At 35.0% G+C, this 72,089-nt stretch overlaps 3 protein-coding genes across 3 annotated transcripts; all 3 read right to left on the bottom strand.

The window, feature by feature from the left end:
* Nucleotides 1–41,521: 41,521 nt before the first annotated feature.
* On the bottom strand, nt 41,522–45,376 carry LOC143590231 (uncharacterized). The gene is made up of 4 exons (XM_077070777.1): nt 44,462–45,376; nt 42,958–43,621; nt 41,606–42,311; nt 41,522–41,534 (listed from the first exon to the last, which is right to left on the bottom strand). Exons 1-4 carry the CDS (start codon nt 45,374–45,376, stop codon nt 41,522–41,524), a joined length of 2,298 nt encoding a protein of 765 aa, XP_076926892.1.
* Nucleotides 45,377–45,971: 595 nt separating this feature from the next.
* Nucleotides 45,972–58,989, bottom strand: LOC143590229 (putative receptor-like protein kinase At2g23200). Its single transcript, XM_077070776.1, has 3 exons — nt 58,964–58,989; nt 46,146–46,974; nt 45,972–46,016 (listed from the first exon to the last, which is right to left on the bottom strand). Exons 1-3 carry the CDS (start codon nt 58,987–58,989, stop codon nt 45,972–45,974), a joined length of 900 nt encoding a protein of 299 aa, XP_076926891.1.
* Nucleotides 58,990–59,382: 393 nt separating this feature from the next.
* Nucleotides 59,383–61,651, bottom strand: LOC143590228 (putative receptor-like protein kinase At5g38990). Its single transcript, XM_077070775.1, has 3 exons — nt 60,842–61,651; nt 60,489–60,641; nt 59,383–59,613 (listed from the first exon to the last, which is right to left on the bottom strand). Exons 1-3 carry the CDS (start codon nt 61,649–61,651, stop codon nt 59,383–59,385), a joined length of 1,194 nt encoding a protein of 397 aa, XP_076926890.1.
* Between the last annotated feature and the right edge of the window lie 10,438 nt (nt 61,652–72,089).

Raw genomic sequence — 72,089 nt, 5'->3', positions numbered from 1 at the left:
TTCAACCGAAAATAACTCTCAGGATCCGAGACCAAAAGGTGATTCGGTGTGATTTCCGCTAGCACCGGGTTTGGTTGATCCAAAGATTGTTGTTAGATCCACCCGCGTTGGGACCTACATCAGGCACAAGAACCCATGCAATCACTGGTTTAATATTTGACTTAAAGGAAATCATTCGAACCCACAAAAGCTTACTGTGTTAGGCATTTCCTCCATTACGCTAATAATTTCAGAAGAAGACCAACATTTAAGAAATGTTTCCAACAAGTTCATTAGACTTATGAAGAAAAAAAAAGCTAATACATAGTTATACAACCATAAAGTGCAATTTAGTTTAATTTTTGTCTAATTTGTTGGCCCAATCTTGATCTTTTGATTGTGAATTGATAAGATAATGAGATGAACAATATAATATAATATGAGTAACAAACTTTTATTGATAACTTGAACTTGGATTGAATGAATGAATGATCATATGTTACCCCTATTTATACATCACTGAGAGTCACGGTGATTAGGGTTGCAACCTTTCAAGATCAACAAAAAAACAAATACGTGTCTTTGACAGTAACAAACTTGACATGCTGACACTCTAACCCCTAGACTTTAGAGACTTGTTTAAGTAAAACTTAAACATACTTTCAACTAATTACACTACGACCCTTGTACTTCTTGATGATGAGTGATTAACACTACATTCACCCCCTTAATCACGATCATCTTCTTGTCGTAAATCTTGAACACCGAGCATTTGCCTCATTGTTGCAAACTTGAGTCTTGCGAATGCCTTTGTCCGAATATCCATGATTTGTAACTCATAGCTAATATGTTCCACATTGATGTGTCCGACTTCCACGCAATCTCTAATGAAGTGATTACGTTTGTCTATATGCTTGCTTCTTCCATGAAACAATGGATTCTTTATAAGCGCTATTGCTGAAATGTTGTCAACCTTTAGAGGTATATTCTCTTCCTTTTAGCCAGCTAATTCTCAGAGTAACCACTTTAGCCACAGTGCTTGACATTATGTTGCTATTACTACCATAAATTCTGATTCACACGATGAGAATGTTGGACTCGGTCTGCCCAAGACACATATTATAATTGATGTGGCTAGTATGTTATGATCCAAGTTGGGTAATACCCAATAACAAGCTAGACAAACACCAATATTATTATTTGTTTATGTGTGATATGATCATAGTAAATAAATAATAGCACTTATGTTATTTGGAAAGAGTTTCTAAATGCAATGTACTTATGAAATAAATAAATCATATGGATGATTTAATTTTGAGAGAAGATATCATATATATATTTATATATATATATATATATATATATATATATATAATGTTAATGTTATTTAAGTTGGTTAAATAACTTTCTGATAGGGACAAATGATCTTGCATGTAGCTTATATTATGTAACAATTTATTTTTGCATAACATAAGTTTAATGAGATGGATATTGTATCAAAAATTTGAATTTTGAATATGAAATAGGGAGCCCCATGTGGCCGCCCCCCCCCCCTCTTTCCCACTCTCCTTCATTCTTGATATAGTATGCATGCAAGGCTTTTGGTTGGTTGTCTTGGTGGTGCCATAACTCCCTTGTTTCTCTCTCATTTTTCACAAGATACAAAATTTTTCCTCTCCATCTTTTCTTTCTTCTTGTATTCGGCCAAAAGGAAAGGAAAGGAAAGGAAAGGAAGGAAGATTATCAAGTGTTCAAATCCTAGCTAAATAAGGTGTTTGTTGGAAGGCTTGGGTATACAAGCTTGAGGAACTCCTCCTTTAAAGTTCTTGCCTACCATTCATCATCTCCTTCTCCTTATATTGATTTTGAAAGGTAGACTTAACATGCATGGACTTATAGTTACATGCATGTGCTTGTAAGTGTGCTTTTCGTATTTGGATCCGGGCTTGGGTTTTGCATGTGTAAAATCGGTTTTATACACTTCAAATTAACAAGATTTAAAACTTTAATCCGCTGCGTTTTTCATAAAAATGGTGTTTTATGACTTTGATAATATTGTTAAAACCTAACAATGGCATCAAGAGCCGCTTATACGGATGCACGCTTCATTAGACCCAAAAATTTTCAAGTTTATGGTGGGTTTTACCATTTGGCCGAAAATTTTAGGGGTTTTGGTTTCCCCTTGGTTTTTCAAGATGAAACTTTACATGCATGTGGTAATCTTGAAAAATTGAGTCATTTGAATGATTGTTTATTTTGTTTGGACAAAACCCGAAACTTTCGTTTTGGTTATATTATGGCCGAAAGTTTTAGGGTCAAAGGGGAACCATTTTTGGTCATTGTGTTATTGCATATTTGGATGTGTAATAGATGTTCATAACCTAGCCATGGCCTTGTGTTTGGTTAAATGTTTGTGTTGTTATGTTTATTCATTCAAGTGGTTGTTTGTTCATTCAATATGGTTTTAATAGTTCTATTTGGGTTTTGTAATCTATTTATTTATTTCATTTGGTTTGTAATAATAAGTAGGTTAGATGCATTTCTTTTACTAGAAAAAATGAATTAGGATATATTTTGTAAAAGAAGATGCAAAGAAGGAAACCCAAATAAAATGATGGAGACCACAACACTTGGTGAACACTTGGAGCATTTGGATGCGGAATCAAGTGGGAGTTCACCGACACAAGTTTATGTTCTTAAGGGTCCCTTAGGAGAGACTTTTTGGCACACTTGTCTTTGGTCAACAAGTGTAGTCAATATTAGGTGGCTATGGTTATTAGCTTATGGTTGTGTGTTTTATGTTTGTATGGTTGATTTACTATTGTTTGTGTTATTACAATATGGATTGTTAACAACTTAAAATCAACAACTTGCATAAAATTGGTTCCTTAGAAATCGTTAGGTAATAAAATTGGTTTTATTAAAGACTAATAATTTCATAATAAAATGGGTTTTATTAATAGGAACTTTGAAAATGGGTTTTTCAACTAAGTACCATACATTTGAATGCATGCAAATGCAAGGTACATAAATTGTTTTCCAATCTAGAATTTAGAAAACGGAAAATCCCTTTTATAAAATAAGTCAAACACCATCCTTTTATACAACACTCGAATCAATTGGGAACTCGATGTGGGATAAAGGTCACCTAACCACATTGGAGGAAACTTGTGAGTTTGAGGTGGGTTTACCATATTTTTGGGATAAAAGGGTCACCTAACCACTTGTATGTGTAAACTCACATGTGTGTATAAGTAGGACGACTTAAATTGGAAACCATGTGAATAGGGTCACCGAAGCATGGCGTACAATGGTGTTGATGGGATTAAACATGCCAACTAAACATAAGATGTTTAACCGATCCCATAAAACTAGAAGTTGCAAAGGGTTGAAATCGTCAAACGTTGACTACCTTGTTAATTTAAATAGTAGGATAAATGTCACCTAACTACTATTTGAATGTAACGTTGGGTTCTAGATTTTAATCATTAATTGTCTAGGAGACAAAAAGGGTATTAACGATTAAAATTAATTATTGATATCAAAAATACTAAAATTAAGCTTTGTTAAATTTGTAGATGGCCGCAATCAACAATCCACCTAACACTATTATCCCACCCGTTCGTAACCTATCACTAAAAGCTATACTTGATAAGGATCGTCTAAACTATAACAACTTTATGGATTGGTATCGAAACTTGAGAATCGTTCTCAAGCAAGAAAAGAAATCCTACGATTTAGAGGATCCTATTCCCGATGAACCTAGCATTGACAAAGCCGATGACTATAACGATTGGGTAAACAAAACGAAGATTCGGTACAAGTTTCTTGCCTCATGTTGGGAACTATGATTCCTGAGCTTCAAAAGGATTTTGAACTTCATGGGGCATTCGACATGATCACCCAACTTAAGGAAATGTTCCTTAGACAAGCTAGGGTGGAACGCTTCAAAATGGTTCGAGCGCTTCATGCATGTCGTATGGAAGAAACCCAATCGGTTTCCTCTTATGTGCTTAAGATGAAAAGCTACATTGATCGTCTCGAATGGTTAAATTGTCCAGTCTCAAAAGAGTTAGTGATGTGTTGTAAAACACACGTATTTTCCGCACGTTTTATCTACGTTTTATATTATATTTTATATGTTTTAACTCGTTTTAGATAGGTTTTATGTACATTTATTAATCTTGTAGGTTTTGGGTAAAAGAAAGAAGAAAAACCGAGCTTTTCGAGCATTCTACGAACATTTTTACGCATACAAGTTCAAGACAAAGGTCAAGGCCCTACCCGTATGCATCATGGAGGCCCAAGATTATGTTATATTATAACATAAAAAATAAAAAAAAAACCCTAAGCACACAGCTACTGCTGCGATCGGACTTCAGCAAGGAAGAAAAGAAAGAAAAAAGTTTGTGGAGCTAGGGTTTGGACTTGTGGCGGCTAGGGAAGGTAGAAGACACAAGAACCAAGTCTCAGGAAGGTTTTTCATCAGTTGTGGCAGCCAAGAACAGCCCGGAATTCATTCATATCCTTACATCTTTTTCATTGTTCATATACTTTGATTTATTTGTTCAATTGATTAGTAGTTTTGCAATTACTTGAGAGATTGACTTGTTATTGATTAGTTTTGGTTATTGAATGTTTGAATTGATGTTTAAGATGAGTTTATTGATGCTTTTATTTAATGTTCATGGCTGTCCAAATATGATCATTGGCTAATCTTGTTGGTTCTACCTAGGAATGATGATTATTGTTAGTGTTTGATAGGTTTTATGGATTGTTTGATTAATAGACTTGAAGTGCTATTGTAAAGTTTGATTTAGACATGAAATAGGTTGTGTTTAAGGGCTGGAAATTTTGGTGATTTATTGCATACACCCCGTGTGTTGATTGATTAGTTTTGTATTGATTGATCGGTGCATTGTTTGATTCTAGACTTTGTGTTTCGGGTTTGTTTGCGGTAGGAACAACCATAGGGTTTTGTTGCATGATTAATTGGATTAAGTACAGCGGTTAAACACCTTCCTTGAGACCGAGAGGTGATAGGAAGTTAGGGTTGTCTCATTGCCTTTGCATGATAGAATAAGGATTGCGCGAGAGCGAGTTCGTTTCTTGTCGGGTTTAGGTGTTTGAGCGACTAGTTGATCTAGTAAAAATCAAAAATCAATTAAATATTATTCTAAGGTAGGTCTTGTCTAGGGTTAGTGATCTTTAGCGTTCTAACGTGTCCACGTGTTCGATACTCGGACTTCCTAAGTCTATACTACTTGCGATCAGTACACTTGCCGGTTGTGTGTGGTTTTAGGATTTTCGTTTTAATATTAAAGCTTAGTTGTGAGGGTTATATTTATAGGGTTATTAGTCACACATCAGTTAGCCACGGATTTGATCCTAAATGGCCTAACCAAGAAGTTTGAAACTTTTGTATAAATTATAACATGAATGGATGGGACAAAAGCATTGGTGAGCTTCATGCAATGCTTAAAACGGTCGAGACGGGAATGGGTAAAAGGGTTTTACCCGTTCTCACGATCAATGAAGGAGGAAATAGGAAGAGGCATCACCCGGAACCCAAGGCAAAGGTTGCCAAAGGTAAGGGACAAGTCAAGGGTAAGTTCAAGGGAAAAGCGAAAGCGGAACCACCCAAACCGAAAGAAAAGAAGCCAAAGGTTTGTGCGGTGGATCCGTGCTTTGGATGTGGGGAGATAGGGCGTTAGATGAGGAATTATCCAATCTATCTAAAAGAGTTGAAATCTAAGAGGGATGCGGGGCAAACCTCGGGTACAACTTTCATGATTCATATTGATCTTAATATTATTTCCTCTAACACATGGGTATTGGATACCGAATGTGGAACTCATATTTGCAATTTGTTGCAGGGGTTCAAAAGAAGTGATGGATTCAAGAAGGGAGATATTAGTCTCTTCATGGGCAACGGAGCAAAGGTTTTTGTCGAAGCCCGAGTGGACTACATTTTGAAGCTTTCAAATGGTTTGAAAGTTATTTTAAATAATGTCTTGTATGCTCCTAGTTTGACTAGGAATATTATATCCGTTTCACTTCTAAGACAATATGGTTATGATTTTAAATTTATGGATGATTGTATTTGTGTTTTCATGAATGATGTCTTTTATTTTAAAGCAATGCCGTCTAATGGCATTTATGAATTAGTTCATGATAGCACATCTTATGATAACACGTTGTACCAATCAGGCACCAAGAGACTCAAAATGGATTTGAGTAAGACTTGTCTTTGGCATTGTCTCCTTGGTCATATAAACAAAGATCGCATACATACACTTCAAAAGAATGGTCTTTTGGAATCAAGTGAAGATGATTCATTTGATAAGTGTGAGTCTTGTTTACTTGGAAAGATGACCGAGGACCCCTTTAGTGGAACAAATGAAAGGGCAAAAGGCTTATTAGGTATCATACATTCGGATGTATCTGGTCCCTTTAAGGCAATGACAAGGAATGGTGAAAGATACTTCATAGTCATTATGGGTATGTGTACTTTTTAAGACACAAAGATGAAGCTTTTGAAATGTTCAAAATCTTCCAAAGTGAAGTACAAAATCAACTCAATAAAACCATAAAGGTACTTCGATCGGATAGAGGAGGTGAATACCTAAGTGATGCTTTCCGAGATCATCTTAGAAGTTGTGGGATCATCTCGCAACTTACTCCGCCCGGAACACCACAACACAATGGTGTGTCCCAGAGGAAGAATCGAACTCTATTGGATATGGTTCGATCTATGATGGCTAGAAGCACATTGCCTCTATCATTTTGGGGTTTCGCTTTGCTCTCTGCGGCCCGTATTCTAAATATGGCCCCAACCAAGAAAGTGGACAAGACACCATTTGAAATATGGAATGGAAGGGCTCCATCGTTAACATATTTAAAGGTATGGGGTTGTGAGGCTTATGTCAAGAACAACAACCAAAACAAACTTGAAAGTCGATCCACTAAGTGTATCTTTGTAGGATATCCCAAAGATTCTATGGGATATTATTTTTACAACCCAAGCGAGCAAAAGGTGTTCGTGGCTCGAAAGGCCGAGTTCTTGGAAACTAAGTTCCTTATGGAAGGTACTAGTAGAATAGTGGAACTCGAGGAGGATCGAGAACCACAAGCTGATACACATTTGGTTGACACTAGCAATCAACAAGAGGTTGTTGAGAATGATCAAATGGATGATCAAGACACACAAAACGTTCGCAAATCCGGTAGAATAAGTCATCCACCCAAAAGATATGGATTTTTCATAAACGGATGCTATGTGGTAGATTCGGATGAAACCACCGCATATCGTGATGCAATGTCACAATCCGATTGTGACAAATGGCTTGAAGCCATGAACGTTGAGATGCAATCCATGCATGACAACCAAGTATGGGATTTGGTTGTACCACCTCTTAATTCCATACCGGTTGGAAGTAAGTGGGTTTTCAAGAAGAAAACCGATATGCATGGAAACTTGGATACTTATAAAGCAAGACTTGTAGCAAAAGGTTTTACTCAAACTCAAGGGGTTGATTATGATGAAACCTTCTCTCCCGTGGCAATGCTAAACTCGATTAGGATAATGTTTGCCACAGCCGCATATTAGTACTATGAGATTTGGCAAATGGATGTCAAAATCGCTTTTCTAAATGGGCATCTTGAGGAAGATGTCTATATGGTTCAGCCCGAAGGTTTTGTTGATCCACAACATCCTAATAAAGTTTGCAAGTTAAAGAAATCAATCTATGGATTGAAATAAGCATCTAGAAGTTAGAATCATCGTTTGATGAAGAAGTTATGAAATTTGGATTCATCAAGAACGCCGATGAAGCTTATGTGTATAAGAAAGCTAGTGGGAGCATCGTCACCTTCTTAGTATTATATGTTGATGACATACTACTAATTGGAAATGACATTCCAACCATGGAAGGTGTAAAAGCATGGCTTGGAAGTTGTTTTTCCATCAAAGATCTTTGTGAAGCCGCCTATATTTTGGGAATAAAGATCTATAGGGATAGATCAAGGCGGTTGATAGGTTTAAACCAAAGTACGTACATTAACAAAATCTTGAAAAGGTTCAAGATAGAGAACTCTAAGAAAGGTTTTGTACCTATTCAAAGAGGGATGATATTGAGTGCATCTCAATGTCCAAGCTCAAAGGATGAGCAAGAGAAAATGAATGGAATCCCATACGCGGCGGCTATAGGATCCATCATGTATGCAATGATATGTACTAGACCGGATGTGTCATGCGCTTTGAGCATGATAAGTAGATACCAACAAAATCCGGGAAGTAGCCATTGGATGGCGGTTAAGAGTATATTGAAATACCTTAGAAGGACTAAGAACATGTTTCTAATATACAGTTCGGGTGAGGAGGAACTCGTTGTAAAAGGTTACACAGATGCGAGTTTCCAAACCAATCGAGATGACTCTCGATCACAATCGGGATATGTTTTCTTTATGAATGGTGGGGCAGTCTCTTGGAAGAGCTCAAAACAAGATGCGGTAGCATTGTCCACTAGAGAATCGGAATACATCGCCGCCTCATTGGCAGCTCAAGAAGCTGCGTGGATAAGGAAATTCATTGCCGATCTAGGGATTCCGTACCATTCAAGACCCTCTAGAGACCTTTTGTGACAACGAGGGTGCGATTCCTCAAATGAAGGAACCTCATGCAAATCAAAAGACGAGGCACATTGAGCGGAGATTCAACTACATAAGGGATGAAGTTGAAAAGGGAAAGATATGTATTCGCAGAGTTCACACCGATCAAAACATTGCGGATCCACTCACGAAGCTCCTTGAAAGGCCAAAGCATGAAGGTCACACTTGTGCCTTAGGACTTCGATATTCTAGTGATTGGATATGATCTATTTTGTATTTGGATATCAGAACAGTTTTATTTTACTCATCATATGATTATGACATTTTGAGTTATGTTCCATTTTAGCATGTTTAAATCCATGAATAAGTTAATTATTCTAAATGTACGTAGTCGCTCATATTTGTGGGAACAAGTATGAAGGTAAGACTATTATGAACTTGGATTGGTGTGTATTCATAAGGTATGAATATAGAGAAAGAGGTTGCTGCCAAGGTTCATAGATATTTATGGGATATGAATATTGGACTGACCCGCTCTCAAATGTTACTACATGGAATCTTTGTGATTGATCATAAGTAAATTTGAGGAAAGGAGAATATCACAGTATCCTCCGACCTGAGATACATATTGGGTCTTGATATTCACCAAATATTATACTTTGACTTCGTTCTTCGCTGCTCTGAAACATGACGGTACATAAGTCTAAGATCAGGTATGGTACAAGGTGATTGTGAGAGACATATGTAGTCAAAAGGGGATGTGTCCTTATTCGTTGAGAGTAAGATGTCTAAGGCCTGCTAAGTTAAATCAACAGAGAATGATCACTCTGTGTCTCTGGATTTGACATGACATCTGTGACAAAAGGATAAATGATAGTTTCACCTAAATCATTTCAAGTAAGGGACTTGAAGGGGATGATGTTATTGAATGACACCTCATTATGCGTATTAGGGGTAGTAAACCGTAGTTAGGCGGTATTTGATACTTGCATCAATCTTCTATGTATCTTGTGCAAGTGGGAGATTGTTGGACTCTATCTGCCGAAGACACATATTATAATTGATGTGGCTAGTACGTTATGATCCAAGTCGAGTAATACCCAATAACAAGCTAGACAAACACTAATATTATTATTTGTTTATGTGTGATATGATCATAGTAAATAAATAATAGCATTTATGTTATTTGGAAAGGGTTCCTAAATGAAATGTACTTGTGAAATAAATAAATCATATGGATGATTTATTTTTGAGAGAAGATATATATATATATATATACACACATATATATATATATATAATGTTATTTAAGTTGGTTAAATAACTTTCTGACAGGGACAAATGATCTTGCATGTAGCTTATATTATGTAACAATTTATTTTTGCATAACATAAGTTTAATGAGATGGATATTGTATCAAAAATTTGAATTTTGAATATGAAAGAGGGAGCCCCATGTGGCCGCACCCCCCCCCCCCTATTTCCCACTCTCCTTCATTCTTGATATAGTATACATGCAAGGCTTTTGGTTGGTTGTCTTGGTGGTGCCATAACTCCCTTGTTTCTCTCTCATTTTTCACAAGATACAAAATTTTTCCTCTCCATCTTTTCTTTCTTCTTGTATTCGGCCAAAAGGAAAGGAAAGGAAGGAAGATTATCAAGTGTTCAAATCCTAGCTAAACAAGGTGTTTGTTGGAAGGCTTGGGTATACAAGCTTGAGGAACTCCTCCTTTAAAGTTCTTGCCTACCATTCATCATCTCCTTCTCCTTATATTGATTTTGAAAGGTAGACTTAACATGCATGGACTTATAGTGACATGCATGTGCTTGTAAGTGTGCTTTTCGTATTTGGATCCGGGCTTGGGTTTTGCATGTGTAAAATCGGTTTTATACACTTCAAATTAACAAGATTTAAAACTTTAATCCGCTGCGTTTTTCATAAAAATGGTGTCTTATGACTTTGATAATCTTGTTAAAACCCACCAGAGAATGCCACCGTTTGTTGCTTCTGTGTACACCTGGTTATAGGAGATTCTCCAAAGTAGAATACGAGCTCAGTAGTTCCCTTTCCTTTGTGTGTTGACGCCATAACTACTATCACTATAACCAGCTATCTTGTAGTTTCCTTTCTTGTAAATGCTTCCATGCTCCTTCGTTCCTTTGATGTAGCGTATCACTTGCTTAACAACTTTCAAGTGATTATCCATAGATCCATAGGTTTTTGCATGAATCTACTTAATAATCCCACTAAGTAACATAAATCTAGTCTTGTATGCAACAAGTACCTTAGGCTCCCAATTAGACTTATGTATTGAGTACAGTCTACAGCTGTGCCTCCCTCAGTCTTGGTCCGTACAACGCTTTACTAAGCTTGTATACCTTTCCCGCATTCTTAGGCTCTATGAAATCCTCAGTTTTGAGACATAGACCTTTTATTTCAATTCTCCATTTAAGAATGCTACCCTTACATCCATATAATGTACTTCCCAGCCATGATAGGCTGCCAAGGCTAAGATTAACCGAACAACTTCGATAGGCGTAACTAGTGCGAGAACTTCATCGAAACCTATTCCATGCTCTTGAACATAACCTTTTGCTACTAGCCTTTCCTTGTATTTCACGATGTTTCCCTTCGCATCTTTCTTCGTCTTAAACACCCACTTTAGACCAATTTCCTTATGAATGCTTGGCAAAGTAACCGACTTCCAAGTGTTGTTCTTTTTGATTGAGTCCAATTCAACATTCATTGCTTCAATCCATTTTTCATCAGTAGATGCTTCCTTGTAGTTGCGTGGTTCTTCTTCCACCATCATAAGCTCTTCAAATTCATCCATGTTTAAACGTTTTGCTGGTGCATTTTCTTGCACTTGTGATACCCTCCTAAAGGCTTCTTTAGGGGTATGATCACACTCGTGATGCGAACTCCTAGTATTTTCATGAACCTCTTCTTCTTCATCTGATATAGGTTCATAAGAATATGTTGGAGCGGTAACATGAGAGTTTTGATTATCAACTTCTCCTTTATGGTTATTATCTTCACGAATCTCGGGATTTACTGGTACAGTTTGAACGTCATTAAACCCTTCATTGAAAAACTTGTCCAATGCTTCTTTGATGTATCCTTCTCTTTGATATAGCTATCCCAATTCCAAGTTTCTTCTCCACAAATTTAACATTATGACTTACATAAATCTTATCTTTTCCTGGATCATATAACATATATGCCTTCGATCCTTCCTTTACACCTAAGTAAACCATAGCTGTTGTCAGGACCGGATTTCATGACACAATTACAGTAATTGGACAAGAATAATCACGAAACACTAATATGTGAAGACCTCTTGAATGTGGCTAGTGGAATCAACCACAAACAACATGTTTCTAATTATAGCAAGTCTTTGAGGAACAAACACACAAGATAACTCAAAAGATTTCCATTATCAAATATTCAGAAAGATACAAGGAAAGCTTAGGGTTTTAGGTGGAAAGCTGTCAAGTGCGGCTGTCAATGCTTGGTCAGAGAATAATCAGAGGTGTTTTCGCATGAATGAGGCGTATCATTCTATTATAGACGTCTGGCATTCCTTCTAGAAACCCTAATCATTACAAAACATTCTTAAAATAAATACAAGTGCAAACTGGTATTCGAGTAGACATATTCCTTTGTCGAGTAGACCTTGTAATCCTGAGTATGCTCGGAACATTCCGAGTAGATTTTTACTTAGAATGTTTTCCAGTGAAAATATTCCTCTCAAGTAAGATTTAATCTTCCTTATAAATTCAAACTTTGCTCGAAAATATCCCACAAGTAAACAAGTTCTTCATTGAATCTCTTCAATCTTCACAAAGGATTATTAGAGCAAACTTAGTATACTCGAATACTATAGATTACTCGAGATTGACTATGTTCAGAGTAACACTTACAATAATTTCTATAAACTCCCTACAAGTATACTTGAGATCCATCATTATTATATTCTTGCTCGACCCACATGGTTACTCGAGAACTTAGTTTAAGCAAAGACTCATCAAGGGTTTGCTCGTTATAAAACCATGCTTGATAGAAGAACTAACCTTGCTCGATGAAGTGTAGCTTGCTCGAAACTAACACTCAGAAGATTTCATGAAGGATATCTTGCTCGGATAAGATATCTTGCTCGAAGAAGCAAAAACCTTGCTCGAAGTGCTTGAGTTTGCTCGAGTTCCATACTTAGCTTGATTTTGAGAAGATTCCAATGTTCCTTTTGACCCAACAATCTCCCCTGGATTGGAACAAACTCAGATGCACCAAAAGACACCTGTATTACATGCACTTTTCAAAAATACACATCAAATCCTTTAAAACTGTAAATTACATTGCAACGCAAAGGAAATGATTACATATTCAAATTCTACCACTTGTACATTACACATCAAAATAAAGCAAAATACATAAAATTCAAAAGATAAAAAGTACAAGAACCTAAGAATGGTGTTGGGTCAGAAAATTGACTAGGAATATTGGAATCTTCTCAACCTCCTCAGAAAATGGCTAAGTATGGAACTCGAGCAAGCTTGGAGCTTCAAGCACGACTTTTACTAGCTTGAGCATGATATCTTACGTATGTAAGATTATCTTGTAGAATTCTTCTAAGTGTTTAAAGTTTCGAGTAAGCTGCACTTCGTCGAGCAAGGATAAACTTCATCAAGCACAGTTTGGTATCCGAGCAAACACTTGATCTATCCGAGCTTAAACCAAAGTTTACAAGTATTTTGGTGGGTCGAGCATGGATACAGTAAAGGGTGATCTCAATATGTTCTAACTAAAGCTTCAAGCATGGTTCAATCTCAAGCAAGTTTCTATACCCAAGCATACTGGAGTTGTTCTCAATAAACCTTAGTGAAGATTGAAGAGACCTAGAAGAATATGTTTGCTCATGGGATTTGTCCGAGCAAAGTTGGGATAAGTCATGAAGATTGAAGTCTGCTGGAGTAGAATATTTTCTAAGGAAAATATTCTAAGTAAAGGTTGCTCGAAGACATGTTTCGAGCATACTCAATGTTACAAGGTCTGCTCGACAAGGATATATCATACTCGAGGACCTATCTTACACTTGTATTGATTTTAATTGTATTTGGTAATCATTAGGGCTTCTAGACGGAACGTCTACGGGCCTATATAAAAAATACTAGGTTTACATCATAGGTACGCGTGCATAAATGATTAATGAGAGACTAAGACCTCATTTATGCAAATCTAGCACGACCGTCATTGAATACGAAACCCTAGACGTTCCATGCAAACCCTAAACACTTCCATTGTTTTTGAGTGAATATTATAGTATACTGGAAATCTTTTGAGCATATTTGTGAGTGTTTAGACAATCATATTGCTATACCAACATCCTGATTATAACTGATTCTGTCAGATATAATCAGTGGGTCTTCATATATTGATTTTGTAACGCCCGTTAATTTCGGACAAAAGGTTTAACCCTGTAGTGTTGTGTACACCTTTCGGGCTTGACCCGGCATTTTTTCGAGAGCTCCTTGCCGGCCTCGTAAACGTTTCTCACTTAAATTTCTTACAAATTCGATCATTAGTAAAGTGGAGGGTCTAGAATGTATTATTGTTATTATATTATACAAAAAAATAAATAAATAAACCTAACCATCTAGGCCGATCGGCGCCCCCTCCCCCTCTCTTCTCGATTTTTGTGCAAGACCAGCCCATTTCCGGCCATCCAAACTTCAATTTCAGGTTGGTTCTATCTTGTTATAACTCTTTTTCACCATTAAACCCTTTGTTGAACACATTAGGGTTGAGTTTTGATTATAACAATTTCTGACAAATTCGTACTCATTTATTGATCGGTCTGTAACTCGATGAAAATATATTTTTGTTGATCAATTATTGTTTCTATGATATTCTACTTTGAGTCTAGTTTCCAGAAAGGTATAATACGTAATTTTTGGACGAGATTTGAATACTTTTTATGATTTTATAAGATCGAGTGTCAAAGCTGATGCGGGATGACGGATTCTGGTCTGTCTTCCCGACATCATAACCCTTTTTAGACAAGTCTAAATTGGTTGGTTCGACTTCTAAAAGTTAATATTTTGAGTTAGGAACCAAACCCAATTAGAATCGTTTAATTTGGCTGGGTAATGAATTTTATAAAAATAAAACCATTTTATTGCGCACTAAAATATATGCACATACCTTTCTTGTTGGAGGAATTTTTATGATTTTTGTGTCCACTAGAAAAATATAATAAAAATATTTTTATAAACTTAAGATATTTGTGCAACTCTGGTAAAAATTTAATAATTTAATTCCATGGTTTTCCTATGTAATAAAATACATCTTTGCATGCTAAAATCTGCATGTTATATTCGTTATTGATCGATAAGTTCGTTTTAGGCTTAACCGGTGGCTGCCCTTTCTCGCATCTTTCGGGGCTGTTATAATTGAAGTTCGTGCTCCGTCATCTTCTTAGGTATGTCTAATGTAATATACTTTAGTATCATGAGTTTTGGCATTCGTTAGATTGGTCAACTGTTGATGAAGTGAAAACTAGGTTTCGGTTGTCTAGTTTGTCAATTGTTGCGTCTAGCGCGTTGTTTGAGGGAATTAACAACCAATTCGGATGTTGTAGCCTAGGTATGATGTGTTGGCTGTGAAATACTATATTTTTATGTTATTGGGGCTGAATTGGTTGTCGATTACTCAAACGGGTCGGTACGGCGCAAATTCGCATTTATTGGTAATTTGTGCATCGTGCTTGCGAATTACCAACCCATCCAAATCGTGTAGCATCGTGTGGACTTGTTGGCTGTGATTTTACTAAATTTGGTCCACACGTGGCTGAGTCGGTATCTAAGTGCATAAACAACCCGTTAACGCGCGTATTCGATAAAGTCAACAACTTTCGAGGGTAAATTGGGAACCCTTTGTCCCCGAAATTAACTAAGGGTGGTTTTGGTAAATACATGGCCTCGGGGGATGATGTAATTGAATTTGGTAATGTCAAGGCTTTAGGTCAATCAAATCATGTTAGAACGGCTCGTAGGATAAACAAGTCAGTACGTTTAGTTAGTAATCTTTGTGTGCAATCCGACAGGCTTGTAAACTGTGGATTGGATTTGAAGTTCTCAAACTCTTTGGTGTTTGTGTGGCTCGTTTCAGGTGAGTTCATGATGCCCCTTTTAAATCTTTTTACGTTTTGGGTTAGCATACACACGCAATACAATTTTACACGATTTTACTCTTTAAAACTATTCGGATGGTATTACATAGCGTTATTTGTATTTGTGCATTTATAAAACTATGAGTGGATTATATTCTATGCCTTAGGATATTTTAGACTAGTTTATGGTCATATATTCCTTAAGGTTATACATATTACTTGTGCTCTAAGCTCGAGGTTACTATTAGGCCTAGTATTGAATGCCTACATTATCCATTATTTATGGATTGTATGTGATGATAATGTTGGTTGGATATTTGAATTAGATGAATGTGTATGTGTGTATGGGAATGTGTATGTGTTGGTAAACTGTGACCGAGTCAAATATACTACTCGGGGAAGACCCGGGGTGAGGAGGCCCGTGTTGCATGTTTATGATGCAGCTGGGTCAAATATATTACTCGGGGAAGACCCGGGGTGAGGAGGCCCACCGTTCTATAAACCGTGGTCGGGTCAAATATATTACTTGGGGAAGACCCGGGGTGAGGAGGCCCGTATCACGTGTTTGGTATGTTAAACCGCGACCGAGTCAAATATATTACTTGGGGATAACCTGGGGTGAGAAGGCTCGTGTTGCGTTACGGATGGATGGTGATCTTGGCCGGGCCAAACTATACGACTCAGGTTCTTAAATCCTGTGGCGGGCCCTGAAAAGCCAGTGAGGGGGGGAGGCTCGTGTGGCATGATCATCATCGGATGTTGCGTGTTTGGGTTGTACGTGTGCTCGAACCTGAATTTTATACGTGGATGTTATATATAGGGATGTACTTAAAGGATGTTAATATATGTATATTTTGTATATGTACATATGTATGAGAATGTTTAGTCTTCGGTAATGATGACTTAATGAATGTACTCTTTTTATTTTTAAAGTTTTGGCATGACTATAATAATTTCCATTTCATTACTGATATTATTTATTTAAAACTTGAACTCACTCAGCTCAAGCTGACTTTGTGTGTATGTAGTGTGAGTTTCAGGTTTAGAGGAGGATGCTTACCGCTTGGACGTGCTCGAGACTACTCGAAAGGTTGAAGGCATTTCTAGTCGAGGATTTCCAATAAAACGGATATTATATTTATATTTGATTTTTGGACACTTGCACCCCCCGTATTTGGGATTTTCTTTAAATAATTACACTTTTTCCGCTGTTATTTACTCTGAACATGTTTTAAATAAAAACGAATCGTTTGGTTTTAATTTTTGTGAAATTGTGGATGTGATTACCAACTGTAGGATTCCCGGGATTCGGGGTCTTACAAATTTCGTGTGTGTGTGTGTTCTTGTCAACTGTTTTAGTGTAACACGAGATCCTCGTCTACAAGTGGTATCAGAGATTTGTATGCTCACTAAAGACCACTGTGTTAGAAACATTGTGATTGTGAAGGTTGTGCATCAGATCTGAGGTATTCAAGAAAATATGGACGATCAATAAGTGTCTACTAACAAGATCCCGAGACTACTAGGTCAAGAGAACTAGATCAAATGGACAGTGCTGTTTGAAGCGGCAGTAAACTACAACGACACAGAGCTTTAGGCCTCAATCGAAGAAGGTCCTTATGTTCCTAAAGCAACTCTTAATTCTAATGCAACAGTTGAAAGACATATGAAAATAAGACATGATAAAGCTCTCTCTATGCTGAAGCTAGGGTTTTCATGGAAGATTCTTACAAGTGTGAACCATCACACAAATGCTAAGGCAATGTATGATGCGGAAGTAGAGATGTTTGAGGGGAATGTTGAACTCAGAGACATCAAGAAGGATAGATTGAAGCAACAACTGGATCGCTTCAAGTTCAAGGAGGGAGAATGACTAAAGTCTGTGTTGAAAAAGTTCATTGCAATAGTGAATGAAATAAGGACAACTGATCTACAGATTAGTGATTTCGATATGAACAAGAAGTTGTTGCTTTCAATGTCAGGAGAATGGTACACAGCTAGCAAGTTCATCAGGGAGAAGGTGAACTTTCCAAACTTCAAGTTAAATGATGTCATCTCCTTTCTTCAAGTCATAGAGCAAGAGATGATTGAGAATCACAAGATCAAGGAAGAGCAACCAAGCTTCCCGGTATCCAATGCATTGATTGCACCAATGAGCAATATCTCAACAAGCTCTCAACAGCAACACCCAATAGTTGATGAACCTTTGGACTTTAACTCTGTGACTTCAGAAACACCAAAAGTGTATGCTAATGCTTCTAGATCAAGCCAACAAAGGTTCAATGCAGATGCTGGAGGAAAATGATAATGCATCAATTGCTAGTGGACAACCTCCATATTCCAAAAAACTCAAGCCAAGGAAATGACTATCAGGCTTTGTTTTCAATGTTCACTGAATCTTATAATGCATTTGTGGCTAAGAATCTGATCCATACAAGTGTGGTTCAAGAAGACCTTGAATATATTGATGTTGATGAATAGGAAGACATGGATCTCAAGTGGCAAGCTGCCATGCTAGCAGTAAGAAGTAAGAGACTTTACAACAGGATAGGGAGATCAACCTTATATGGTCCTAATGATAGAATCGATTTTGACAAGTCAAAGGCTATCTGCTTCAACTATCAACAACCAGGACAATTTGCTAGGGAGTGCAATCTTCCTAGGAAATATAGAAACCAAGTCAATCAAACTCAGTTTTATCAAAACCAGAATCAGAACTAGCAGAACTACCAGCCAAGAAACCAACCATTGAACCAAAATCCTTATCCTTAGCAAATAAAACAACATACCTTGCAGCAACCTAGAAATAATCAACTGCAACTACAAACCAACCAAAATAGGGGGAAAACTGGAGGAAACAATCAAGGAAGGGGTCAAGGGAATGTGGCTGTCACCATGTAACCTCAAGATGGTGAATTTGACTGAAGTAATCATGCAGCTGAAATGGAGAATGCAAATGTTGCATACATGGCCAAAGATTAATGAAATTGGAGGAGCAGCATCAAGTGCACAGGTATCTTCTAAACTTTCAACTTCTGATTTGCTATTAATGGTTGATGATTTGAAAAAGGAAGTAGGAAAATGGAAAAGTGAGTGCAACAGGAAAGATGTGGTGATCAACGTCTTTGATATGAGTGAAAGAACCTATGAGAACCAAATCAAGAGTCTTGAAGAAGACTACCTTGAAAGTTATAAGACTCAGTCAAGACTGAATATGGAGGTTGACAGGTTGAAGAAGGTGTATTAGAAGAGAAGTTGAAGAACACTGAGTTGCAAATACAGATAGACTTCTTGAAGAATCTTGTGTCAACTAGAAATATTTTGGGAAAAATTGAGAAAATGAAACCATAAGACAAATACAAAACTGTACCACCACCATTTTGGGACAAGTATCCTCTGAAAGTTGACAAAGATAATAGAGAAGAATACTCGAAGCAGTTCAAGTCAACTTTTGAAGATGAAGAGGAATTTGTGAGCTTGTATGAAAATGTGGTTGTCAGTAAAAAAGGTGAATTTGTCATAAGTGAGAAAACTCCATCAGTTGATCAGTTGATCAGGGTGTAGTAACAAGGGAAGAAGAGGATGATTTGGAGACTAAGGGAAGTGTCTCAAGTGAATGTAGTTCTTGTAGCTGCAACAGCAAAAGTGAAGAAGGTAAGGAGTTCAATAAGAAGAAATCAACTGAAAAGGTGCCAAGATTACCAAAGCAGTCCAACAAAATGAAAATGCGCCATGAAAAGATGAGGTCTAAGCACAAGGTGTTTGACTTGTGTGGAAATTCACAGAGTTAGAAAACAAAGATCAAGACCTCTACTAGGGTTGACAAATTTCTACTAATCTACCTAGTTTTTGCAATCATGAGCTGTTTGATGTTGGAGATCCTGACTTAGTGCCCAGAAGAAAAATAAGTCCAGAAAGAGAAGCAAGATCAATCAGTTCACAAATGAAGCTGATGGAAATAAAGTTTGTAAAGGCAAAAGAACAACCAAAGATAGATGTGTGTGGACCCATTCAGGTGGATTTTGATAAATACACATATGCTCATAAATCACTGGGATTGGATATGCCTAAACCAAGTGAAAGGCTCAACAGTGATAGAGTATCACAAGAGCTTCGACATTTGAGCAAAGTGTGGTGCAAGAAGCTGTGATACCTATGGTCATCACATAGACTCATGCCTGAACAAAGAGGAAGATGAGGATGTGATTCCTGATAAGTTCTGCGGACAGGATTTGGGTCTACACAAGAAGAAGTATGAAAAGTAATTAAGAAATTAGAAATGTGATGAAAATTCAGAAGATGATGAGTTAAGGCTAAAAATAGATTAAAAGCCGTGCTGAAAAATGAATGAAAAATCAAATGCATATGGCAAAGCAAGTATAAGAAATTCTGACGTTTCCAAGAAGTCTGATCAAAAAGGGTTTCAAGTCTGAAGGTGAATAAGAAAGGGATGAGCAGATTAAATGGTGATATTAAAGCAAGGGTTTGAACCAAGAGGGTTTCAGTGGAAAACAAAAGAAGAAAGACAAAAGTCAGTATGAAGAAAGAAGAAATAGTGTTAGAACCCTTTGTGATCTAAGAAGGGGAAAACAAAGTTGAGATTGGATATGAATCTGATGACTCTTGTGAGGTTGTGCATGAAGATCCAATTGTTTCTTTATGTGCAGGGTCATTCCATAGAGGTAAATGATGTATGGTACATGGATAGTGGATGTTCCAGGCACATGACTTGTGATAGGAAATCACTTGTGAATTATGAAGAGAAGTATGAAGGACTGGTTGCATTTGGAAGTGATGAGAATGGAAGGAAGATAGTTGGAAGAGGCACACTTACCAATGGAAAAGTGTCTTTTGAAAATGTGTTGCATGTGGAGGGTCTACAATACAATCTACTAAGGTGCTGTTTGTTTTTTCATAGGTAAAATGTCTGCAGTCTGCGGACCACATCTGCAGACATCTGTAGCAGAAGAGGTGGACCAAACCTCTGCACTCTGCAAGAACAAGACTGTTTGTTTTTTAACGTCTGCAGAATGCTAAAACTTTCAATATAAGCTCTATACCAAAAACACAAATTATCTAGCAACAATTAAAAATATATAAATCCAAATTTTATACATCTAAACTAGCAAATTATAAAACTTGCATTAACAATTTTTCACGTGAATGTTTTTTCCTCCAAAAGTTTTCGAAAGTAGATAGTTCATACATAATGAATGAAACGAGCCAAAACTCGAGCTTAAAACAATTCACAAGCCGATGACATAAACCTAAACTTTCTACAAACCTTTTTCAACTAAAAACTTTTTATAGACTTTTTATAATCCTAAACTTTCTACAAACTTTTTTCAACTAAAAACTAACAATACTTGAACAATTATGCAAAATTATAATTGAACAAAAAAAAACTAATCAATTAACAACTCAATTGAATAAATCAATTAACAAGAATTCAATTAACAAAAACTTAATAACTTAATTGATATCTGATGGAAATAATGAGTTTAGAAGAGGTTGGAAGACTGTGGTCCAAGTCGGCACCAAGAAGAGGGCGCGCAGACGCTTTTTAATGAAACGTCTTCGAAAAAACAAACAGTCTGCAGTGGGCAATGTCTGCGCGTGGTCTGCGCGCTGCAGACAAAAGAGGCCAGGAAGATCATTTGTAAAAAAACAAACACCACCTAAGCATATCTCAAGTCTATAACAAGGGGTATAAAGTTGGTTTTGATAATGCACATTGCTTCATTCTGACACCTAAGTTTGTGATACCTCCAGACATGATCATGATAATGGCAACCAAGAATGGAAACTTATATGAGCTTAGAATGAAGAATGCAGCATCAAGGGGTGGATCATGCTTTGTGTCAAAGGCAACTGAGAATGAAACAAGGTTGTGGCATAGGAAGATGTGTCATGTTAATCTAAAGAACATAAACAAGCTGGTGGAAGGAGAACATGTGATTGGTCTTCCAACCAAGGAGTTCAAGTTGGATGAAAAATGTTCCTCATGCATCAAAGGGAAACAACACAAATCATCTCATAAGAAAACGTTGGTAAATTCAAATGATGAAGTGCTGGAATTATTTCACATGGATCACTTTGGTCCTATGAGTGTACCCAGTATTGGGAAGAAGAAGTTTTGTCTTGTGATTATAGATGATTATTCAAGATTTACATTGGTATTTTTCTTGGCAACAAAAGATGAAACTACAAAATTGATAAAGGGGTATGTGACTAGAATAGAGAATCAGCTGGATAAGAGAGTGAAGATGATCAGAAGTGATACTGGGACTGAGTTCAAGAAGGGGTGATGTGTCACACCCCAACCTAAGGCGCAAATGCCGGGGAGTGAGCCGATTGTTCACAGCTCAAAGATACTATCATTAATAAAATGACAATATCTATTAAATTAATTATTTCAAATAAGGGTGCACAAATTATCCAAACATGAAAAATAATCCAAAGAAGTAAATTATTCCAAACAAATTTTAAATACAAATACTCTTCTTTAATTCCCTAAAGTCTTTTATATATGTCCATCACTTCAAGCTTCAAGTCAAAGGATAACCTGCATATGCGTAGAAAATAAATATAGTTTGTCAACACAAGGTTGAGTGAGATTATCACCAGTTTTGCATGATATGATAATTAAATAAGCAAAATGAAATAAATGTGGTAATAAACAATCAAACCATAAATAAATAAACACGGGTTATGGCTACAATGACTAAATATGATTTGTCGGTTTACCATCGCCATGCAAATCGGGCTTTGGTTACTAAGACGGCGTATGATCATAGTGACTTGCTAGACTTCTGATGAACCTCTTCGAAAAATGATAGAATATAAGTACATAAGCACATAAGAAGGTAACAAATAACATTTAATCGATATAAACACAATCATTCATTTTCTAGTTTTGTGTAGATATGTAGTATGAAAATATGAATTAGATATTGGTACTAGTACGCATATGTCCCCAAAACTTATGAAAATCGGTAAAATAAAGGGGAATGATAAAACTCACCTAAGTGAGTAAGCGAGTAAACAAGGATATGAATAAACAATTAAGAATTAGACGGATCGTCCGTTAAGGTGTCGAACCAAGTAAATCAAATGAATCTGAAACTTTGAGATAAATAAATATGAGTAAAACTGAACTCGTTGCAGCTGGAATCGTTTCAAACGGATGTCTAGAACTCCGGTTATATTAAATTAAACGTTTAAGCGAGCTGGTACTGACCAGAATCTAAACAGCGAGTCGGAAGTCGGGTTTTGGTCAGTAGCCCTAAAATCTTGTTACGAAAATAAAAGTCTTCTGGACTGAACATCATTTCTAACCAGAAGCTTGAGAAAACGAGTAGTCACACTTGTTAACTATTATGCCGTTTAACGGGTTTTAAACGAATTGACCAATCAACACCCTTTAATCTCATAAATTGATTGAAGGTTATTGACTAGGGGATATATATGAACGATTTTGTTGTTCACAACTTACCCAGAAAGTGTATGAATCAACTGAAAAGTGAAGTCAAAGGTCGTTGTGATAGCAAAGTCAAACACCGAAGCTTGTATCTTCAAGTAATTAGGGTTTAGGGAAGTTTGTGTCAGAAGAAATAAGTCTTGTTTATATAGAATACACAAAACGAACTAAAAATATAGCTATTTTACTCGTTTAAGAAACCGAACTAAACATATAGAATATATTATACTCGTTTAAGAAACCGAACTAAAAATATATTTTGCTCGTTTATATAGAATACACAAAAACGAACTCAAAATATAGAATACACAAAAACGAACTAAAAATATAGCTATTTTACTCGTTTAAGAAATCGAATACGGTTTTAATAACCAAATCAATATTATATGCAGCCAAATTTATTCTTTAGGAAGGGGTAATGAATATGGACATGTACTTAGTCTATATTAATTTTCTTAGGGCTTAATTCACGTGATACGATCCATAAATAAATGAGTTTGTACCACAAATGAACTAGGAAGTACAACAAACAATATAATCTGCACAGACTTGCCACGGCGGTGCGCAGTGTCTAGGGTCACTTGTGGTTGCGCAGCGCCCCGGGTCCAAGGGGGAAGAAGTTTGATATTTGACTACTTTGGTCCTTGTACTTTCTAAAATGGCTAATTATTGATTATTTTTAATGTTAAATCAATGAATGAACAACTTTAAGAACCTAAAGGATATAAAATGAAAATACATTAAAGAATACTTATAAATATTTGATTTTATTAATAATAAGGATCCGAATAATGTTCCCGGATCGGGCTATATGCAAACGAATACGAATACGAAAAATTCGAGATGTTACAGTCTCCCCTACTTTACGGAATTTTGTCCTGAAATTAAGGAAAACTAAAACAAATCGTGTTTAAAAATAAATAAACTTTTTAAGGAACATATTTTTAAATTTAAACCTAAAATTTACCATAACATAGAATTTCCAATAGCCAAAGCAACGCTCCAAATGAAAATACGATAAGGGCACTTATATATAGGATTTACAAGCGGCGTATCCACCATGTCCTTATCATCTAATCAATTGTACCGTTACTCGAACTACTTTCGGTTCTAGAATATGACACACAATTGTACGTATTATGATTTCCATACGAGGACTTGGATAACTATGTTCGCGACCATAATTACTCTTATCGTTTGATGGTTCACATAATCCGCCCCATCATGTGGGTTACAAAAACATTGAAAGACAAAATTTTGAGAGAAAACAAAAGTTTTGATAACTTTAAATATAAATCCAAAAGATAATCAAGGTATGAAACACTTCTAAAAACGAAGGTTCGAGTTTGATTAGTTAAACAGTGTAATTTCTAAAACATCTTTTGCTTAAAAAAGTAAAATCTTGAAGATTGAAAGAAAAATATATAGATTTCTTGAAGCAGATGTTATAATGAATCGTGATGAACGAGAATAAGAAAATAAGATAAAGCTACAAGATCATAAGAAATTAACCTTGATAAAAGAAACTTTATTCGCGCAAAATAGTTCAAATTGAAATTATCCAATACCACAAATAAATAAAAAGTCGATACAATGCATAAACTGAAAAGACAAGATAACTTAAGATAGAAGTAACGAAAGCAACAGAAATCTTCAGGGTCTTCGATAAGCTTTAGTTACGATTGACTTGGTTCACTTGACTTGGAGCACTCGAGGTAGTTGGATCCATAAGAACTTGAGCAGTCGAGGTAGATGGATTCGAAATAGCTTGAATAGATTGAGCTTGAACATATGGCACTGGTGGAGTTTGAGTGGTCTAAGTTTGGTAGACTTGAGCTTGCGGGTACAGGATTTGATAGGTTTGAGTTAAGTATGGAGGATTTTGGTTGAGAGGAGAGGCTTGGAGAATGTAAGGTTGATAGGTTTGGACTTGAGGAACATTGGTAGTGTAGTAGGGTGCAGGTATAGCTTGAACTTGGTGTGCATGGACGAATTATGGACACACATTGCGAAGATGATTAAGGTCTCCACAATTGTAGCAAGCACGGGTAGTAGGGGTCTAGGAGCAGACGGTGCAAACCGTTGTGGGACGGCTTACGCTCCAGGCAGTGTACGGCAAACATTAGTGAGGTGGCCGTAAAGATTGCATTTGGTGCAAAATTGGGTCGGATGATGATAGTTATGATGTAGTCTAAATTATACATATTATTATATAAATATTCCTTATTTTTAAGTGCTTTTGAACCAAGTTTTTATTGAATAATATTAATATTTGGTTCATATGTGAGTTTAATGGTTTCAAGTGACAATGAGCTAAAGTGGAGCACTTTTACTAAACTTGAGACCGACGAATGAAGGGTCGAGTATATGTTATATATTACTAGTTACTATTAACTATTAAAAAATATTTTAAAAAGAAAAAAAAGAAAAGAAAACATTTTCTTATATTAACTTTTGTATTTTTTTTGGCAGTGTAACCGTAATTTCTACATCTTACTCGCGAATTGATTCGTGATCATTTTAAGTTGGGCTAATTATTTCATTTTGTTTTGGGCTCTAACAAATAACTAGAAAGCTACATCGTAGGCTAGATCAAGAAAAGCTAAACTGTTTGAACTACCTAGGTTGAGATGAATATTGATTTTATTTAACGGCTTATTTGGTTTTGATTGATAACATGACGTGATTATTATTGAAAAGCTTTATTTAATTCGATCTTGGATGTGTTAGTTATTGTTTTTATATAATTTTTGCATGTGATTCCCCTTATTGCCTTGATTGGGTGATTTTGTGTCGTTCGGTTATGGTTATTTGGTTAGGTCTTTTTTTATTAGGCAATACTTAGTTAGGGTCTAGTTTTCCGAGCCACCTCACGTGTCTTTGAGTTCGATATCCGGACTTCCTTTCTCTTTGCTACACGCAACCGGTACACTTGTCGATTGTGTGAACAAGATTAGGTTGTTTGGTTTTCAAAGCTTAGTTGCGAATCATTTTATTAATTAGATATATTATCGCACATCAAGTTTTTCGCGCCGTTGCGGGGACACGGTTTGAGGCGATTAGAAAACGACCCATGTTAGGAACTTGCCTGTTTATTTTTGTTTTCTAGTTTAGATTAGTTTAGCTTAATTAGTTTCATTTTGTTTTGTAGTTTGGGTCAGGCTAAGCACGCGTTAAACTAAGGGCTCTCGGGAGGCAACCCGAGTTGTAGAGTTTTGTAGTTATTTTGTTTATTTTATTTTCTGTTCAGGAATTCTCTCTATTAACGACCGCTCGTACTCAATCTCCATTCGATTCGATCGATTTTAGAAGTATTCTATATAAAAAAACAAATAAAAATCCAAAAAAAGAATTAAAAAAAATCATAAAATGAAAAAATACAAAAATATGTTTATTTCTTATATTTTCTTTTTGTTTTGTACGTCGCTATATGCGAGCGAGTGTGGTTTAGTACAGATGGTATTTATTCGCATGATAGCTCTGATGGCGTTGTGGAACTTGCTCCCGATGATCGCAAGATTAGCAGACACGGCTATTTACCAGGGGAGTATTAGGTCTTTTCTTTCGTTTTTTTTAATTTCTAGAATAGTTTTATTTTATTTTAGTTTCCTTTCTTTTTCTTGTTCTTATCGAGGATGATGTTTTCGTTCAAGTGTGGGGATGAGAGTTTATTTTACTTAGTTGTAGGACAAAATAAAAAAAATAATAAAATAATAAATTAAAAAAAAGATACAAAAAATAAATAAATGTAAAAAAAGAGAGAGAGTTCCCTTGAATTAAATGTTTTGCAAGAAAATGAAAAATGATAGAAAATTGTGGATTGGTTTTTGAAACTACTAATATATATGAGATAAATAAATATAGAAAAGGCACTTAATTTGGGGTGTGCCGATAGGCCCAACTGGCTTGAAAGGTTTCCCCTGGTTATTATTAATATACCTAATAGTCATAAACTTTGTGGGTTCTCATCTTGAGGGGAGATAGTGAGGCTGAAAATTCGATAGGGCATAGTGAGTATTACCGTAATCTGACTACTTTGAGGTGGTGAGAATTACATGCAGTTAAAATTAGCACGCCACTTTGTTTTATGAAAGTAAATAATGAGTGGTGGCGCCCCGTCATGTCTATTTTTTTAGAAGCTTAGGAAAATAGTTATATATTTAGGTAAAAGATGTCTAAGAGCACAAAATTTTGTTGCACGAACATCAAAGATGTGCAAATATTTTGAAAATAAAAGTGAATGACAAAGTTATGCAAATGCCAAAGAGCATTCACTAAAAAAACCCATCAAAAATAGAAAACGAGGCCAAAAGACACATACTAGACAGGCTGAGAGCTTACGTGTTACCAAGGGGATGGTGACTCTGAGGATACACTATTGGGGCTCGAAGGTTTTTAGTCAATATATATATATATATATATATATATATATATATATATATATATATATAGGAAATACTAATGGTGGAGGCCTGGGACCATCATATACTGGGTTGCAGCTCGGGTGAAACAATGTTGGGCCAAAATCCGCTAATATAATTTTAGGATTAGGTATTGCTCGTACGACCTCTTTTGACATTTCATCCATCTAAATTCCACCTAAGTGCATTTTCCTCTTACCATTAAAGGGTTTTTAGATTGTGGTGATATGTTGAACCAGTCTGTTTCAACTCGGTTTTAATTGTCCTGATTATGCTTGAGATGGGGGTAAGCAGATTTGTAACTCTTTAGGTGTGAGACCCATAGGTTTATTAATATCACTTGAACTTAATCGTTAAATATGATGGGGGCTTGATAGGTTGGAGGCTGGGTTTAAGTGGACAACAATATCGGCAATCGCCGTTTTTGCGTCATCTGTTATTAATTAAAGTAACCTAAATGTTTTGAAAATCAATTTTCCGACTATGATTCCATTGCAAATAGCTTTTTCAGGAATGAAAAAGGTTTAAGTGTGGGGATATTTGATGTGGTCTAAATTATACATATTATTATATAAATGTTCCTGCTTTTAAGTGCTTTTGAGCCAAATTTTTATTGAATATTATTAATATTTGGTTCACATGTGAGTTTAATGGTTTTAAGTGACAATGAGCTAAAGTGGACTGGAGCACTTTTACTAAACTTGAGACCGACAAATGAAGGGTCAAGTATATATTATATATTACTAGTTACTATTAACTATTAAATATTATTTTAAAAAGAAAAAAAAAGAAAAGAAAACATTTTCTTATATTAACTTTTGTATTTTTTTTGGCAGTGTAACCATAATTTCTACATCTTACTCGCGAATTGATTTGTGATCATTTTAAGTTGGGCTAATTATTTCATTTTGTTTTGCGCTGTAACAAATAACTAGAAAAGCTACATCGTAGGCTAGATCAAGAAAATAACTTGGATGAACTGCTAGGAATATAATTAGGAAGGCAAGTTGGCATCGGAAAGGGAGGCACGGTTGGAAGGCGACAAAACCCTACTGCAGCAATTAGTAGGTGACGAAAAAGAAAAGAGGCGGATCCGATTAGCAGGTGGAAGGAAATTTCAAAGAAGGGGATTCTATCTTGTTTTGAGAGAGGCTAGTGGAGAAACACAAATACATGAGTTTGGCTATTGGTTATTTTGATTCGTTCATTATTATTATGAGTAGCTAAACTGTTTGAACTACATATGTTGAGATGAATATTGATTTTATTTGACGGCTTATTTGGTTTTGATTGATCACATGACATGATTATTATTGAAAAGTTTTATTTAATTCGATCTTCGATGTGTTAGTTATTGTTTTTATATAATTTTTGCATGTGATTCCCCTTATTGCCTTGATTGGGTGATTTTGTGTCGTTCGGTTGCGGTTATTTGGTTAGGTCTTAGACTTTGTGTTTTTGATCTATTTGTGGTTAGCGCGACCATAGGAATCTTTTATGCAATTAATTATTAAAATTCAATAGGTTCTCCTTCCTTATGACCGAGAGGTAATAGGAAGTCGGTTTGTCTTGTTTCTTTATTCGGCTAGGTTAGAATTGCGCGAGAGCGAGTTTTGGTCTTGTCTGGTTTAGATTTGCGTGCAAATAGGTGTCCTAGATCAAGTTAAATATTGTTACCCCTTTATCCCTAGAGTTGCTAGTACCAATTTTTAGCAGGTTTTGTGTCGTTGAGTCCGAGAGAAAATGCTTCATTAGGGTACCTTAGTAATCTTTATCCCGGTAGGTTAATTCAATCTTCTTAGATTCGCGAGGGTTAGTTGGTGAGACCGAGAGGTGATCTAGCGAACTTTAGTGAGCCTTAGCAGATCTATTTTTAAGATCCCAGTGTCGTGTGATTAGTTAATTCCGTTAGGTGTTGAACTGTCAATAGGATTCTTGCCTAGGTAGTCGTTTCTCCATACTCGTCAGAAGTTCGTAAGTTTCGTTAAGTTTTCTCGTTAGTGTCGCTAAGTTAAGTAAGTCAGTTAAATTAGTTTAAATTAATTAAATAAAATAAGAAAGATAAAAAAGTTAAATTCTTTTATTAGGCAATACTTAGGGTCTAGTTTTCCGAGCCACCTCACATGTCCTTGAGTTCGATATCCTGACTTCCTTTCTCTTTGCTACACGCGACCGGTACACTTGTCGATTGTGTGCACTAGGTTAGGTTGTTTGGTTTTTAAAGCTTAGTTGCAAATCATTTTATTAATTAGATATATTTTTGCACATCAAGTTACAAGTGGAATATAACGGGTAAGGTCCAGTATAAGGTTTCTTGTTCAGGACAGTTTGGTTTGGTTGAGGTTGTTGGTTGGCTTGGTTAACGGCATAGTTTTGGTGTTTGGACTTACGTTTGTGGTGAGAAGGGTTGTTATTGTGCGAAGTAGGTTTGGGTTCGGCCTTAGCATCGGTTGAAGATTGGGTTTTGGAGTTGTCAATAGTAGATTTAGGGTCCTTTCGAGTCAAGGTTCCATCCCTAACATGGTCATCGGAAAGTGAAGCAGCAAGAGCAATAGCTTCCTCGATGGAGAGAGGGTCTCGACTAACCACAACATCACGGAAAATTGTTGGCAATCCACGAATATAATTTCGAATCCCACGAGATGCAGCTCCTTGAAACGGTTGGAATAAGTTGAGTTGTCGCCACCGATTTGCTTGAGTTCCCAAAACTCAGTCTCAATTCTTTGCAGTTCATGTTCAGGGCAAAACTCCTTCGTAGCATCCTTGAATTGCTCCCAAGGCATAGTCGTAGCAATCTCAACGCCTTAGACCGCCTTAAAAGTATTCCACCATGTGAGAGCTCGTTCCTCGAAGACGCTCGAGGCGAACTTAGTTCGCTTGTCGTCCGGACATTCATAGTGGATAAACTGATTCTCACCACCATTTAATTTAGATGTAAACTGATTCTTGACTGATCTTCATTACCATTCAATTTAGATGTGAACTGCTTCTTGACTGATCTTGCATTTGTCTTTTTCTTCAGGATTGGTGTAGAAGATTTTTCAGAACTCTTCACACTTGAGGATTCAGAAGTTGTTTTGTACACACCTTTCTTCTTTACATCTTTTGCTTTCTCAACCTTCTTTCCAACATCTTTTCCTTTTTCAAGATCAGCCCATACTTTTTCTTGTAATAGCCAAAATCTTGCCCTTACATTATTGAGTCAGGAATCTCAAAAGGTTGTGGCTTGATCTTGCTTCTACATGAATCAGTATGGTGCCCATAAGCATCACAAATTCTACACCACACTTTCCCATTGATGTTATAATCTTCAATTGATTTCCCTTTCTTGAATCTTTGGCTTGGTTTTGGTAATTCTACTTCAATTGTTTTTTGATGAGTGAAAATATCTATAGCAGTTGGTGCTAAAATATCAATTTTCTCTTCATTCTAAGTCACTTTCCCTTTCACAAACTTTACTTCTTGTGGTGACTTATATTTACCACTGCTTTTGCATACCATAGAGGACTTGGTCTGTCTTTCTTAGGTAAATCTTGAGGATCACCACAGATATCAAACACCTCATGGTTCAAATTACCATGGTAAATTGGATGAAACTCTTGAGTTTTCTTTGATGTTTCAGCAGACTTCTTGTACTCTGATTTTAACAAATTTGACTTTCCTTTAATTTTACTTGGAGCTTTCTTCCTAATGATCTTCTCATTCTTCAATGAACACTTGCAACTGCAACAACTAGAACATTGGTTGCTTTCACTGCTTGAAATACTCTTGGCAATCTCACTTGATTCAGCTTCACTGCTTGTTTTCTTTAACTCTTGTTCAATTAAAGATTCAGATTTTGTTTCACTTGCATCAGTTTCAAAGATAGCAAATTCACCTTCAGTATTAATTATGACAGTGCCATAATTTTTCAAGAAATCCTTTCTGTCTTAAAACACAGACTTGAATTGGCTCAAGGATGCTTCTCTCTGTTCCTTATCAACCTTTAATGCATAATTATCATTAAAAGGTGGCGGAACGGTTTTGTACTTTTCTTCTGGGTTAGTTTTCTCCAATTTGCCACAAATGTTACCAGTAGACACAAGGTTCTTCAGGAGAATTCATCATTGTACATTCCCTTCAATCCTTAAATTTCAACAGTCAATCTTGATTGAGTTCTATAACTCTTGATCTGTTGCTAATATATTTTGTCAGTCTCTTCATAAACAGAGATAAATTGATTCTTTATTCCATCCTCAGCCTCATAATTTCCTAACTTCTTCAATTCATCAATAATAATTAACAATTCAGAGGTAGTAGGTTCAGATGGTACCTAAGATGAAGATTCTCCTCCATTTTTTTTATCTCTGCCATGAATGCAATATTTGCTCTTTCTATTTCTACAGCATTGCTACTCAAATCGAAGTCACCATCCTGGGGATCTTGTGTAACAGCTACATTTCCTTGGTTCCTCTGTTGATTGTTTGTAGCATGTTGACCTTGAGCATGATTGTTTCTGTTCTGATTTTGTTTTATAGAAGCTTGATTGGGCATTCTGGTTTCTTGGTGGTTGTTGAATGATTTGTTGGTTTTGAGGTTGTTGAAAGTTGTTTTGGTTTTGTCTGTTCTGAGGGTATGGGTTTTGGTTATGAAATTGGTTTCTTTGTTGATGTTGATAGGCTTGATTTTGATTTTGGTTTTGGTTATGGTAAAATTGATTCTGGTATTTTCTGGGAAGATTACACTCTCTTGCAAAGTGGCTAGGTTGTTGGAAATTGTAACAAATGGCTTTCGATTTATCAAATCCGATTCTATCATTTGGACCTGCAAATGTATTCCTATTCTGTTGTATAATCTCTTGCTTTTTATTGCCAATATAGCACCTTGCCACTTTAAATCCATATCTTCTAAATCATCCGCATCAATCTGCTCTAAGTCTTCTTGTACCACACTTGTGTGTATCAAGTTCTTAGCCGCAAAGATATTGTATGAGTCAGTAAACATTGAGAACATAGCTTGGTACTCATTGTTTTGTGGAGCAGTGTTCGAAACATATGGAGCTTGACCACTTGCAATAGATGATGCATCTCCATCCTCAATCATCGGAACATTAAATTTAGCTTGACTGGGTTAGCGAGATGACGGAGCATCAGCAACAGAAATCACCCTTGGTAAATCAGCAAATTCATCAGGTTCTTCAATTATAGTAATCTATTGTTGTGGTCTAGTGTTCAGGTTGTTCATTGGAGCAATCAATGCATTAGCAATAGGGAAGCTTGTCTTATCTTCCTTAATCATGTGGTTCTCTATTATTTCATGCTCAGCAGCCTGTAGAAATGAGATAACATCATCCAACTTCAAACAAGGAAAGTTAGTTTTCTCCTTGATAAACTTTGACGCAGTGTACCATTCACCGGATAATGATGAAAGCAGCTTCTTATTCAGGTCATTATATGTGATCTGCAAATCAGTTGTTCTTATCTAATTCACAATGGCTACAAACCTTTGTAACATGGACTTCAACCTATCACATTCCTTGAATTTGAACCTATCAAGTTGTTGCTTCAACCTGTCTTTCTTTATCTCTTTCAAACATATCTACCACTGCGTCATACATATCTTTGGCAGATGTATGATTTGGAACACTGGTGAGAATTTGCCATGACAAACCAAGTTTAAGCATAGACATTTCCTTGTCATCTCTTCTTGTCATATGTTCTCAATAGCTTGAATAGTAGATGCACCAACAGTAGGCACATAAGGGCTTTCTTTGATAGACAACCAAAGATCTGGGCCATTATAGTTTACAGCTGCCTCAAATAACACTTTCCACTTAATATAGTTCTCATGTCCTAAAAACCTTGGAATTTTGTTAGTTGAAACTTCTTGGTCCATATCCATATGTTTTTTATTTTTGAAGAATATTTAAGAAATTTAGAAAATATTTCTGTGATTTTTTATTTTAATTTTTAAGATTGAAAATTAAACTAAAATTACTGAAAACTTGGAAATATTTGTGAAATAACCTCAAAAAATTTGTAGATCTGAAAAGAAATTTTCATATCAGTGATTAACAAAAATAGCAAATGGATTCTGACCAAGATCTAAACAAAAAGATAAACAAACAAGTATAAATCTAAGATTAGAATACTTTTAAACCTTTGAAATTTGTAGATCTGGAACTAAAAATGAAGAAATCAGATCAGGTGACGTCACTATTCAATGGAACAGTGTTTGGCTGATGTTATTGTCTTCAACCTTCAAAAATTCAACTCAAATCCGACAAATCTTCAAACGAAACACTCAAACAGCAACAAAATGGTCTTTAGAGAGCTCACTCAGCTATGATACCACTTGTCAGGACCGGATTTCGTGACACAATTACAGTAATTAGACAAGAACAATCACGAAACACTAATATGTGAAGACCTCTTGAATGTGGCCGGCGAAATCAACCACAAAAAGAATGTTGCTAATTATAGTAAGTCTGTGAGGAACAAACACACAAGATAACTCAAAAGATTTCCATTATCAAATATTTAGAAAGATATAAGGAAAGCTTAGGGTTTCATGTGGAAAGCTGTCAGGTGCGGCTGTCAATGCTAGGTTAGAAAATAATCAGAGGTGTTTTCTCATAAATAAGACGTATCATTCTATTTATAGGCATCTAACTTTACTTCTAGAAACCCTAATCATTACAAAACTTTCTTAAAATAAATAGTCTTTGAGTAGACATATTCCTTTGTCGAGCAGACCTTGTAATCCTGAGTATGCTTGGAACATTACTTCTAGTAGACTTTTACTTAGAATACTTTCCCGTGAAAAAATTCCTCTCAAGAAAGCTTCAATCTTCCTGATAAGTCCAAACTTTGCTCGGAAATATCCCATAAGCAAAAAAAATTCTTCACTGAATCTCTTCAATTTTCACTAAGGATTATTAGAGCAAACTTAGTATACTCGGATACTAAAGCTTACTCGAGATTGACTTTTCTCGGAGTAGCACTTAAAATAATTTCCATAAACTCCCTACATACATGCTTGAGATCCATTTTTATTATATCCTTTCTCAACCCACTAGGTTACTTGGGAACTTAGTTTAAGTAAAGACTCGTCAAGGGTTTGCTCGTTACGTAATCATGCTTGATAGAAGAACTAACCTTTCTCAACGAAGTGTAGCTTGCTTGAAACTAACACTTAGAATATTTCATGAAGGATATCTTGCTCGAAGAAGCAAAAACATTTCTCGATGTGCTTGAGTTTGCTCGACTTTCATACATAGCATTTTCAGGGGAGTTTGAGAAGATTTCAATCCTTTAGACCCAACAGGCGTGCTCCTATCATCAAATTTCTTCAAGTGAGATGATATTACCTTAGCATATATCGTGCAACCAAAAATATTCAAGTCTCCTAAATTTGGCTTCCTTCTAGTTAGTGTGTCGTACGGTGCTTTATCCCATAGAGCCTTTGTAGGGACTCTATCCAGTATAAATATTGTGTGCCTAACTGCTTCTCCCCAAAAATTCTGAGACATCTTCATTGCCTTAAGCATGCTCCTAATAGTAGATAACATCGTCTTGTTTCTTCATTCAACTACTCCATTTTGTTGTGGCGAGTAAGGTGCAGTTAATTGCCTTGAAATGCCATTTCCCTTGCAATACTGAGTGAATTCATTTGACGTGAATTCTCCTCCTCTATCGGTCCTCAGCATCCTTAACTTGGTTTGTAATTCCAACCCCACCTCTTCATTGAATTCTTTAAATAACTCAAATGCTTGATCTTTCGAGATTAAGAAATAAACCCACATGTAACGAGTGCATTTGTCTACAAGTAGGAATATGTACTTATTTCACTAATATGTAGGTAAGGATATAGGACCATAAAGTTCTCCATATACCAAGTCTAAAGATTTTAAAGACCTGAACTTAGCCTTATTTGGAAATGGATCTCTATTGTCTTTTCCTATTACACAAGCATCACAAATCTGTCCCTTGTGCTTGACTTCAGGAATTCCTTTTCTTCCGAGTCATACCTTTGATTGAATCAAAGTTTAAGTGACCCAATCTTGCATGCCACATCCATGCTTCATCATCCATATTTTCTATAAGACATATGGGTGTTTCTATCTTCAGCGTGACGTTGTATAACCTGTTCTTAGACCTTTCTCCCTGAATAACAGGTTCCTCCCGTGATCATATATTAATAGACGATTTTCTTCCATGACCACTTTACACGCAATCTCCATTAGTTACCCTAGGCTCAATATATTGTTCTTGAGATTTGGAATGTAATATACATCGGATATGATCCTTTGTTCTTGATTCTTACATTCCAACAATAGAGCCTCTTCCCTAGATCTCTACATATGATCCATCTCTAAATCGAGCACGACCATTGATTGCTTCATCAATCTCCGTGAAGTGAATCCTCACTCCAGTCATGTGATTGCTTGCACCATTGTCTAAATACCATAGACTTTCCTCTGTTGAAGTGTGCTTCCTGGGTTGGACTTCACCATCGTTCAACATAACTTTTTCACTATCATTCACAATGATTTCTATTAATAGTGTTGGTTCTTCGTCTTTTTGCATCAAGTTTGGTTGTGCTTCACCAATGTCCTTTGTGGACATTTCCTTTGAACGTGTCCGGACTTCTCATAATTGTGACATTTGACATTACTCTTGTCAAACTTCCTCCAATTCTTGTTCGTCCTAGGTATGCTTGACAAGTCCTTTTCCTTAGGATTTTTCTTATCCTGCCATCTTTCTCATGGTAGGTTAAACTTTCCTCGTCCACCATTCCCAAATCGCTTATCTCTGCCTGAGTTGTTGTCGTGGCATGTGTACAAGAACCTGTCCTGACCGTCTCTAGGGCTTCTCTTCTTGAGCTTTATCCGCTTTTCATAAGTCTTCAATTTCCTGACTACTTCGTTGATTGAAACTTAATCTATGTCGGTACTCTGTTATGTTGATGCAACAATCTAGATAAACCGGTCTGGCATGGATTTAAGAGTTTCTGTACAGGCATGGGTTCATCCGAGGATTTCCCAATTAACTAGCCATAGTGGTATATGTGTTAATCCTTTCCATAAACGCGTCTATTGACTCCTCCTCCTTCATTTGCATCATTTGGAACTCCACCATTAAATATTGTTAACGATCCTACTGTACTCTTTCAACACTGACATGCCTTTTCCTCAACTCTTCCCACACTTCCGTTGTCATTTTGCAATTTGCCACTTGCAAAATGACAGCCTCCGGTATCGCTTGATACAGGTACGCAATTGCTGCCTTGTCCTTCCGAACATCTGGTTAGGTTCAGTAGGTTCAATCATTTCTCATAATCCGTTCACCTAAAGAAATCTTGCCTTGAATTGTCCAAACCGTTTAACTTGTAGACTTTAAAATCGGGCATTGGTAATGGGATATCGATCCTACCCCTTTATGTGTTACTAGTGCGTTGTTATTCGGAGGTGTCTCCAAATCTGACATCCTTTCAAATCGTATAACTTTCATCTTGATTGACTATGGTTTTCATGCTCCCTGTATAGACAAACCTACTGGTTCAATATACTATAATACAAAAATTCAAACCTGAATTTTGTATTACTGAAAACCTGTGAATAAGATTTCTTCTTCGGTTTAGTCCTTCAACAAAACTCCTTTTTGTTGGAATAGATCAAATTTGATCTTCAACCTCGGTTTCTGATTTCGTACTCAAAACGTAACGAACCACCGTCGTGATTGCCTTTGATTACCGAATATCGCTGGATTTACAATAGCCCGCAAACACAATTACCGTGCTGCCTTTCACTTCCGATTACCCCGCCAGAAATTCTACGCCGACGCCCTTTTTTATACCACCGGAAAATCGCAGTTGCTACCTACAACAAATTAACCTTTAAATTTTTTGAATTTGAAACCTGAAATATTACCGCCACTGATCCTGAGCATAATGTTTTAAAAACGTTGCTGCTGCACAAAAATCCACTAGAATTTCGTTGCCTGAAAATTGGATTCGCCGGAAAACCGTGTAGCGCCGAACAATCTGTACCACCACCTTTTTCTTGTGCCAGAACCTTCAATCCTATTGCCTGAAACCACCAACAATACTTGTTCTTCAAAATTCGCCGGAAAAAAGGCATTCCGGAAAAACGTTTTTGCTGAATTGGACACTGGAAAAACGGATTTCGCAAGAAATTTTGCTGCCGCTCTTTTCTCTTGCCGGAAACTTCAATATCGTCGGAAACCACCGTCAATTACTACCTTTGTTCAAATTTTACCCAAAAAGACTTGCCGAAAAAACGGGCCTGCTGGAATTTCTTATCGTCAATTACTACCTTTGTTCAAATTTTACCCAAAAAGACTTGCCGAAAAAACGGGCCTGCTGGAATTTCTTGCCGGAAAAACCGAACTTTTCCGGAATCTTCTTCTGATCATGGAATTTACCACCGCCGATCTTCATTTGTTCAACCTAACAGTTAATTCATGAAATCCTTGCTCTAGTGCGATTTTTTGGCCCAATCTTTATCTTTTGATTGTGAATTGATAAGATAATGTGATGAACAATCTATAATATATATAAACCAAAACCCTAAAATTCTATATGTCGCGATGTGGTCGCTCCCCCATTTATTAAAGCCACCAGATTGCTTAATTTTTAAATGGAGGCCTCTTATTGATTTAACTCAAATTCATGGGTATAGGTCTTACCAAAACCAGATAGCTCTGAAACGGGTTATAACATCTCATTAAATTAAAAATTAATCTTACCAATTATTTGATGTGAAAATCCTATAAAACAAGGATATACTAAAATTTAATATCCAATTTAAAAAGGAAAAGATATTATTTATAATTAATAAATGATTTTATAGTAAAAAACATAAACGGGTCATGGGTCGCCAAATCCAAATAGCTTTTAAACGGATTATAACATATCATTTATTTATGAAACTCTTTCATCATCAAACCCTAAATATATTATTAAATTTCTTACAATAAAGAAAATTAAAATCCCAAAAATAAATATTAAAAAAATGAAAAATGTAAAACAACTATTCTCTCAAGCTATCAGATTGCTTTATTTGTAAATGAAGGCTTCTCACACATTTAACCCGAATTCACGGGTAAATGTTTCACCAAACCCAGATAGCTCTTAAACGGGTTATAACATCTCATTATATTAAAAATTAATCTCATAAAATATTTGATATGAAAATCCTATAAAACAGGGATATATTAAAAATTAATATCCTATTTTATTTAAAAAAAGAAATTATTTATAATTAAGAAATAATTTTATAATAAAGAAAATAAACGGGTAATGAGTATCACCAAACCCAGATAGCTTTTAAACCGGATTATAACATATTATCTATTTGTGAAACCATTTTATCATCAAACCTCAAGTATATTAATTATTAACTTTTTACAATAAATACAATTAAAATCCAAATAGACATATATAAATATTAAAAACGAAAATGTAAACAACCCCCGTAATACGGAGGATAAAATCTAGTATAATATAATATGAACCACAAATTTTTATTGATAACTTAAACTTGGATTGAATGAATGAATGATCAAATGTTGCCCTAATTTATACATCACCAAGAGTTACGATAATTAGGGTTGCAACCTTTAAAGATCAACAAAATGGAGACACTTGTTTTTGACAATTACAAACTTGACATGTTGACACTCTAACCCCTAGACTTTACAGACTTGTTTAAGTATAGCTTTAACATACTTTTAACTAATTACACTACAGCCCTTGTACTTCTTGATGACAAGTGATTAATACTTCATTTGTTTTGCAAAGAAAAAAATATATCAAGTTCAGTTGCTTTTACCTTCCAAATTTCAATTGTGCGGCCATAGGCAATACGCTGAAATCCCTTATAAATTTTTAAATGATGGCATCTATATATAAATCAGTCGTCTCCATGCGATGCACCACAAGTGCAAAAAAGTATCGGTTCTTAAAATTGGAGCGTAGAGAGCTTGTGACCCAATGAACTTCTTACAACCCATCCTGGCATGTCCCCACATTCCCTGCTTTAATTTTGGCCATCAATTTTATACATCACCCAAAATATTAACTAAAAGCCTTACTTTAAAGGTCCAAACAAGCCCTTAGTCTTATTGTATTTGGTACCTAGTAGCTAGGTCGGGACCTTTGTTTGAGAACGTGTATTTATCAGTTGTGTTGCATTTGAGGCATTAGGCTTATTCAAATATTGTATTCGTGACACGTAATAAGATCACATCAACCCTTTTTGGGAAGTGGCTTTAGATCTGAGATAGTGGAAGATGAAGCTATCATCTCCTCTTCGTTGAGTGTCATAGGTGGCATATTCCATCTATGTCTCCTTTTTGAATACGTCCTCCTAACAGTTGGTGATGTGATAGGCTCGGAGTGGTAATCTTCGTCATGTTCCCGAATAAAGTGAACTGATTGTTCGATATCCCAAATTTTCTGTTCAGTGACGTGAGTTATCTGATAGAAGACACATAATTGATCAACAAATCCACATGCAGTGGTCGAGTATAATAAGATGCATATAATTTTGAGGTTGATTTAACCGTTTCTTGTTGACTGAACAAGAAGTCATATAAATTTGGCAGATGAAAAATTAAGATGTATGAACCTTAGGAAGAAAAACACGAGCATCAAACCCTATTAAAAAAATATGATATTTGATGATGATGATGATATGCAAGATTTTGTTGTGTATTAGGATTGTCTTATCGATCATAAAGGTACATTGATGATGATCTGCAAGTGAAATTAGATATGCAAAATAACGTCTCATATGACATGCATTTAAACAATGTATAATATTATGTTCATGAGTATGGTTAAATCTACCGTATTCAGAAAGGCTAATTCTACAGGTAGTTCATTACAACACATATATACAAGTTTGTATCTCTTCTCAAACGGTATATGCCATCTTTGTCTTATCTTTTGAATGTAATAATAGCATGCATACTATATTAATGTTACAAAACCTCAAACTTTATACTCATAAGAAATCTACTTTTTTTAGATGTATGAAATAAAAAACTTTGTCTCGTGAATGAGTGCTGTAAGACTGTAAGAGGGATTCTTTATAATATGACCATAAAATGGTCATTTTCTTGATCATCTCTATATGAAAACTAGTTATTGTAACAATATATATACTTAGCTTGTGTGTGAACACAATTTTGGCCGATATTGGTTTCTATAGTTTAGATCGAATCTAAACTTCAGATTCATATACATAAAAACAATTAAAATAACATAAATGAACTATGCATAATGATAAATACTATTTTAAAAGTAGAAAAAGATATGATGTGTACAAAATAAGATAAGAGAATGAAGTACCAGTTTGTCATCTTCAAGAAGGATTCCCTTGGAGAGTATGTTGTAGATATCCTTTTTCCGCATTGTGGAGTAAATTTCTGGAGACCTCGAAAACTCATGAAGTATATCTTCATACGTTCTGTCCAGTTTAGCCTTCCGTATTTCATAAGCCTCCTACATATTAATTAAAATATTAAAAACTATGCACAACATATCTAAGTTTTGCTATTTCCATTTGAATATTTGATTTATCTTAGACATTGAAAAATAAAAGAGAACAAGGACAGGGTTTCAAGTGAGCATCACACTACAATACTTTACTGTCTATTCATACATGGAAACAAAGACTAATTTGTAACGTTGTGAAAACTTACTTGAAATTCCAAAGCTTTCTGAAGTTGGGCAACCACATCGCTAGCTGTGGGTCGTTCTTCTCTCTTTTCATGTAAGCATAAAAATGCAATCCTTTGAAATGCAGCAAATGATTTTAGCAAAATGTGTTTCTTTATGCCCTCAAATACTATCTCCTCAAGTCTTGCGGCTTTAAAGTGGCTTTTAACAAAATCATCTATAAATGAATTGCGACCTTTGACATCCTCTAGACAAGCGGACCTCCAGCACAAGATTTCAAATAAAAACACACCAAATGAGTAAATATCAGATTCTTTGGTTAATATATGCGTTTCCAAATACAATGGGTCACAATAGCCAGTCGAGACTACAACATCATTAATGTCATACTCTATTTCCTTATCTGCGGGACATGTTAAGGCAAGCTCAAATCCACAAATTTTTGCTTTCCAATCATCTGTTAGTAGAATGTTGGAACTTTTTATGTCTCTATGTATCACCACATCTTGTCCCATATCCCCTCCATGAAGAAACTTCAACCCCTTTGCAATATCAATGCATATCTTAAGTCGTTTTGTCCATGAAAAAGTAGGATCATTTAAGTACATACTAAGACTTCCCTTAGAGGCGTTCTCATAAACAATGATTTTTTCTTCCATTTCTTTACAATAGCCGACAAGACCGATGATATTCTCTTGTTTATACTTGAAAAGAACTTCAAATTCTTTCAAAAAACCATATTCTTTGCAGGTAAACCGTTTAACAACAACTTTCTTATGTTTGTTATTGTCTTGAAGTGTTCCTTTGTACAACAACCCATATACTCCTCTCATAATGCATTTGTCATCACTGAAGTTCTTCACGCCCAATTTTACGTGTTCAAGTGAAATTTTGAGGGTTTTCATCCGGGTTTTCTGTGTATTATTGAAAGTATGCTGATTTGAATAATATGTTCTAACAGTAGAAACTGAACAGAATTAAGTGCAAACCTTAGTAAAAACTAAAGAGAATTAAGTGCAAACCTTACTGTATGTAATACACAAAAATTTCATGTAGAATTTGTGCATTTAAAAAACATATATAAACCATGAACAATAATTTTCGGAGTATAGTTCTCTAAATAAAAATAAATAATAGTTATGCTTTATACATAAACTGTGCTTAGGTTTCTGAAATAGCATAATGCTCTATTTACCACTATTGATAAGGAATACAAAGAAAAGTCTTTTCTAAGCATAGCCTCAAGGACAATAATTTAAGATATCGACTTACTTGAAACTGTAATGCTTCCTTAAGATCATTGATGACGACTTCAATTGTTGGACGCTTGTCTTGATTTCTTTCCAAACATCGATATGCAATTTTTGAAAATGAATCTAAAGAATCATGAGTGGGTCTTACTTTTAAAGTTAAACCGAGTTCAGAAGCTTCATCCATCATGGTAGGATCTAACATTTCTTTTATTGTTCCCTTTAGAAAGTGTCTTTGTGCAATGGGTGCAAGCCCCTTGTCATTTTCCTCCATGTAGGTTTTATCATAAGCCAATTTCCCAGAGAAGATCTCAAATTAAACTACCCCAAAGGATTATATATCTGATGCTTTTTTCAACCTACCTGTCCTAGCATATTCTGGATCCAAGTACACTTCTGTGCCAGCAATAGTTTTTGCGTTGATGGTGCTCGCCTCCTCAAGATTCCCAGAGTGAACTTTTGAGAGCCCAAAGTCAGCAATTTTGGCCTCCCAATTCTTACCCAAAAGAATATTGGCACTTTTAATATCACGATGTATAATCCTACTTTTGTCCTTCATGTATGTGTGAAGGTAATTCAATCCATGTGCAATATCAATGCACATCTTCAGACGTTGTGCCCACGTAAGACTAATGAGCTTATCGGTACTTCCCAAATACTCATCCAAACTTCCATTGGAAGCATGCTCATAGACAAGAAGCATTTCTCTACCTTCAACACAAACTCCAAGAAGAGACACTATGTTAGGATGCTCACATTTACGGAGCACATCAAGTTCAGCAAGGAACCCTTCTTTTCCTTGGTTGTCTTCCCTACTCAATATGCGCTTTATAGCTACAGTGTAGAGAATTTGAGGAGAATCGCATTTACTCTTCATTTTTATTGCCCAAGAACTTCTAATATGGATATTACTGAGTTCTGCTTTGTAGAATGCACCATACCCACCTGTGCCAATAAGATATTTTTCATCAAAATTATTTGTGGCCAACCGTATTACCTCAAGTGGAATCACAATTTTTTCTTGCACCTACAACAATTGATGGGGAAAAGAGAGTACTGTAACTTATGCATGCAAGAAAAGGGGAAAATGAATTCAAAATTAAGAAATTTTGTCATTTATTCTTTGTTGATCCTTTTCTAGAATCTCTAGAAAATTTATATTAAAGAAATGGTTTTCTGGTAGTGGGAAAAAGTGTCAATGAAAATTAAGGTAGAGTTGAACCGCTAGTAGTCATGTTCTAGCACATCTTCAGTGTTAAAACATTCACTACTGAGAATCCCAAAAAAAGCTGTATAAGGCTACATAAAGGCTAGGAAAAATAACCCTTTTTAGTTACATTTACTTACCTGTATGTGATTTTGGTGAGAGGACGACCGAAATTGACTTGGGATAGAGGACGACCGAAATTGACTTGGGATGAGAGGATTAGGCATGATTTGATAGACCTAAACCTCTCCGAGGACATGGTTGAGGATAGGAATTCGTGGAGAAGTAGAATTAAAGTTAAGGATTTTTAGAGATAATTGAATACCTTAGGGCTTAGACTTAACTTATTTAGGTCACATACCATAATGGTATTTCCCTTACATATTTTATTATTATTATTATTAGCTTTTATATTGCGGTTAAACTGTGACCTTATTATTAATATTATTATAATTAGTAGTAGTTTTTTATATAACTGTTAAACTTTGATTTCCTTTGCTTCATACACATGTTCTTAGAGCCGAGGGTCTCTCTGGAAGCCACCTCTTTATTCCTTTGGATAGAGGTACGGTGTGCCTACATCCCACCCTCCCCAGACCCTACCTATAGCTCTGCTGTCGGTGGGATTTTACTGGGTATGATTGATTGATTGATACTTACCTGTATGTGTAATGCCTTCTCAAGGGACTTGATGACAACTTCCAACGTAGGACGCTCGCTTGGAGTTTCTAGTGCCAAACATTGATATGTAATTTCTGTAAATGTATCTAAAGAATCTTGAGCTTCTTCCATTATCCTAGGACTTCCCATTTTCTTTAGTTTTCCTTTATTAAAGTGTCTCTTTACCATGGATGCAAGCCCATTGACATTTCCCGTCATATTAAATTGATGATCAACCAACCTCCCGGTTAGGACCTCAAATAAGATTACTCCCAGAGAAAAAATGTCGTCTACAACAAGTCTTTGGCCTGATTGCCCCAAAGATGTAGGGTATGAGCTGAATTCCGATAGCCTAAAATCAGCTATCTTTGCGGTCCAATTCTCATCAAGAAAAACATTGGCGCTATGCATTACTTCATGTATCATACTTGGTTTGCGCTTCATGTTTTGAAGGTACTTCAACCCATGCGCAATATCAAGGCAAATGCGTATTCGTTGCTCCCAAGTAAGATTAGTCCTGTTACTAATTCTTCTCAAATAATCATTGAGGGTTTGTTTATAAGTCCATTCGAAAACAAGAATCATTTCAGAATCTTCATAACAAAAGCCATAAAAGGAGAGTAGGTTGGGATACTTACAAATAGTAAGCATTTCAACTTCTGCAAAGAAGTCTTTTGTTGTTTTCTCATTATCAACACAGATGCGTGCAATAATTACTGTCTTCTTTGGCAATTCCGCTATATTCTCCCCTTCTATTGTCAACACATTTTCCCAATTGAAATGGTTTAGCTCTGCTTTATACACCTTATCATATTTGTGTGACTTGATGCGGTACGTATCTGCAAAATTATCCGTCACCAGCTTTATTTGTGTGAGTGGAATCTTCAAGCGTGCAAAGTCTTTCTGTTGCACCATGTGTGCTAAGAAAAAAAACAGGTGTTCAAGGCAATACATGGTAGTAATTAAGAATAAAAATGAAATTATAAAAGAAAACCACTAATATATTTAGATTAGTAAAAAGCTAATTAAAAATTATAACAAAAAACTTTACTAATATACATCCAAAGACTTCATCATACGTAGAAGGCGTGTATATTAAGAGATCTCTAAACTCGAAGTGACCATGAAACGTAGTATATAAGGGGGTGTTTGGGATTGCTTATTTTCACCAACTTATAACTTATTAACTTTTTGAAAAGTAATAAGGTGTTTGGGATTGCTTATATTGTAAGAGGAAAAATTTCATAAGTTACAATGTTGTAATTTATTAACTTAATGAAAAGTTATAAGGAGGTAAAATAAGGAATCCCAAACACCCCTAAGTTAGACATGTAATGGGTCGGACCTACTGAATCGCAAACCATACCTGTGCATAGACCAGATTTTAGAAAAGAAACTTATGTTCCAAAATCTCATTTATGAATTCATTAAATTGGCATTTGCAATATGTATATTACATACACTGATCTAAAAATGATTTAAAACAAAACTATAGAAGGATAGTGTTTGATCAAAATGTTAGTTTGTTTAGTGCTACAATCTTATAATTGAGGAACTGCAAACAAAAGTAAAAAGAAAATCAATTCTAAAACAAACCTCATATCTAAAATTACTTTTATAAAAATTTCCTTAAACTAAAAGTTCGTTGGATATAAATGGAAAAACGAAGTATTATGAAGCATACAAGATTTTCATGTTTCCATTGAATCTCAAAAGCTTCTTTCAGTCTTTTCAAAATATATGTGTGTTGCTTATCAGGTTGTTCCTTCAAGCAATAATAGGCTATGTCTGAGAAGATGAGCAGTGACTGCGGGTGCATTTGTTGCCTTAGACTTGGATCAATGATATCATCCAGCTGCTCATAATGGTTTTTCTCCATTTTAGTTAGATAATAATCGACATCTTTAGCCGTTGCTTTCCTCCCATAAAGCACTTCCAACAATGTCACACCAAAAGCATACATAGGGTTTGTTTTGTCATACGAGTTGAATGCAATAGAAATTTGTACCTTGGCTTCCCAATCTTTATCTATCAATACTTTAAAGCCCTTCATATTATATCTTCTTGTGTTATTATCATTATAACAGTATGTCAATGCAAGTGCAACACCAAAACATATTTGCAGTCTTTGCAACCATGTGAAGAATGTTGGATCACTTAGATGTAAGTCGAGACCTCCGTTAGTTGCATGCTCCATAACTATCATCCTTTCATCTTTATCACCACAAAAACCAATAAAACAGACGATATTTCTATGCTTGACACCAGAAATTATCTTAATCTCATCATAGAACTTGCGTGCATCACTCCTATACTCAGAAAAATGACCAAACTTTCGTATAACAACATTGATGCTTACTTTGGACCGCAAGAGCAATACTCCTTTGTAAACATCTGCCCCTTCGCCATGTTTTAATAGATTTTCTTCAGCAAAATATTTGGTAGCGGTTACTATATCTTCAAATGGAATCCGTAACGAAGCAAGCTTTGCATCTAAAGAAGAGATGGTGTTTCTGTATAATAACAAGAGAAGGCCAACAGAATTATGAGTGTGAAGAAAGACAATGACACAACTCGATAAAAGCAGGTTATATAGGGATTGGTTATTGCTAAAAATGTTTAAATTCATGAGAAGCACCCAGGAGATGCAACGTGAACTAATGGGCGAAGGATAAATGTGTCCAATGAAATTATAAAAATCCGGGCATCGAAGTCACAAATCCTGATGCACTGGTTTTATGGGTAAATGCACTGTTAAAAAACCCTATCCCGTGGTTGTTCGCACCAAGTTCAAAACACTTTCAAAAAAGCTCTTTTTTTAATATAACAATATCATACTCGAATCATAAAACCAAAATTTTTTATTTTGTAGAATAAATTAAAAATGTATACGTGCTATTAAAACGATGAAGCAAGGGGGTCAACAGTCATTGAATTGGTATACGTACACACGGCAACACTCTTTTATCTGTCTTTGATTTGATTTGACCAATGGTTTAGATTTCTTTGCACAGATACTTTTACTTTCTCACTAGTTATACTAAGCGATATTTTAAGTTTCTCAACTCAACCTTCACATGAGTAACAAGAGGCAGAGAGAATAATTAATCAGAAAAACTTAACTTAGGTTTATGAAATGGTAAGTGTGAAGAAAAAGATAGACAAGATATATTGTGTTTGGAGAGCAGATCTATTAATATTTAAAAGCAGGGAGAATAGAAATCTGATGAAGACAATAGTAACTAGTAGTAAGGTTTTAAATAGATTTTAGTTTAGATCACGGGCAGCTCAACCGGTATGGAAGTTCAAAGTGAGTTAAAATATAAACCCTTTTCAAAAGAATTTTTCCTTTTAAAACAACCTAATTTCGCACTTTCAATTTCAGCTTGACATGAAAAAATATCAAGTTAGCCTAAACAACTACTAAACTAATAGGCAGAAGTCACAATCTAGCAGCCCTAGCAAATGCAAGTCTCAAATGAATCAACAAATAGTTAAAATAGCAAAGCACCAAGATGACTTAAAAATTAGAATGCTCTCACCTTTAGCTGTCTAGTATGTGCGCAATCTGATTCCAGTAACTGCAAACAAGACTTCAAATACTGGTATTTAAATGAATGAGAAGTTAGTTAAGGCCATTTCAATATTTTTTTTCTTGGTCTCAATTCAACATCAAGCGTCCGAACTATGTGAATACTTGTGTCCCAAATCGAGTTCTCACTTGTTCGTCAACTAAAACTATACGAACTCCAGCATGCTCCAAATAAATTCAAAGGGGTATCCAGGGGTTTGTCCAAGATACCCCTCAACTTTCACGGCCGTCAAAATGTAAAATTAGTGCAAATTTTTATTCTTCTACGTTATGTATGTGGATACCCCTAGCAAATACTAGGAGACCTGGCTCCAAAAGGTTTTTTGGGATATCCTGAAGTTTCTTCTAAATCCGCCAAGGGGAACCCACAAGGGTTTTGTGACTTTTGTCATTGAGAAAATGCAAAAGAAAAAAAGAAACGTAGGATAACTAATGAAACTAAGGAATCACAAAATAAGAAACCAGACAGAGAAGTAACTTAACAAAAATCAAGGGACTAACATAAGCATTAAACCACCATATATCCTTGGCCCATCTCCATTTGACTATTGCAATCAACAGAGAAGTTTTCGGATACCTGTAAAGATTAATATTCTGTACTTCGATTCTGATTTGTAAGAATTCATTGTAAACTTCGATAATCTGAGAAAACAAGAATTGGAAACTGGGAAACCCTTTGGTTTCATCGTTTCAAGCAGGTCTGTAACTAAATCTACTGAAGTGTTGACATTGGCCCAACTGCTCAGAGCCCAACCATGCATGTATATTATACGTAAGGGTTCTGAACCAAAACCGGCCCGCTCCATAGACCAGTTTGAAACCGAACAAACCGCCGGTTTGTAATCGGTTTGAGATCTCTTCCATGAAACCAGTTTCAAACGGTTAAGACCGAACCGTTTAAAACGGTCTATTGGGCCCTTGTGTTAGACACAGGGGAGGCCTTGAGGGTGGACAATGTAGGCGTCCGGCCTAGGCACATGTTTTTCTAGGGCACGAAAATTTTAAAAAATTCCGGATATTATATATTTAGAACACCTGAACTTTTATAAGGCCACTATTTTGCTAATTGTTATGTTTATTGTTAGAACTTTAATCGACATTTAAAAGAATAATACTTTACATTATTTAGTTTGTTAAGGCTGAAGGGACATATTTTTTTTGCTCGGCCGGGATACATGAATTCTCAAGGTTGGCCCTGCTTATAAAGTATATTTCTCTATAAGATTGAAGGTTCTATTTTTCATAGAGTAAACTATCATTTTCGTCCTTGTGATGGTTTAATTACCAAAATACCCTCAATAATAATATCTTTTTTGATTTCTTTTTATTGTCATTGTAGTTCAACTATCATTTTCGTTTGCTTAGTTTTGCTAATTCTGTTCAAAATGTTTATTTCTACCATTTCTGTCATTTTGATTTCTTTTGCTTGTCATTTCAGTCCAACTCAATATCCTCGTTAGTTGTTTTCTGTTAAGTGATGATTATAATACCAAAATACTGTCAATAACACCCTCTCTAACAGAAAAGGTTAAAATAAAAAGTTTCATGAGAATAGTAAGAAGGGAATAAAATTTGAAGTTAAGAAACCATGTGAGTCTATCTAGGAAATTATATAGCCTAAATTCTAAATCTTAGAAAACTATTTAGTATTTTAAAAACTACTAATCTCAACCACTATGTCCTAGCTCCAATGGCCTAGATTTGTTCTTACTCTTCCTAAAAACTATTTCTTTTTACCTTAACCCACCCCCGTTCTAATAAATAATATATCTCTATTAATATTATATATTAATAACTAACTTTTATCCACCGTATTACGGGGATTGTTTTAGATTATTTGTTTATAATATTTATATATTTTTGTTTTACATTATTCGTTTCTAATGTTTATATATTTTTTTGGATTTTAATTTTGTATTGTAAGAAAGTTAATAATATACTTAGGGTTTCACAAATAAATGATGTTATAACCCGGTTTAAAAACTATCTGGGTTTGGTGAGACCCATGACCCGCTTATTTTTTTTACTATAAAACTGTTTCTTAATAATATCATTTTTTTTAAATCGGATATTAATTTTTAGTATATCTCTATTTTGTAGAATTTTCATATCAAATATGTTATGCAATCGATATCACCGATACATCACCGATAGGTCACTCGGTGAAATATCAGTCAAAATATCAGTCAGAATATCGGTACCGATAATATTAGCGATACTGACCGATGTTTTACCGATATTTGACTGATATTTGACCGATATATTATCGATATTCCCGATATCAGAGTTTAAGTCTTAATTATCAACTTTTAGTGTTCAATGTTAGTATTTTAAGTCTTAATCAATTCTTATTTGCTACAATTGTTAGTGTTTTGCAAGTTGCAAAAGGTTAATTTGTTGACAGTAGGAGACTATACAGATTTATTAGTGTTAAATTGCTATATGTTGAATTTTACATGATATTAAAATTATAGATATCCCAACGACATCTCACTGTGATAACCGATGTCTCAGATATCGGTCCTTGGCCGATATCCGATATTTTTCCACATTAACTGCTTAGCAAATATGTAAAGCCTATTTTGATGCTATAAGTCTTTTCTATTTGTTAGCTAATTATCAGTTATATCTTATGCTTTCGTTTATTTTGTCAAATGTATGGTTGGGCCAAGGCCCTTTGACGTAACCAAGCCTATTGGGCCTTATGAAAATAATATGGGAATGCATGAGACTTGCACTATAAATTGTGCAAGCTTCTCATGCACACACACGCTTTTGGAAAAACTCATCTCAACTACTCTCACTTTTCTATACCTTATCCACTTATTTCCTTTTATAGCAAATAACTTAAACCCCAAGAAGATCTGAGATCTAGCTCAGTTGTAAATGGTTTCTGCTATCCTTCAACTTAGATTAATCCAAGAACAAGTTGTTAGATCCGTTTTAGGGACCTACAAAATATTTGGCGAGATTAATTTTTAATTTAATGAGATGTTATTACCCGTTTAAGGGCTATCCGGGTTTGGTAAGACCCATACCCGTGAATTCGGGTCAAATGCATGAGAAACCTTCATTTAGAAATAAAGCAATCTGATGGCTTGAGATGAAATAAGGATCAACAGAGAGCTTTTAAAACTTTCGCTTATATATTTAAGTTCTATCAAATCCCAACCCCCGATTTGCTTAAATACAAACCCCACCGTTCCTAGTTTGTGGTTTCTTATCAGAGCAACAATTTCAAACGAAGAACGTTCCAACAAGCAATCTTTTGATCTGCATCCTCCATTATCTTCAGCACTCCAATTATGAAAAAAAAAAAAGTTGTCATTTTATCCACTAAAAACAAGATTCAGTAGATGAGTGGGACGAGACTATGTTCATTACTAGGCAAATTAGGGTACAGATTCAAATGGTTGTTTCAGTAAGAAATGCACGTCCTATGCTCGATTGGCTCTGCTCCGGCATCCATCCCTCCAACATCCTCTCCCCCTCTGATCTCTCACAATTATGTATATTTTCTTGGGGAAAACATGAGTTTAAAACACATAATATTAAGAACACAACATGGTATGATGACCCCTAACCCATCAACGAAGATCAAGTTTTTTTTTTATTTGTTATTATATTTCTTAACACACTTTCTATGAAACCTAACCCATCTATTTATACTAAAATAAATCATACTAATCCTATTCAAACAAAACATAAACTTAACATAATTAAACTCAAACTCAAAACTCCTAACAGCTAGACTAGATAAACTAGCAAATAAATCAAATAAACTAAAGAGATAATTCTAAGCATTCAAACTAAAACATTTCCACTTAACCTTTTCGCCTCTTTCTTTTAACTTGTTTCAAAATTAACTTTCAAACAATTTGAAGCCAACCCGTATTGTACCCCCTACCAAATAAATTCTATGTTGGCTGTCTGTATATGTACATTGACTCTATATAACAAACATAGTTTTACTCAAGTTATATATAAAATCCAAGAAATTTGTTTTATCAATTTGTCAACATTATAACCTTGATATTGGTCCAAGTCTGTTTAAATACAATAAATAGTAGCTTTAGAAGATGCGATGTGTACCTATCATGTGACTGGTGCGACATAAACAAGTTGGTATTTGTTGTTTTGTACCCTACTGGTTATTTGGTTTTTATTGAAGTAAACAAATCAGAACTGTCGGAACTAAAATGAAGAAAAAACAGGAAGAACGTTAAGCGATTTTGGGGTACACATATCGGTTTTCTAGTTCGCAATCACCGAACTCAGTAATCTACTTAATAGAAGTCGATAAAAAGCAATAGAAAAGCTTATCTGTGATGGGTAAAATTGTCATAAAATATTTTTAGTTTGAGTTAAATATTTACACTGAACGCTTTCTATATTATATTACCTAAGGTTTCTAAAACCCCTCCAAAGATTTTTACCTGCGTTTCTCTTTCTCCTCTTCACACTAATCAAATTCAAATTTCAAACAGCCACATATCTCTCCGTGATTCAAGGCTCATCATTCTTCTCAACATCATCTTCTTCAATGTCGTCTTCATCCTCAAGCCACCACACCATCGCCGGTAAGAAGCTAATCAGTTCCACCACCTCCAGCAACCGATTTCTGGTAGAAATAACTCCACCACGATGGTGACGGTTGCCGATTTCCGGTGAAAAAAATTAAACGTCGAGATAAGGTCAGTTATTTTCGTTTTGGTTGTTGCTTTTGTTAAATCAAAGTTAGATTTAGATATTAAGCACCTATTTCTTCGTTTTAGGGCTTCTTCTCTGTTCGATCTAGGTTTCGACGACTTTGAGCAGAATATTACACCAGCCAGATTCCTATCGGCGTTGACAGTTGAAAATGGTGAATAGTTTTGAATTTTGTTTATTTCAACTTGTGGTTTGATTTTTTATATTTGAAGTTGTTAATATTATTGTGATTATTTTGATATTATTAAGCGACATGTATTAGGGGGGAGAGTTATAATTGTTGAATTCATATTTGAAAGAGATGCCTAAGAGAGCAATAGCCGTACACTAGGTAAAATTGAGTCATTGAAACTGTTTTAGTTGCTTATAATAATACTTGATCAGTACGTTTTACATTACCTTACGCATGTTTATGAATGATTGGATTTTGCAGTCAAAGAAATGAAATAAAGTCCCTATATTCAATCTCAAATCCCGACTCATGCTTATTAACGATGGACGTTGCAGTCAAAAGAAAGGAAATAACCTCACCTTCCGATTCTAAATTTCATGAACTATTTCTACATTTATTATTAGATGTGGAATGTCAAAACAAGTTATTAAAGTCAAAAGTATCAAAAGAAACTGCAAGCTGCATACTATAGGGTTGCAGAAGATTACATAGTAGGTTACAAGCAAACTTTTGTATGATAATTTTAAAATTTTAAACATTTATAATTATAATATTTAGGGAGTTATTTAAAATATTGAATATAGAATTGACGCAGGGTCATTTTGGGTAGTATATAAAGTTGGTAGGGATTGATATAGGTGATCAAATCGGGTTGGTCAAAGGAACCGGAACCGGTTCAGAACCGGTTCCATTAGTCAACATCACTGTTTAAACCGGTTCCATGGTCGAACCGGTTAGGGAACCGAACCGGTTCCCCAACCCTCGGACCCGGAACCGGTGGAACCGGTTCTGACCGGTTCCTAAACCGGTTCTTACACTGTAACCGGTTCCAACCGGTTACAGTGTAAAATATTATTTTTTTTTTCGTTTTTCGTTTCCGCTGCTTGTGTAGGTGATGATTTGTGTTCTTCTGATTTCTGAAGAGGCTCATGCTACTTTTGTTGTTCACCCACAGAGCAATGGTAAACAACATATTGAACTTAATGCTATGAGTGTCAGCGTGTTTGAATTGATTAGTCTGTATCGTGTATCGTGTAATTGTGAACTTAAATCTGTATCGTGTTACATTTGTTGAGTTTGCTATGTATTATAGTCTTTTGGCTTACGCAAGTCAAATGCTGAATTATAATCAAGAGCGGTGTTATACGATTCGTATTTGTATAACATGTTAAATAAAAAAAACAATTAACATAAAATTCATTTTATTTACTTTAAGAAGTTCAAAAAAAAAAGGTTACATGTTTTAAAATATTCAAAAACAAACTAACAAAACATTAAACTTATAAATATAAAGTTGTGACATATTATTTCTAGAAAAGCCTTCTTGTTCGTCGTAATTATTGAGTGGCGACTTATTCATCAGAATTACTTGTAGAAACGCCTTCTTGTTCGTCGTGCACTCGAACATCAAGTGGTGTTTCGTCTTCCAGAGTGGTTACGTGTTGAACACGATCGATTGAGTCCAAGTGATCCTTCAAGCAAATGCACATCTCCACCGACTCCGAATTCAGTCTTGTTCTTCTCACCGATATTACCCTGCCACTAAGAGAAAAAGCAGATTCCGAAGCTACCGTAGAAGCTTGGGCGGTTAGTAAATCACGGGCCATGGTGGCAAGAATCGGAAACTCGGTTTCCTTTACCTTCCACCAAGCCAAAACATCAAAAGTGCCATATTCCTCTTCGGATAAACCGGTAGAGAAATCATATGCACTATACCTTCCTAGTTCGCTTGAAGGGGTGTTACCCCTTTGTTTTTTAGCCGTTACGTTGCGAACGGTGTTCATAAAGCTAATCATGGGGTCTCGTACTCTAGTAGCACTTGAACTTGATGAAGACCCCCCCGGCGTAGGCATGTGTATGTTTGACCCATATTTATTTATATAAAAGTCATACATAAATTTAAAATTCAAGTTAAAATCATTTTGTGCCTCTGTTGAAAAGTTTGGGTCAACTTCATGCATATCTAAGGCTGAAAAAATTTCGTCTATCACACATTCAACCCCCGTAACATTTAACATTGGGTTTAAAGCGGCGGCGCAAGTAAAAATCGGTGGCAATTCAAGAAAGTATTTTTTTAATTTAAACTTCATTGGTAATATGATGTTTGAAAACATTGGACCTTTATTTTCAAATTCTTTAAGATTGTTAACAATTAAAAATAACTCCGAATGAACCAATGGACTTGTCGGATAATACGTTCCCGATAGTTTCGTAGTTGATGTTTTAAAAACTTCAAGAAAAGTCGATAAGTCATTGATAATTTCCCATTTCTCATTTGAAAAGGGGATTGCCAAATCATTCTCGGCAAGACTAGAATGAAACATTTGTAAAGTTTCTCTTTGTTTCAAAGCACTTTGAAACATTATGCAAGTGGAATTCCATCGATGAGGTACATCCCAATTAGCTCACAAAGCTTTTCTTCCCGTATCTTTACAAAATTTTCTATAATCCATTTGTCTTTTTTTACTTTTCTTAAAAACTTCATGTAGCATTACTCTAAAATCGTTTATAACCGATGTAACCTCATCCGAAGCAAGTCCGTCTTGCACGATTAAATTAATGATATGTGCAACACACCTTGAGTGAAAAAATACACCATTGCAAATCGGCGTATATTTTAATTTTAATTTATCAACCGCCGATGTATTATTCGACGCGTTATCAAATGCAATTGAAAATATTTTATTTTCTAGTTTATAAGTTTTTATAACATAATCTAAAATTTCAAACAAATTATCTCCCGTATGTGGATACTCAAAGAGTTCGAAAGCAATGGTGCGTTTCATCATTTCCCACGATGACGGGTCTACCCAATGAGCGGTGACACAAAGATAAGATTCGGGTAGACCATGTGGAGCCGACCAAACATCACTAGTTAAGTTTATTCCCGTATTTATATTTTCAAAATATGCAATTAGTACCTCTTTGGCCTTCTTCCACAATTTTAAACAATAACGTTTAAGAGTATGACGACTTACGTGAGTGTATTGTGGTTGAAGCGTATCTCGAATCATGGCGGTTAAGCGAGGGTTGTCGAAGTGGCTAAACGGAAAAGCTTCTTGAATCACAAACTTCGCCATACGATCTTGAACTCGATCAATTTGGTATGTAAATATTCCGCCTTCACTATCCATTTGCGTTTGTTGCGACTCGACGTTCTGTTTCAACGCCCTGCAATACGGTCTTTCGATGTGTTTCTTCAAATTTGAATTCAAAAGTGGGTTTAAATAAATCCCACAAAACTTGCACCGAGCCTTCAATGAATGGTAACTCAATTCAACCAAATCCCAATTGCACCAAATCTCTTGATTACGATTATGAGGTACAATACGAACGAAACTTGGTCCGGCGGTGGAACCTTGACCAACCGATGATTGTGAGGCAGCCATAACAACAAATATGAATATAGAAGAAGAGAAAACAAGAGATTAGAGAACTCAGAACGTTGTAATAGCGTTTTTTTGTATTTTTTTGCGTTCGGGTTTGCGTTTTGAGTGTTGTGATGAACCCATTACACCAAATACCTATTTATACTAGTAGTGGGGTGTTTGGGGAGCCAAAAAACGGCCATTTTTGACCCCAACGGTCAAAAACGGCCATAAAACCGTTTCCCAACGGCTAGAACTACTCCAACGGCTAGAACCGGTTCCGAACCGGTTCCGGTCGAACCGGTTCCGGTTCGGTTCCGGTTCGGTTCCGGTTCCTACCCGGTCCAACTCCAAAAATGTCAAACCGGTCCCGGATCGTCGGGTTGAAACGGAACCGAACCGGTTCCTACGAAAAACGGGTAGGAACCGGTTCGGTTCGGTTCCGGTTCGGTTCCACATAACCGGTTCCAGGAACCGGTTTTGTTGTCCACCTCTAGGGATTGATGACTCATTGTCAGATTGAAGAATTTTATAAGAATTTGCAAGTTTTTATATTAGTGGTTGATGCATTTTATATATCTATTAGAACTGTTCTTGGCCCTTTGTAACTTGTTTTTAATGAAAGAAAGATATAGAGGCTACACATGTATGTTCTTTTAGTAATAGTTAGTAAAATTTAAATGATTGGTTGATCCCAGAATAAGCAAAAGCAGAATATCAATATGTATCGTATCTGCACATTTATGCATATGCATCTAAATTGGCATACGTGCATATGGCTATCTTCCTATAATTATAAGTATTAGGGCTATTTAAAAGTCAGAAGACTTGAAGTTAAAAGATCTACTATATAGTCAACTGAAAGATAGTAATTTATTGTTTATTTTTTGTTTTTGTGTTTTGTTAATCCAAATTCACTCGTGAAACAGTGCTTAAAATATGGTTTTCATATATTGTTCATAAACATTTGTTGTGGTCTATTTGGTAGAGGTAATTTGTATATATTTTCTAATTGTTTCGGCATGTTAATGGACCAAAACTGTTAGGGTGGCTTAACAATTCAAAAGTAGTTGGGCTGATAAGAGGTCAAAACTGGCTACATAGACTAATGGCCGGATAATTTCTTATCGTCAATTACTACCTTTGTTCAAATTTTACCCAAAAAGACTTGCCGAAAAAACGGGCCTGCTGGAATTTCTTGCCGGAAAAACCGAACTTTTCCGGAATCTTCTTCTGATCATGGAATTTACCACCGCCGATCTTCATTTGTTCAACCTAACAGTTAATTCATGAAATCCTTGCTCTAGTGCCAATTTTTGGCCCAATCTTTATCTTTTGATTGTGAATTGATAAGATAATGTGATGAACATTTATAATATATATAAACCAAAACCCTAAAATTCTATCTGTCGCGATGTGGTCGCTCCCCCCATTTATTAAAGCCATCAGATTGCTTAATTTTTAAATGGAGGCCTCTTATTGATTTAACTCAAATTCATGGGTATAGGTCTTACCAAAACCAGATAGCTCTTAAACGGGTTATAACATCTCATTAAATTAAAAATTAATCTTACCAATTATTTGATGTGAAAATCCTATAAAACAAGGATATACTAAAATTTAATATCCAATTTAAAAAGGAAAAGATATTATTTATAATTAATAAATGATTTTATAGTAAAAAACATAAGCGGGTCATGGGTCACCAAATCCAAATAGCTTTTAAACGGATTATAACATATCATTTATTTATGAAACTCTTTCATCATCAAACCCTAAATATATTATTAAATTTCTTACAATAAAAAAAATTAAAATCCCAAAAATAAATATTAAAAAAATGAAAAATGTAAAACAACTATTCTCTTAAGCTATCAGATTGCTTTATTTGTAAATGAAGGCTTCTCACACATTTGACCCGAATTCACGGGTAAATGTTTCACCAAACCCAGATAGCTCTTAAACGGGTTATAACATCTCATTATATTAAAAATTAATCTCATAAAATATTTGATATGAAAATCCTATAAAACAGGGATATATTAAAAATTAATATCCTATTTTATTTAAAAAAAAGATATTATTTATAATTAAGAAATAATTTTATAATAAAGAAAATAAACGGGTAATGAGTATCACCAAACCCAGATAGCTTTTAAACCAGATTATAACATATTATCTATTTGTGAAACCATTTTATCATCAAACCTCAAGTATATTAATTATTAACTTTTTACAATAAATACAATTAAAATCCAAATAGACATATATAAATATTAAAAACGAAAATGTAAACAACCCCCGTAATACGGAGGATAAAATCTAGTATAATATAATATGAACCACAAATTTTTATTGATAACTTAAACTTGGATTGAATGAATGAATGATCAAATGTTGCCCTAATTTATACATCACCAAGAGTTACGATAATTAGGGTTGCAACCTTTCAAGATCAACAAAATAGAGACACTTGTTTTTGACAATTACAAACTTGACATGTTGACACTCTAACCCCTAGACTTTACAGACTTGTTTAAGTATAGCTTTAACATACTTTTAACTAATTACACTACAACCCTTGTACTTCTTGATGACAAGTGATTAATACTTCATTTGTTTTGCAAAGAAAAAAATATATCAAGTTCAGTTGCTTTTACCTTCCAAATTTCAATTGTGCGGCCATGGGCAATACGCTGAAATCCCTTATAAATTTTTAAATGATGGCATCTATATATAAATCAGTCGTCTCCATGCGATGCACCACAAGTGCAAAAAAGTATCGGTTCTTAAAATTGGAGCGTAGAGAGCTTGTGACCCAATGAATTCCTTCTTACAACCCATCCTGGCATGTCCCCACATTCCCTGCTTTAATTTTGCCCATCAATTTTATACATCACCCAAAATATTAACTAAAAGCCTTACTTTAAAGGTCCAAACAAGCCCTTAGTCTTATTGTATTTGGTACCTAGTAGCTAGGTCGGGACCTTTGTTTGAGAACGTGTATTTATCAGTTGTGTTGCATTTGAGGCATTAGGCTTATTCAAATATTGTATTCGTGACACGTAATAAGATCACATCAACCCTTTTTGGGAAGTGGCTTTAGATCTGAGATAGTGGAAGATGAAGCTATCATCTCCTCTTCGTTGAGTGTCATAGGTGGCATATTCCATCTATGTCTCCTTTTTGAATACGTCCTCCTAACAGTTGGTGATGTGATAGGCTCGGAGTGGTAATCTTCGTCATGTTCCCGAATAAAGTGAACTGATTGTTCGATATCCCAAATTTTCTGTTCAGTGACGTGAGTTATCTGATAGAAGACACATAATTGATCAACAAATCCACATGCAGTGGTCGAGTATAATAAGATGCATATAATTTTGAGGTTGATTTAACCGTTTCTTGTTGACTGAACAAGAAGTCATATAAATTTGGCAGATGAAAAATTAAGATGTATGAACCTTAGGAAGAAAAACACGAGCATCAAACCCTATTAAAAAAATATGATATTTGATGATGATGATATGCAAGATTTTGTTGTGTATTAGGATTGTCTTATCGATCATAAAGGTACATTGATGATGATCTGCAAGTGAAATTAGATATGCAAAATAACGTCTCATATGACATGCATTTAAACAATGTATAATATTATGTTCATGAGTATGGTTAAATCTACCGTATTCAGAAAGGCTAATTCTACAGGTAGTTCATTACAACACATATATACAAGTTTGTATCTCTTCTCAAACGGTATATGCCATCTTTGTCTTATCTTTTGAATGTAATAATAGCATGCATACTATATTAATGTTACAAAACCTCAAACTTTATACTCATAAGAAATCTACTTTTTTTAGATGTATGAAATAAAAAACTTTGTCTCGTGAATGAGTGCTGTAAGACTGTAAGAGGGATTCTTTATAATATGACCATAAAATGGTCATTTTCTTGATCATCTCTATATGAAAACTAGTTATTGTAACAATATATATATACTTAGCTTGTGTGTGAACACAATTTTGGCCGATATTGGTTTCTATAGTTTAGATCGAATCTAAACTTCAGATTCATATACATAAAAACAATTAAAATAACATAAATGAACTATGCATAATGATAAATACTATTTTAAAAGTAGAAAAAGATATGATGTGTACAAAATAAGATAAGAGAATGAAGTACCAGTTTGTCATCTTCAAGAAGGATTCCCTTGGAGAGTATGTTGTAGATATCCTTTTTCCGCATTGTGGAGTAAATTTCTGGAGACCTCGAAAACTCATGAAGTATATCTTCATACGTTCTGTCCAGTTTAGCCTTCCGTATTTCAAAAGCCTCCTACATATTAATTAAAATATTAAAAACTATGCACAACATATCTAAGTTTTGCTATTTCCATTTGAATATTTGATTTATCTTAGACATTGAAAAATAAAAGAGAACAAGGACAGGGTTTCAAGTGAGCATCACACTACAATACTTTACTGTCTATTCATACATGGAAACAAAGACTAATTTGTAACGTTGTGAAAACTTACTTGAAATTCCAAAGCTTTCTGAAGTTGTGCAACCACATCGCTAACTGTGGGTCGTTCTTCTCTCTTTTCATGTAAGCATAAAAATGCAATCCTTTGAAATGCAGCAAATGATTTTAGCAAAATGTGTTTCTTTATGCCCTCAAATACTATCTCCTCAAGTCTTGCGGCTTTAAAGTGGCTTTTAACAAAATCATCTATAAATGAATTGCGACCTTTGACATCCTCTAGACAAGCGGACCTCCAGCACAAGATTTCAAATAAAATCACACCAAATGAGTAAATATCAGATTCTTTGGTTAATATATGCGTTTCCAAATACAATGGGTCACAATTGCCAGTCGAGACTACAACATCATTAATGTCATACTCTATTTCCTTATCTGCGGGACATGTTAAGGCAAGTTCAAATCCACAAATTTTTGCTTTCCAATCATCTGTTAGTAGAATGTTGGAACTTTTTATGTCTCTATGTATCACCACATCTTGTCCCATATCCCCTCCATGAAGAAACTTCAACCCCTTTGCAATATCAATGCATATCTTAAGTCGTTTTGTCCATGAAAAAGTAGGATCATTTAAGTACATACTAAGACTTCCCTTAGAGGCGTTCTCATAAACAATGATTTTTTCTTCCATTTCTTTACAATAGCCGACAAGACCGATGATATTCTCTTGTTTATACTTGAAAAGAACTTCAAATTCTTTCAAAAAACCATATTCTTTGCAGGTAAACCGTTTAACAACAACTTTCTTATGTTTGTTATTGTCTTGAAGTGTTCCTTTGTACAACAACCCATATACTCCTCTCATAATGCATTTGTCATCACTGAAGTTCTTCACGCCCAATTTTACGTGTTCAAGTGAAATTTTGAGGGTTTTCATCCGGGTTTTCTGTGTATTATTGAAAGTATGCTGATTTGAATAATATGTTCTAACAGTAGAAACTGAACAGAATTAAGTGCAAACCTTAGTAAAAACTAAAGAGAATTAAGTGCAAACCTTACTGTATGTAATACACAAAAATTTCATGTAGAATTTGTGCATTTAAAAAACATATAAAAACCATGAACAATAATTTGATAGGACATATATAAGTTTGATTAAGAACCTGTGATAGCAAGGGCAAAAAGGAGCAGGGCTATACATCAAACAAAAGAGCCTTTTGCTATTGTTCTAAGAGCGCTTGTTATGAGTTGAGCGACTGATAATCTAGATAATGCAAGTATTTAAAGAAACAATAATAATACAAATATAAAGCTTAAAGAAAATTACTCAACAAAATATATGAATGTCATCATTTGCAGCCTCCACTTTGCTAAAAATATGTATTTTTCTTGCACAATGAAACGATTTAATACCATGGTAGCATGAAAAGACAAGAAATTTTAAACATAGATACCATCTAATAAAATATTTTATTACCTTTTAGCAAAGCACTTCCAAGAGCTTTTGAGTTATTAATATATACTTGGTTTGCTTTCTAAACTCACTAACGTTAACCGTGCAGTTATTTGTCTTAAATCTTTATGTTATCTTTGGTGCATGGTGTTAGATTGACTTGCTTTACAAAAAAATCTGTAAATAAGAAAAAATATTAACTCATGCTAGCAACTCCTAAAAAACTTATTTCACTGAATTGAGATCACAATAGTTATGATCTTAAATTCTCCTAATAAAGTCACAACATACATTAACAGTCTCATAATTTGCAAGCAAAAGCACCTTTTCATATATTAACAATCTCATGATATGTGAGCTCCTTTGCTTTTATGTTTACAGCAATCGGCTTTGGTTTTGGTGCAAAGGTGCTGGTAACGGTTAGTTTAGGCAGCATCAAGTTGTACAGCAAATTGATTTCAAGGGGGATATAGGAATAAAAATTAGTATGTGAAGGTTTAGATGATATGTTTATGTGATTCAGAGTAAACTTACAAGTCTGGCGGTATACATGTCACGAAAGGGTTTTCGGATCATATTTTTATTGCATGACAAATTTCTATAAAGTAAAAGTCTAGCTGCAAATATTGAGTCAACAATTATGGTTTGAGGCATTGAGCTAAAATTACAGGATCAAACGCAGAATGATGACGGGAGATGGAATTACACCCTAGGTTTAGAAGGAACCAAATCGGTTATTGGGTTATTGGGCTGTGAATAAGAAAGAAGAATGGTTTTGGCGGGATTTTGATTGTCATAATTAACCATAACATGACACGTGTACATAATTATTTTACTTTATTAGAATAGGTAGATGTACTCGGATAACCATATTTTTATATTATACAATGCGGTTTGGTAATTTTATGTATTTGTAAAAACTGAATTTTCGGTTTGATATCGGTTTTGCGTTTAACAAAAAGATTTTAGCCCAAATTCATTATTTTGAGGCAATCTATTTATCGGCCCAAAGTTTTCAACCCTAAATGGTAAAACTGAACAAGCTGAAACCGGACCGAACTGAAGTATGAAATTTTAATAATTTGGTCTTTTTTATATAATTCTTTTCATGTAGTTTCTAGCAAAAGAAGACGGGACCCCAAACAAGAATGAAATTGTGTTTACTGCACCAACGGGGTGAAGAAATAACTAACTTAAAGCAGCTAGAACAGTAACTGAAAGCTCACTCGGGTGGGCCCAAGTTGTCAGAATTTGATTGGGGAAATGGTGAAACACCAAGGCGGTCAACAAGAATCAGTGAGAAAGTAAAGTCAACCCCGCCAAATGTAAAAACTGAGCCCGTTAAGAAACAGGCCAGAAAGTCTCAAAGTTCGAAGAAGGGTAAAAATGAGAAAGAAGATGTTTTTGAAGCAGAAAAGACCGACAAAGATGATGGAAAACAAGAAAATGACGGAAACGCCCCTGAGGAAACTGAGAGGAAAGAATAAGAGAAAACCGAGAAGGGTGAAATTAATGTAGATAGTGAAATGAAAGAAGCTGAAAAGGTCGAGAAAGAAGAAAATGACGAAAATGCCCCTGAAAAAACGGAGGCGCACGACGAGAATGACGGAAATGCCCCTGAGGAAACCAAGGGAAACGAACAGGAAAAAGGCGAAAAGGATAAAATGAATGTGGATGATGCAGTCTGTAAACTCCTGAAAATACCTTGTCGGAGGCGCACGACGAGAAAATAGCCGATGGCGGTGAAGAGGGGCGAAATGGTAATTTAGTGGTAGAGAACGGTTGTCATGTTGAGGGTAAGTGAATATGAGGTAACCCATGGTGACTGTGTGTTGTAATCTGTTTTACAGTTTTATATTATTAATCACAGATTTAGGAGTCTTTTGTTAACTGTTAGGAATTGCTGATGATGATAATGGTGATGTGTAGTATGGAATTGTAGTTTTTTATGTGTATTATGGACTACTAGCATGTAACAAGCTATGTCTATGTTGTATTATGTAGAGTTAGAACATGTGTGGGATTGAATTTGAAAACATCAATTGGTTTATTTGGTTTACAAACAGTTAGTAACTTAAAATATGTTTGGTAATCACGAAAATCCTTTTTATTTTAGTTTTTTTAAAAAGTTAAAAAGCAGTTTTCTAAAAGACTTAAATCCTAACTTTTCAAAAATGGCTTTTAAAAAAAGACAATAAGCAAATAAGCATATTTCAAACTCGATCCCAAGCTTGCTCTTAAACCTCTTTTAGTAGTGGACATTGGTTATATGCTTATTTTATTTTATTTTACAAAAACAACAGATTAAACAAGTTAGGTAACATATCAAAACATATTGGGTCGGGTTAATCCATGAGGGTTTTTTGTGTTTTCATTAGGTTGTACCATCTTTGATTACACTAGCTTAAGACGACGGTCAAGGCCGTCTCTAGAGACAGCAAAATGAAGGTAAATGAAACTAGGGCTTTAGGCCCTTACTTTTTAAGGCCTTCAATTTTCAAAATAAAATTAATAGTAATACATTTTGTAATTTGGATTTGGATTAATGTATGTGTTTTAAGCGTTGTTTAAACTGAAGGTTTGGGAAGGTGCGAGGAGCTGCACTGTGTATTTGAAAAAAAAACGATGACAAGATCTTGATATATTTCGAATGAAAGCAAGATAACTTTTTTACAACAATGTCTTATTTTCAGACATCGTTTTAGGCTGCCAACAGGGGCGGACTTAGCATATAGCCAGGGTACCCTCCGCTACCCCTCAACTTTTCGTCGGTAGTACAAATTTTATATGTTTTGGTCGGTTTTCGTATTTCGCTACCTCTGAAAAAATATAACGTTACCCCTGTTTGATTAAAGCCCAACCAAATTAAAAGCCGAAACTAATTAAAGCCCAACCAAATTTAAGCACAAACTAAATAAAACCATTTGTTTGTTTTTCATTTATGCTTAAACGCTTGTTTTGGGTCAGACATCAACATTCAATAAGCAAAGTTTCATTCAGTCGTGACTTCCACCCCACACTGCCCCAACCCCCTGCATGCTGCAACCGAGTAACCAACGCTCGGGTGCTCCTTCAGTCCATCACCCCCTTGTCAACGATTTGAATTCTACTTGTTTAATTTAGGTATTCTTCCACCTAAAATTGTAATTGTTTATTTGTTTATATAAATTGTTAATTTGGAATTGTTTATGAGCAATTAAATGAATTTTATAACAGTGAACTTCTTTTAATTTTTGTTGTCTTTAGGATTTGAACCCAAGACCTCCCCTCTAAACCCATGTGTTTTAAAGGCTTTGCCTTTGGCAATAGAGCACCACCCCATTTGTAGCAATTGAATGATTGATTATGGTTTGTTGGATATTCGGATAATATTTGGAAATTGTAATTGATTAGGGATTTAGGGCTTATGTGTAAATTGAAATTGATTATAGATTTATGGTTTAAATTTTATCCCTTCTAAAATTAGTGAACTTGGAAGATGAAACAACAAAGTCTTATTAGCAATCCTTTTAAACGAAAATTAAAAGAAAATGATAATATCGGTCCAAAGGCAAGTTAAAAAAAAACTATTGTACGAAATATCGTAAAAAAATTCGGTTATTTTACAAAATACGGTAAAAAATTTTCGTTTTCATTGTATAAAATACGGAAAAAAAAAATTTGAACGTTACCCCTGGGAGTATGGTCTAGATCCGTCACTGGCTACCAAAGAGGTTAAGCCGGCCTTGACGACGGTCATCCTCAATAATCATATTATACATTTAAAAGTATAATGCATTAGAATTCATAACGCGTATGCTTTCATTATATAGTGCTATACATAAAATTTAAATTAGCGTGTCCGTCCTTTAAAGCAAATCACGATTAAAAAAACTTTAAATGCTATTTCCCCATGCTTCGTATATTAATCGAAATTCATGAATGAAGAGTTTTATTTGGGTTTAGGCCCACCTGAATGGTTTGAACCAAAGTTAACCGTTCTAGATATATATCATGAGCTCAAATGGATACTTGATATTCTTGCAATAATGAAATGTTATTTGTTATCTTGAAATATTTAAGTTCAAATTTTAACCTCAATAAACACTGATAACTACATCTCTAAAATATGGAGAGGATGAATAATGCATGAGAAGTTATTATGGGTTTTTACTTATTAGTTTATCATTGAATGATGTGTATTTGGGAGAAAATTGTGATCTTGTCTAATAACTTTTTGTGTTTTATAGTTTACTCGTGGCTGGTAATTTGTATAAAAACAACTCAACGAAAGCTTGACAAAAATAACCTGATCTACTCTGGCTCAAGCCAACTCGATTGTATAAATTTTTAGCCGACTTTGAGCACTAATGTGAAAGAAAAAGTAGATTGAAAGGTTTGGTTAACGATGACATTTCCTTATTCATTGTCTTAGAACTAAAGCCAGATATATCTAGATGTGCTTGCCGAGGCTAAAAATAACGTTTGTGAGTTAAAATGAAAATATTTGGATTATGATTAAGAAAGTTTAACACCAAAAAAAAAAAAAAAAAAAAAACACTCTAAGAAAGAAGAGATTATAGAAAGCATCATCAGCATTACATTTTGCTTACCTCTAAAGATAATCCTTCTCAACTTCCATAATGTCTTTGGTCTCTTTCATATTCATAATTACACCACAAACACTAATAGACACTCATTGACAATCATGTCATACCTCATTTTGCATCAAAATAACACACACAAGCACACCTTTTGAAAAAGTAAACATTGCATATTAGAAATTTATTGTATAACATAGATTAAAATCTCTCACAAAATCAGTATCGGCCATGAGAATTCACAAATTCACGTGCCCAAGCCTCGCCAGAAAAAATAAGTCATTTAAGCTTTAACGAACTAAACAATGAAAACTAGTTATTTTAAATGATAATAAACACAACAATTAACAAAATCATGGTATTAGAATGAGTTTATGACATACCCAATATCAATAAACATAAGATTTCGGGTATTCTAAAAAATATAGATATAAAATCAAAAATTAAAAGAAAAATTGTGTCCTAGAAAAAGTGTGCCCCGGCCGAACGCCCATATCGCCCACCCGCAGAGCCTCCTCTACACAAATTGTTAACTATTAAAAATAAACTTTGGATAATAAAATGGATTTTACTAGGTAGCATTTCAAGATGAGAAAATTCCGAGAATATTCCTTTTGAGAAGAGAGGTTTTTTAATTGTCCCAACTTTTTATTAAATTTCAGAAATGTATCTTACAAACCTATCGTATTCGACATGTTGGTATTCGCAACAAAGACTGTTAAAAGCTAATCATAAATTGCCACGTGTCATAACCCGTCTTCTCCGGCAAGATTTGAAGCAAACCTGTAGATAAAGGCAACTTTTGGGATAACTTAGAAACCATCGTATGCGACTATCTTTGAAATCTCCTTGCTGATGTCCGTGGGTTTCACAATCCCATTGACAACATTATTTTCTCCAAACTTGTCGACGAAGACACATTTGTAACAAAATTTGCCGACAAAGACGATTTTTATTTTAGTTGTCCTTATATAATATTTTGTGTGAATATTTTTCAATCACTTCTCCAACCACATCTTCATCATCCAAGAAAGCTACATAGATCGTATGTTGGATAACAAAATTGTTTTAGTAGGTAGCATTTGAAGATTCTTTTCTTCATGAGCCAACATTATCTTGATCAAAGTGGTAAAGTGCCTTTAGTTGGTATGTTACCAATCCCAATAAGGTTTCTAATCGGTACCCTTGTTGTGCATTGTGGATCAACATGTTCCTTACGCGGTTTGGATTTAGTTTTATTTTTAAAAAAATGGTGATTTTATTCTACCTTTATTTGCTATTTGGAACCCTTTTAACTTTTTGTTCATTCGTTATCTTCTTGAATAAGAATTGAAAGCGTAGATCTTTAGCTCGTCAAACAAGGGAATACCACTACCAAGTATAAAATAAAATAAATGCATAAAGGTAGAATATATTAAAATAGTATAATAGTATAATGACAGTGACACCTTCAATCGGGGCCATAATATAATTTTTATATTCGTTTAACTATGGTAATTTATAAGCTAACCTAAAAGCAAGAAATATGTAAAAATAAATAATAATAATAATAATAATAAACTTGTGGGGGTCACAATATAATAAATTACTAAGTTAATTAACATTATAATTCTTTTGTTCTAATGTCCCAAATCAACGGTTAATGTTTGTAGACACATAAAAAACTTGAGTGCATCTATATATCTATGTGGTTCTTTCACTAAAAAAAACCCTATGATGCATTTGTTTAAGAACCAATAGTATATTTAAAATTAATAAGTACTCAATATAACTGTAGCAGTGTATAAAAGATAATCAAAAGTAGTGAGACGTACCAATATATATAATTGCATAACCACCGTGTGTATCATATTCTATGCACTATGTAAAAATGCTTTATGCAATTCTTGTTTTGCTCAGCGTATTATTTATTTTGTAAGAGGCTAGTTTGTTAATTACAAAAAAGTGGTTAAATTTAATATGAATACTAGGGTTAGGTTATAATAGGAAGTATACTTTTTATAGGAAGGATAAGAAGTAATCTTATCTATTGATTTTGAATATGGAGGGTTGAGATTAGTTTAGGGGAAATCAAGTGTGAACACAAGGTAAAGGGCATAAAAGCAATAACACATTTGTTGACTTTCTCTCTCCACATGCGAGGCACATGTCAAATTTCCCCATCATTTTAAAACGTCAATAACTTTTTTTACGACGTTTTTATTAAAAAAACAAATTCACCATAATAACGAGTGTCTTTTTATCTTTTATATGAGTATCATATTGTAATATAAAAATTAAAAAAAGTTAGTGGGTTTTTTACAAATTGTGTTTTACCGAATTATGTTTTACAAATTTGTGTTATACAATAGTATTTTTCATTGTGTTTTTTTTTTCATTGTGTTTTTTTCATTGTGTCATACAATTGTGTTTTTATCACTGTGTTTTTTTTTTCATAGTGTATTTTTCCATTGTGTTTTTTCGGACTTTTCCGGCGAGGTGGTGGCGGGGGGTGACGGTTGTGGTGGCGGTGGGCGGTGGAGTGGTGGTGGTTGTAAGAGATGAGTGAAGATGTAATTGGGTTTTATGTAAGTTGGTTTTTGAAAGGGAAAATCTCATAGAATAGTAACCAACTTTCAAAAGTGTTACAATTAAGTCACTGATGCATATTTTCCCCAAATCGGGTCACTAAATCTTCAAATCAAGTCTCACCGATTTTTGTGAACGTCAAGAAAGAAATGGATGATAAGATGTGGGTGTCGGAATTTGCAATATATGTAGTTAAATTTAAAAATTTTTAAAAAACGTTAATTATATTAAAATTTAAAAATAAAAAATAAAATTCACGTCGCCACTCAACGTCAACTTCAAAAAAAAAAAAAAAGATTTCCTATGTGAAACAGAAAAGAAATCGGCTAAAAAAACATGTTCATCATCATCGTACTCAGTATATCCCACCAATAGCAAAGCTATGGTAGGGTCTGAGGAGGGTAAGATGTAGACAGCCTTACCTCTACCCCATGGGGATAGAGAGGCTGCTTCCGGTGAGACCCCCGGCTCAATAGTAGTTTTGCATCAAGCCTTGGACATATTACATAAGGCACATAGCACTCAATCATCGGGACGCCGGCTGATTGGTGCATGTACCCTTGTCTTTCGGCTATCAACGCCATCACATGATGCCTGATTAACCTTCCATCACTTTTAACGTTATTTTCACAAAATTAGTAAAATAGCGTCAAAATTAGTGCAATTTTACTTTTGCCCACCCGAGGGTTCACACATATATACATTAAAAAACATGTTAAAACTTTTAATTTAATCAAACACGAAAGTTGAGTGACCTAATTGGAACACTTTTTAAAGTTAAGTGACCTAATTGGAATACTTTTGAAAGTTGGTTACTATTCTATAAAGTTGCCCATTTTTGAAATTAATTTAAGTGGGTTTTGAGATTAAAGTAAGTGGGTGTTGATATTAAAGTATTAGACTAAAATACCCTTCTTCCTAGCCTTCTTAGGAAAATCAAACTTCTTATTTGAACCTAACCCATGAATACTAATATACGTACATTTTGGTGAGGATCTAGACCTCCGCAGTCAACACTCAACACTCCCTTTGCTTAGCTATGATAAATAATAACTTAATGACAAAACATTAAAACTAGTCCTTTATGTTTGTACGCTTTTTCATTGGACGTCCTTTGGCGAAAGAAATGACAGAAAACATCCTTTATGCTTAAAAACTATATCACGTTACGTCCTTTCACACTAACTTAGTTAAATTTTTTCGTTAAATCTGGTCATGTGCATCGCACATGAGGGTAAACTAGTCTTTTTACATTATTTATTAAAAAATATAAAAACCCATTAAATAATTACAAAATTATTTAATAATTAGAAATAAATGAAATAAATACATCTAAAACAAATAACCTCTCTCGGTCTCTCTCTCTCTCTTTCTGTTTATGATCCATATCTTCCTTCTCTATCTCTCTAACATCCCAAACCACCACCAACCACCGCATGCCACCGCCACCACTTGCCTCCACCGTCACCACTTTCCACCAACAGACATCGAACAGAAGGTCGCCGAAGATCCAAATACCAATCAAAATCTGAATGAAAAGGCAATATATAATTAAATTAACAAACTGGCATCCAAATACCTAAATAAAATTAAGGTGCCAAATGTATTTCACACCAAACCAAAATCAAAATCCCCGTCTACACTGCCGAACGAACCAAATCAAACGTCTGCACTAGATCTGAAATCGTCACATAAACCCAAACCGAACGAAGAAAATCGCAAATCTTCACTTGCACTCAGACCAAACGAATAACATAGAACAAAATCCGAAATCATCACCTGAATTCGCTTGGAGAGCGCTGGTTGTGTGTCACCGCATCGCTTGGAGAGAGAAAAATTGAGTTGTTTTGGGTGTTGATGGTTTGATTTGGGGGAAGAGAGAGAGGGGGGGGGGGGTTTATATATGTTTTTATTTCATGTGCAATGCATTGCACATGACCAAATATAAAGAAAAAATTTAACTGAGTTATTGCGAAAGGATGTAACGTGATAGAGTTTTTAAACATAAATGATGTTTTCTGTCATTTCTTTCGCCAAAGGACGTCCAATGAAAAAACGTGCAATCATAAAGGACTAGTTTTGATGTTTTGTTTAAGTTAATTGAGAAGTTACTGTTTTGTTCTTGTGTCCTAATGTCCCAAATCAACCAATAGAAGTAACTTTCTAATTAAACTTAAAAAATTGTGACTAGAGTGCGTTCTTTTAAAAGGAATGGTAATAAAAAAGATATATAAAAACACACACTCTTATTTCTCTAGTATTTTGACTGAAAAGATACATTTTCAATACTCATAGTAAATATTAACTAACAGCTAAACTAAGTATTGAATACTAAAGTTGTGATAAGAAACGGCTGTCTCAAGTAAGAGTCGTTCAAATTGAGTGTACGGAGACCATTTTAGACACGTGCTTTTGATTATAAGGATGGATTGGATGGTTGTTCTTGACTTACTGTGACTTACTGTTTGTTTTAAAAAAATTATAGAATTACAGAGGGTAAATATAAAAACTAATATACAATTTGGCAGGACTCGACCTTTAGACCAACTGTTATAAAGATGGAAGTGGCGCCACTCCCCATCCACCTCAACTTTAAGCCATTAACCATGCTTCAAACCATAACAACTCCCCATGATGCCACCACCTAGCCCTTCTCTTTCCAACCGTGTAACTCCTAAGAATGCTAAAAATTGTGGGGTTTA

The sequence above is a fragment of the Bidens hawaiensis genome, unplaced genomic scaffold (genome assembly GCF_021521415.1).
Source record: "Bidens hawaiensis isolate Kalapana, Puna unplaced genomic scaffold, B.hawaiensis_p1.1 tig00038216_1, whole genome shotgun sequence".
NCBI classification, from domain to species: domain Eukaryota; kingdom Viridiplantae; phylum Streptophyta; class Magnoliopsida; order Asterales; family Asteraceae; genus Bidens; species Bidens hawaiensis.
The sequence above is the reverse complement of the archived record's forward strand: the minus strand, read 5'-3'. Positions and strand labels throughout refer to the sequence as shown.

Coding starts and splice junctions, on each gene's coding strand:
- LOC143590231 (XM_077070777.1), bottom strand. CDS start 45,376: ATGGTGCAACAGAAAGACTTTGCACGCTTGAAGATTCCACTCACACAA. Junction 43,622..44,461: donor AGAAGGCATTACACATACAG/GTAAGTATCAAT, acceptor CAATTGTTGTAG/GTGCAAGAAAAAATTGTGAT. Junction 42,312..42,957: donor TCCAGAATATGCTAGGACAG/GTAGGTTGAAAA, acceptor AATTCTGTTCAG/TTTCTACTGTTAGAACATAT.
- LOC143590229 (XM_077070776.1), bottom strand. CDS start 58,989: ATGGCCGCACAATTGAAATTTGGAAG. Junction 46,975..58,963: donor GCACAATTGAAATTTGGAAG/GTAAAAGCAACT, acceptor GTTATTATACAG/AAACACCATCTCTTCTTTAG. Junction 46,017..46,145: donor AATGGAAACATGAAAATCTT/GTATGCTTCATA, acceptor TTTTGTTTGCAG/TTCCTCAATTATAAGATTGT.
- LOC143590228 (XM_077070775.1), bottom strand. CDS start 61,651: ATGAGAGGAGTATATGGGTTGTTGTACAAAGGAACACTTCAAGACAAT. Junction 60,642..60,841: donor AGAAAGCTTTGGAATTTCAA/GTAAGTTTTCAC, acceptor ATTAATATGTAG/GAGGCTTTTGAAATACGGAA. Junction 59,614..60,488: donor TTCTTGAAGATGACAAACTG/GTACTTCATTCT, acceptor GTCTTCTATCAG/ATAACTCACGTCACTGAACA.